At 39.0% G+C, this 51,694-nt stretch overlaps 5 protein-coding genes across 6 annotated transcripts; 1 reads left to right on the forward strand and 4 right to left on the reverse strand.

The window, feature by feature from the left end:
- Window positions 1-6,544: 6,544 nt before the first annotated feature.
- Window positions 6,545-16,064, forward strand: LOC128515089 (leukocyte elastase inhibitor-like). 2 transcript variants are annotated; one of them, XM_053489115.1, is made up of 8 exons: window positions 6,545-6,648; window positions 8,260-8,477; window positions 10,896-11,000; window positions 11,349-11,489; window positions 12,775-12,892; window positions 14,144-14,286; window positions 15,225-15,392; window positions 15,482-16,064. In XM_053489115.1, the coding sequence occupies exons 2-8, from the start codon at window positions 8,310-8,312 to the stop codon at window positions 15,884-15,886; spliced, it is 1,248 nt and encodes a 415-aa protein (XP_053345090.1). In that variant the 5' UTR covers window positions 6,545-6,648; window positions 8,260-8,309; the 3' UTR covers window positions 15,887-16,064. The 2 variants fall into 2 exon arrangements, with proteins under 2 accessions (XP_053345090.1, XP_053345091.1); XM_053489116.1 differs by lacking the exon at window positions 10,896-11,000.
- Window positions 16,065-21,931: 5,867 nt separating this feature from the next.
- On the reverse strand, window positions 21,932-23,396 carry LOC128515316 (trypsin-2-like). Its single transcript, XM_053489448.1, has 6 exons — window positions 23,288-23,396; window positions 23,034-23,184; window positions 22,698-22,948; window positions 22,367-22,503; window positions 22,172-22,273; window positions 21,932-22,075 (listed from the first exon to the last, which is right to left on the reverse strand). The coding sequence occupies exons 1-6, from the start codon at window positions 23,325-23,327 to the stop codon at window positions 22,028-22,030; spliced, it is 729 nt and encodes a 242-aa protein (XP_053345423.1). The 5' UTR covers window positions 23,328-23,396; the 3' UTR covers window positions 21,932-22,027.
- A 3,413-nt stretch (window positions 23,397-26,809) lies between these two features.
- LOC128514643 (trypsin-2-like) lies at window positions 26,810-28,119 on the reverse strand. Its single transcript, XM_053488436.1, has 3 exons — window positions 28,097-28,119; window positions 27,847-27,985; window positions 26,810-26,959 (listed from the first exon to the last, which is right to left on the reverse strand). The coding sequence occupies exons 1-3, from the start codon at window positions 28,117-28,119 to the stop codon at window positions 26,810-26,812; spliced, it is 312 nt and encodes a 103-aa protein (XP_053344411.1).
- Window positions 28,120-29,504: 1,385 nt separating this feature from the next.
- LOC128515317 (trypsin-2-like) lies at window positions 29,505-31,037 on the reverse strand. Its single transcript, XM_053489449.1, has 6 exons — window positions 30,939-31,037; window positions 30,688-30,838; window positions 30,358-30,608; window positions 29,947-30,083; window positions 29,740-29,841; window positions 29,505-29,639 (listed from the first exon to the last, which is right to left on the reverse strand). Exons 1-6 carry the CDS (start codon window positions 30,976-30,978, stop codon window positions 29,592-29,594), a joined length of 729 nt encoding a protein of 242 aa, XP_053345424.1. The 5' UTR covers window positions 30,979-31,037; the 3' UTR covers window positions 29,505-29,591.
- Window positions 31,038-36,080: 5,043 nt separating this feature from the next.
- LOC128515023 (trypsin-2-like) lies at window positions 36,081-37,619 on the reverse strand. Its single transcript, XM_053489004.1, has 6 exons — window positions 37,520-37,619; window positions 37,269-37,419; window positions 36,940-37,190; window positions 36,525-36,661; window positions 36,318-36,419; window positions 36,081-36,228 (listed from the first exon to the last, which is right to left on the reverse strand). Exons 1-6 carry the CDS (start codon window positions 37,557-37,559, stop codon window positions 36,181-36,183), a joined length of 729 nt encoding a protein of 242 aa, XP_053344979.1. The 5' UTR covers window positions 37,560-37,619; the 3' UTR covers window positions 36,081-36,180.
- Between the last annotated feature and the right edge of the window lie 14,075 nt (window positions 37,620-51,694).

The following is a 51,694-nucleotide window of genomic DNA, read 5'->3' on the forward strand; positions in this document are numbered from 1 at the left end:
ACTAGTGGTTACTGCGTAGAATGGTTGTCAAAAAAGAAAATGCTTATACAGTGGTGATGGTAACATTAAAAATATACGTTTAATTATTAGTTTCTTAGTGATTAGCACTGTCACCTTGCACCTCCAGGGTTAGGGTTTTGAACTTCACCTCTGGTCCATGTGTGTGTTGTTTGTATATACTCCCTGTGCTTGTTGGGTTTCCTTCCTCAGCAAAAAGATACACACAGTAGGCATTACAATTTTTCTGTAGTGTGTAAGTGTGTGTGCTTGTGCCCTATGATGGGTTGGCATTGGCTTGTGTCATACGTTCCCAGGATTATGTCTAATCATTAATAATTATGTCAGTGGAACTTCCTCAACAGGATAGTGAGAGCGTGTTTGTGTGGTTTAATAAGCATAGTTCTGTTTTATTGGGACAGTACTAAAAAGACAATATGTGAAGAGGAAAGCAGAAAGAATGTTATGCATTGATGGATTTATGTGCATTGTATGGTGTTTTTAAGAACCATCTTAATAGCCAAGGTAATAACCAAAGAATACGGTATCACTGTTGGATATTATTTAATACAGAAGTCAGTGTGAAGTTTTTTTCTTTTGTTATTTATTGCAATGTGATTTAGAATTTTTTGATGTTTGATTTTGATGTTAATTTTTACATTATTTTCCTTTTTTTTGTATTGTGTTATGCTGCTATGGCAAGAAATATAAAAATGGTACCTTTTCATAACAGATTTGTGATGCCTGTAATGTAGTGTCTCTAGTATATCATAAAATGTATGTCATATAAGTTAGTGCTTCTCAACTCTGTTTTTGCAGGTCCCCTTCTCTGCACATTTTACCATTTTCTCAGCTCCCAGCATACCTGATATAACTTAAGCTAACAGCTTTTATTGTAATTAAAGTGGGTGTAATAGAGCAGAAAGAACATTAAATCTGCTGGACAGCGGAGCTGGACCAAGGTTGGAAACCACCGCCACCACCACCACCACCACCACAACTGTTCTACCACAACCCATACATCTTCTATTGGATTTGGATTGGGTAAAGAAGGCGGCCTCTAAAGAACAATAAGCTGACGGTAATGATCATGAGCCCAGTTTGAGACTTGGTGCATTATCATGATAAAAGTAGCTATTAGAAGATGCACATGGTCAGCAACAATCCTCAAACAGGCCATGACTATCAAGTGAGGATTAATAAACAGGACCGATGTTGGCCAAGAAAACATTCCTGACACTATTACACCATATCCATGAGCCTAGACTGTTGTCACAAGGCAGGTTGAGTCCATGGATTAATGTTGTTGGTGCTAAATTCTGACCCTACCATCTGTATGCCTCAGCAAAAACTAAGATTCATAAAACCATACTGAGTTTTCCAGCCTTTTACTGTCCAGTTTTGGTGAGCCTGTGCCCACTCTGCTCTCAGCTTACTGTTCTTAACTGACAGAAGTGAAACCTGAAGTGGTCTTCTGCTGTTGAAGCCTATCATTTTGTGCATTCTGAGATGCTTTTCTACTAAAGAAAATTGTACAGTGTAGTTATTTAAGTTACTATAGCCATATTACAGTCCTGAATTTGTTTTTTTTATATATATTTGTCACACTTAAATGATTGAGACAATGAAACGAATTTCTTACATTACACACAGATAAATAAAACCTGTCTGAGTAAAGCATGCTAAAAGATCTAAATCCAACACAGTCTAAAAAAATTCAGGAGCAGATAAGAAACAAAGTAATTAACATGTATCAGCCTGGGAATGAAAAGTCATTTCTAAATCTTTGGGACTCCAGGGAACCGCAATGAGAGGTTTTCCCCTTAATAAATGAAATCAGCATTCAAAAACTGTCATTTGTATTTACCTGGATTATCTTTGTGTAATATTGAAATTGGTTAATGATCCCAATCATTAACATGCAAAAATTGTATTTTTCTGTATATCTTTTTTCTATTGTGTTTATTGTATATAATTTTTACCTAAATTCCTATTTTAAACAATTCATCAAAGTTGTCTAACCCTAGTCACAAGCCCTGATTGCATAGATTTATTTTGTTATCACATTGTCTTCAGCTGAGACTGTTATTGTTACAGGTTCCCCCATGTACATGCTGCAGTCTTATAGTCATTTGTTCTTATCTGTCTTATTTTTTATGACCATATTTGCTTAACTTAGGCTTAGTGAAATAGTCCGTTCCATGCACTTGTAACAGCTATTTAATGTTTTTCATTGCTTATTTTATCAGCTAAATGTAGATGCAAGTTGGAGAATTAATAGTGTTAAATGCAGAAATGAGGTCTTGGTCAAAATTAACCTGTATTATTATTATTATTATTATTATTATTATTATAATCATCATCATCATTATCATCATCATCATCATCATCATTATCATCATCATCTCAATATTAATACACATTTTGTAAAGTTCCAGGAAACACCTTGTTCTTTCAGTGGAATATATTATTAACAATAAAAACCAAAAATTAAGCAACAAAAAGCATATGAGGAACGAGTGAGGTGATACTGCAAAATTCAATTAATTTCAAATGAAATGCTGTCAAACGGGTGCTAAATCACCTAGTATTGAGTTTGAGAACAAAGTTTGCTTAACTATAGCTCGTAAGCAGCAAGTCTCATCAGGCACCAGCATATCAGCTTGATCAAAGTGTCTTGGGCAAGGTTTTTTCACATGTCACACCCAAGTCTGCCCTGTTTGTGACATGTTGCATTATCATGCTGGAAGTAGTCGTCAGAAGATGGTAAATTGTGACCACGAAAGACGACACATGGTCAGGGTCAAGTTTAATTAATATAAAAAGTTTCAGAGAGTGCCAATAAAACATTCCTGGCACCTTACATCATCCTCACCAGCCTGGAATGGTGACACAAGGCAGGTTTGTTTCATGTATTCATGCTGTTGGTGTCAAATTCTGATCCTATCGTCTACAGTATGTGGCTTGGCAGAAATTAAGATTCATTAGACAAGGCTAAATTATTCTATTTGTTAACTGTCCAGTTTTGAAGAGCCTGTGCCAAAGGTAGCCTCAGCTTTCTGTACTTGAATGATGGAAGTAGAACCCAGTATAGTCTTCTGCTGTTGCAGTCCATCATGCTGTGCATCTTGGGATGCTTCTTCTCCCCACCAAAATTTTGCAGATTAGTTATCTGAGTTACTGTACTCACTATACTGCACTGAACTGCAGCTTCTCCTCATTTTTCTAATGTTTAAAAATCTGAAATTCTTTTGTATTTTGAATAAACATTTTAATGACCTCAACAATTCTTACTAATTGGAGTAATTAAAATAAACAAAGCTTAAAGTGTCTATAATAAATCATATTTTCTGACTATTGCTCTTATATGTAATAATCTGCCTTAGCCTAGTAATCAATCAGTATTACATGCATTGGTATGTGTTTGATAGGATATACAGTGGTGTGAAAAACTATTTGCCCCCTTCCTGATTTCTTATTCTTTTGCATGTTTGTCACACAAAATGTTTCTGATCATCAAACACATTTAAATATTAGTCAAAGATAACACAAGTAAACACAAAATGCAGTTTTTAAATGATGGTTTTTATTATTTAGGGAGAAAAAAAATGCAAACCAACATGGCCCTGTGTGAAAAAGTAATTGCCTCCTGAACCTAATAACTGGTTGGGCCACCCTTAGCAGCAATAACTGCAATCAAGCGTTTGCGATAACTTGCAACGAGTCTTTTACAGCGCTCTGGAGGAATTTTGGCCCATCATCTTTGCAGAATTGTTGTAATTCAGCTTTATTTGAGGGTTTTCATGAACCGCCTTTTTAAGGTCATGCCACAACATCTCAATAGGATTCAGGTCAGGACTTTGACTAGGCCACTCCAAAGTCTTCATTTTGTTTTTCTTCAGCCATTCAGAGGTGGATTTGCTGGTGTGTTTTTGGTCATTGTCCTGCTGCAGCACCCAAGATCGCTTCAGCTTGAGTTGACGAACAGATGGCCGGCCATTCTCCTTCAGGATTTTTTGGTAGACAATAGAATTCATGGTTCCATCTATCACAGCAAGCCTTTCAGGTCCTGAAGCAGCAAAACAACCCCAGACCATCACACTACCACCACCATATTTTACTGCTGGTATGATGTTCTTTTTCTGAAATGCCGTGTTACTTTTACGCCAGATGTAACGGGACACGCACCTTCCAAAAAGTTCAACTTTTGTCTCCTCGGTTCACAAGGTATTTTCCCAAAAGTCTTGGCAATCATTGAGATGTTTTTTAGCTAAATTGAGACGAGCCTTAATTTTCTTTTTGCTTCAAAGTGGTTTGCGCCTTGGAAATCTGCCATGCAGGCCATTTTTGCCCAGTCTCTTTCTTATGGTGGAGTCGTGAACACTGATCTTAATTGAGGCAAGTGAGGCCTGCAGTTCTTTAGATGTTGTCCTGGGGTCTTTTGTGGCCTTTCGGATGAGTTGTCTCTGCGCTCTTGGGGTAATTTTGGTCGGCCGGCCACTACTGGGTAGGTTCACCACTGTTCCATGTTTTTGCCATTTGTGGATAATGGCTCTCACTGTGGTTCGCTGGAGTCCCAAAGCTTTAGAAATGGCTTTATAACCTTTACCAGACTGATAGATCTCAATTACTTTCGTTTTCATTTGTTCCTGAATTTCTTTGGATCTTGGCATGATGTCTAGCTTTTGAGGTGCTTTTGGTCTACTTCTCTGTGTCAGGTAGCTCCTATTTAAGTGATTTCTTGATTGAAACAGGTGTGGCAGTAATCAGGCCTGGAGGTGACTACAGAAATTGAACTTAGGTGTGATAAACCACAGTTAAGTTATTTTTTAACAATGGGGGCAATCACTTTTTCACACAGGGCCATGTAAATTTTGAGTTTTTTTTTCTCCCTTAATAACGTAAACCTTCATTTAAAAACTGCATTTTGTGTTCAATTATGTTATCTTTGACTAATAGTTAACGGTTTTTGATGAGCAGAAACATTTAAGTGTGACAAACATGCAAAAGAATAAGAAATCAGGAAGGAGGCAAATAGTTTTTCACACCACTGTAAAAGATTATTGACTATTAAGATTATTTTTTGGCCCACACTCCAAGGTGTAACAGTTGTACTTATTTCTTAGTTTGCAAGAACATTTGGTAGGAATAGTTTAATCACTGTCTGTTTTGCTCAAACCTGAACTTGTATTTTTACTATTTGATAATTCATGATAGATAGATATAGATAGATATTCCAAAACATCTGAGCTTTTGAGTTTTCTTGTGCTTTTGATTAACCCCTGTTCATCTACAGTAAAACACATGCTATTTGTTGTTTATGCTTTAAATATACATTTAGACTTAAAAAGTAAAAAGTTGTTAATGCGTTATAGTGCATTTAGGCCAATGTAGCTTATTACAGTTGGTACAGTTGTTTATGTAATAAGCAAACATTTAGACTAATGTGGCCTTATTTAATGTTAAAGTGTTTAAATTCCATTCCAATGCACCTAGAGATCCATGCCAACTGTTTAAAGAAACAGCGGCAGACAGCTTTGACTACCTGCAGCATCTCCAAGTTTGCACTAAGAAACTAGAGGAGCACCATGAGTTGCAGTAAAAAAAAAGAATATCATGAAAAACCCATTTTGATGGTTGATGTGAACATCACCTGTGGGTCATACACCGATCAGCCATAATGTTATGACCAGCCACTTAATAATCACCCACTTAATATTAGGTAGGTCCCCTCTTTTTGCAACCAAATCAGTAATATGATGTATTTTATATGAATATAATATTAATAATATCATATTATTCTCGTACTTTTATCATATGTTCATTTACAGTGAATAACATTTATCATATAGCAATATATTAAGTATTAGGCAGTAAGTGAAGCTTTTGTCCCTAAAGTTGTTGTCTTGAAAATAGAATAAAATGGGCAAATTTAAGGGTTTTAATGACTTGGACAACGCCCAAATTGTGATGGCTAGATGACTGGGTAAGAGCAACTCCAAAACTGCAGCTCATGTGGGATGTTCCTGGTATGCAGTGATCAAAAGTGGTGCAAGGAATTAAAACCAATGAACCATGGGCAGGAAAGTCTCACTGATGCACGTGAGGAGCGAAGGCTTGTCCATGTACTCTGATCCAATATAAAAGCTATTGTAGCTGGTAATGCTGGTTTCCATAAAAAGGTGTCAAAACATAACTGTTTTGTTGGCAAAAGAGGGGACCTACTCAATATTAGGTGGGTGGTCATAATATTGTAGTGCACTACTGCCAAATGATAGGCTTATTACAGAATTATTTGATCACTAGCTTAAGCCTGGGCTAGCCATGTTGGTATTCCACAAATAAATATATGAGGTAGATGTGCTTTATTTAAAGGTGTTTCGTATCACCTTATCAAAACTCTAAGGAATGACAGAGTTTAAAGAGGGGCACGCTTTTGTTTAACCCCTGATGAGTGATGACTAAACGCCATATGCCATGTCGAAATCCATTCCAACCGCATGACTTTCCTCAAGATGTGACGTCATTTCCTGGACTTGCCCCCATTAACGAGAGGAGGTGGAGTGGGAAATGCTATATAGTCAAACACTCCGTGGAGCGCCTCCCTCATCTACTTAGATTTTAGATCACTTTAACAGTGCAAAAGCTGAGGTAAGTGTGCTAAATTACTACAACGAGTGTATTTATGTCAGTCAAATCTTTATCTTCAGGTGTCAGAAGACGGCTGTTTGTCCGAACTGTCGGACATGCACTAGCGTTATTTATCAAGTAAACTTCGGAGTTTTTCTTTTGAATTATTATTTGTTTTTAGTTCGTGAAGTTTCTGTAAAAGTTAAGACTATTTTAGAGAACCGTTTTGTCGTCTAAATTGCTGACAAAACCTTCATCTATCAGGCGCATGTCCTGTTTGTGTACAGTTTGAGTGTGGAGGTTAGGCGGCGGGGCGTGGTAGTGCAGATAGCCGACTGTAACCGACTGCAGTTTGTGCTAAGCACGGAAGAGAAAGTCGTAAACGAATTCTGCACGCGGAACTGTTAACACGGACAGTGATCAGGAAGAGCGGGATGCATTGTCATGACACTTTCATGTATTTGACACACCATGATGGGTCTGTTAAAATGTGTATAATAAAATATTTAGATATACCAGCAAAGATCAAACATGTGGGTCATTTTCTTGATCTTTCTGATTACTGTTGCTATGCCTTTTTTCTTTAATATTAATATTTCTGTTCCCCTGTGCCATGGTGGTGTCGGGGTCAGCACTGCATCCTCGCATCTCCAGGGTCAAGGGTTCAAATCCAGCCCTTGGAACTATGTGCAAGTTAGTCTGGTTTCCACCAAAAGTCATGTAGATTAGACTAGCTGGTATTTCCAAACTGTGTGTGTGTGTGTGCGTGTGCTGGGACGGGTTGGCACGCTGTCCAGACTGTGCCCTAGCCTCCTGCCCCTGAGTCCCCTGAGATAGACTCCAGGCTTACAGCATAAGCGTTATAGAGAGAGTGAGTGCTCTGTTCCTATATATTAGGGGCTGTGGTGGATTTATATAATTTAGGTTGTGGGTTTTTCCAGGAAGGTGGACATGAAATGAAAATCCCTATTATTTATTATTATTATGTTTTAAAACACATTATTACATGGGATTTTTAATGGAGTTAATAAATAATAACAGTACTCAAAAGTAATGGCATATGAATCTAGAATGACTGACAGCTGTGCCAAGTGTTTTGTACTTTCCATTATAAATTGGGACAATCTGAAAGTTTCTACGTTCTTTTCTCATGTCACATTAGTGTTTTCCCCCCCTGATGCACGAGAGATAAATTGATCAATGGGTTCAACTTGGCTTCGTTTACTTTATTTATCAAATAGGTCTTCAAAATTCTTCTGCCAAAATTTATCCATAAATACCCATTTGAATTTGCTAAAAGAGAAATACAGTAAAGGCTGATTTTTATTCAACAAACAAAAAATATGATTTAAGCCTACAACAAAGGGCAAAAAAAAAACCCTTTTTACTAAAAAAAAAGGTTTGACCTTTGTTGTAGGCTTAAAACGTATTGTTTGTTTGTTGAATTAAAATCAGCCTTTACTGTAAAACTTTACAAAAACGTTTTTACTAGTTTAAATGTTCTGTTGTGCTCTTGCACTAGTGTTCAAACTGTTCCACCAATAGATCAACAATATTTGTGTATTATACAGTGTATTATAATGTTTAGTGCCATATTTTAACTCGTCTTTCCTCTGTCTTCTTTTATCTCAGGCTTTCTTTGTCAGTTTACAAAAAAAAAGGTCCTCTTCCAATTTTGCAAAATGGAATCTGTTTCCATGGCAAACAATAACTTTGCCCTTGAGCTGTTTAGCAAGATCAAGAAAGACAACAAGACTGGCAATGTCTTCTTCTCCTCTCTCAGCATCTCCTCCTCGCTGGCCATGGTGTCTCTTGGAGCTGCAGGCAACACAGCAACTCAGATGTCTGAGGTTGGAACAATGACAGCAATACTAATGTAAAATAGTCCAAATTATATTAAAACACACAAAGAAATAAATGTTAATAATCTGGAAATAAACAATAGATAGAACTTGACTGATTTAAAAAGCCAGAGCAATATTGGAGTGGAGATTGGAGTTGGGACTCATCACTTCGGAAATGTGTTTTAAAGAGGGCATACAGTAGTTAGCAGTGGGAAAGTTTGGGTGAGTCTGAGTTGGTAAAAAGAGACAAGCTCAGACAAGTACAACAGAGTAAGAGTGATGAAATTTATTTAAGGTATTTTAGTTCATTATTTTGACCTGTCAATTTTTTTATGATTAAAAATATTTGCCTGCAATTTTTTTCTTACAGCTTAAGTGTATTGTCTCATGCTCGATGTGTTCTTCTTTAAGCAGTTGAGTATAATGCACAATTGAAATAAACCTGTTAGTTTGCATACTTTGAGCTTTGTTACTGTTCAAACAGAATCAGTCTAGTGAGTGAATATACTGTAAAGAGCAATTCCACAATGGGTGTGTTATTAGCAGCCATAAGTTTTAGTATTATTCTTTAACATGCTAAGAGTGAAGCAAATCAAGACTGTGCAGCAAACGAGCACAGCATTCATTTCTGCATATTAATTAACTAAAAAAACAACAACATTCATAGCATTGACTAGATCTGCATTAAAGATTTTTGTGTCTGATCACAAAAATAGGCTTACAACTGTCCATGCTGTTTTACTACCAAGATAACAATCTTTAGATACACCCAGTTACACAAGTCCTGATTGCTTAGATGCAGTTACACTGTATGTGGAGCTGTTACAAAATCCCCCTGTCAGCTCAAAGGTCATGTGATCTTTAAAATGAGTTATATGCTAGAGCATTCTAAGCATTCAGTCATTTAGGTGTGACCATGTTGTGTTTCTATGGTTACTCTATTGTCTGCCATAAAATGTCTAATCTCTTATGATGTTTACTTTGCATAGGGCTGTTTAAACAGTCTTTTACTGGGTTTTTTAGACCCTTCCACTCCATGAAGAAGAAGAATTTCCAAAGGCTATACTGATAACTGAATTTTTGTACTGTACCCTGTACCCGTCATATACTTGCAAAATTTTTTAAAGCAAAGGTTCTTAATCCTGAACTTGGATTCTCTGCTGGCTTGCACAATTAAATGTTTGCCCAGATCAAACCACAACTGATTTCGCTCATTAGCTAATTAACAGCTTCTGAATTAAAGTAAGTGTAGTAGAGCAGATAAAACATTAAAAAATATGCAGAACAGAACAGTACCCCAGTACAAACTCCAGGACCAGTGCTGGGAAATTGTGCAAAAAAGAAATGCATATTTATTAACATTATTATTTCTTAATAAATGTAGGCAGTTTTTGTTGCAGGATTCAGTTTGTCTGCTGTAATTCTAAACAAAACACTTCACAAGACTGTTTAGGGTTGTGGTGGAAATTTACCCTTATGGTACATTAGCTAGGCAGGATACATTCAATCAGTGGAGACTGATAAAAATGCTCTGCAGTAAGTTGTGGGTGTGAGATAAGGAACATTTCTCAGTTTATGCAAATAAATGAAATTAAAACAAAAATGAAGCAAAATTAGTATTTATTTGTTATATATGCATTATGTGGACTTTGCTTATTTACATATTACAGCCTGTTGGGAAGTTGTGGTCAGCCACAATATGTTTCCCTAGACTGTAAAGGGATAAAGGCCTTGCTCAAGGGCCCAAGTGTTTTAACATAGAGCCTTATCCACTGAGTTACCACAGCAAGACTCATCATGCAGCAATCAATCAGGATGTTCATTGGGCCTTGGCACAGTCTCTCATAATGTGTCATATCCACTGCATGTGTTTTAGAAACAAGGCCCTAAAGCAAGTTGTTGTTGACTGAAGCTTGTTGTTGATTGTGATTCAGTTTCCCTAAAAAGCAACTGTTGCAATTCATGCTCAGGGGTTGTTGAATAGTCTTCGTAATTGCTCAGTGCCATGTTTTAGAAGGGCAGTAACCAGTGTTATGGGTGATTAAATAATGTTTTACTTACTTAGATTACAAGTCTTGACAATTCTTAATGACATAAATTCTTAACGATTGTTTCTTGCAAAGAGGCCACTTGTGCAGTTTAGATCATTATGAAACATCAGTACAGTGTAGGGGAACGTTTGGCCCTTTTTTATTCTTTTTAATTCTTCTATGTGCACATCCTAAAGTGCAATGGATTTTGTATATATGTTCATGGTAAAAACCCTGTTTCATGAGATTTTAAGTCTTATAAGACTTTTACATAGTAAGTATTTGACCATAGGACACACCTACCTTCCAAATTAAAATGAATGTATTCCTGCAAACAACTGATCTATGTAATCAAAAGGGTTTTGCAAGTCTCATGATTAATATGTTGCTGTAGGTCTTGAGCTTCAACAAACCAGTGAAGCCTAAGTCTGCTCAACCAGTAGCAGCCCAACATGCACAACAAACCCAGAAATTCCAGTTACCAGCTGCATTAAAAAAGGTTGTTTCATGAAAATACTAAATGGAGGCACTAACATCAGTGGGGAAAAGGGATTATTTTTTGCAATAACCTTGGTGATGGTAGTTCATGGCTTACTTATAGGTGCTTTTCCTTGGTTGCGGATAACTGGCATCCAGTGCTGCCTTTCTTTCTTTTTATTGATACTATACAGCTTAGATATGAAAAAGTCTTACAAACATAAACATTTTTACTTGCATTTGCTCATTTTCTTATAATTTGTTATGCAAGTAATAATTCTGTTAGGATAAAGTTAATCTTCACTTATTACAAAGATTTCTTGCTTTTATTCGTGGGTAACTTTGATTATTTTCAATCAATATGATGTAGGCTCTTCACCACGATAAAGCCACAGATGACATCCATGTCAGCTTTAACAAACTGATGCAGCAACTAAACAAAGCAGGAGCACCTTATTCCCTCAGTCTGGCCAATAGGCTTTATGGAGAGCAGTCCTATAAATTTGTGGAGGTAAGATCTCTGAATACAAAAGTGTAAGAAATGATTTTCTCTTATACACAATATAAAGCATGATTTATAGTAACATTACTAAAATGTTGAAAAATAATAATAATAAAAAATAATAATAAATAAAAACAAGATTACTTAGTGTGTTTTTTAATTGTGTTGTGACTGCTATATGAGGACACTTGACAAATACATGCTTATATGCTTTTTGATTATGTAATGCAGCATTGTAAGTGTCCCGCTTTGCTGTTGTAATATTTTCCACCAGATTTTGGAGCAGGATTTGGAGGATTTCTGCTCATTCAGTCACAAGCATTAATGACGTTGGGCACTAAGTTTGGGTGTTCAGTCAGCTTTCCAGTTAATCCCAAAGGTGTTCAGTGGGGTTGCTTGCTTTGTGTACAGCGGCATGATCATACTAGAACATTTGAGCCCTGTAAATATACGCACTTGCAGCACCAGTCAAAAGTTTGGACACATTTTCTAATTGTGTTTTTTGTTTAGTGATTTCTTTTTATGCATTCTAGAACAAGACTGGAGATTTAGAAATAATAAATGACGCATATGGAATTATGGAATCAAGTAGCCATAACGGTCAATTGTAGACACAAAGGTCTGCTGTTCTGGAATACTTCCTGCAAGAATGGTATTGTCAAAATCATCAAGCAGCATGATGAAACTTGTTCTTATGAAGACTATACCAGAAAAGCAGGACCAAAACTTAACTCTGCTGCAGAGGAGAAGTTCATTTAGAGTTACCAGCCACAAAAAAATCACCAATTAGTAGCATCTCAGATTAGAACCATTATAAAGGCTTTACAGAACATAAGTAGCAAACACTCTGAACATAAACGGTTCAAAGGAGATTATTGCATTTTTTTGATGACTACATTTTACAATGTACAAAAAGAAATAAAAATTAGGACAGATTATGGAATTAGAAGGCATGTCCAAACTTTTGACTGGTAGTGTACACTGTATAGGAACATTTTATAAACAAAGCACTCTCAGTTAAATCCCTTTTCATATTCAGTTGGACACAACCAATAACCACTAAAGCCATGTTCATATAAAAGGTTGTAAGTATATTCAAATGACTAAATAAATGTAATTTATGTCATATATTGCCTAACATTAATGCTGGACACCAATAACATATTAAATTAACCATTTGAAGGTTGATTTTTCCCTAATTTACTTTTAACATTCAGCTGAGTTGCTTTTTATTGTGCAGCAAATGTTGATCTACATATATTTCTTTGTTTTTAATTGATTTAATTTTAAACAGAAATTTCTGAGTGACACAAAAAAACACTACAATGCTGAGCTAGAAACTGTTGACTTTCAATCAAATGCAGAAGCCGCGCGTGTCAAAATCAACAGCTGGGTGGAGAAACAAACTAAAGGTTAGTAGTGTACATAAACTTGTTTGAGAATTTTTCATGTATTAAGATTTATTTGTCACGTTCATCTTGAAACATTGTGAAATTCTTGCATCGCATATATAACTCAGGAAGCTAGGGTTAGAGCACGGGTCCAGCCAGTTTACGGCACCGCAGAGCAGATAAGTTTAAGGACTTTGAGGTTAGGGGTCCTGTCCAATCCCACCCCACAATAAAGCCAATGCAGTACAAATTGCTAAAAAACAAAAAAAAAAAAAACTGCTGGCTACAATAGAATGGTATTAGAAAACCCAGTCCATCACAGCCTGTCACATGATGCTTAGCAGGCAAGACGTTCAAGGTTGTTGATCCATCAATTCCCCAGTGGTGGGCAAACAATTCTGATCCACAGAGTATCCAACCGCGCGGCACGGTGGTGTAGTGGTTAGCACTGTCGCCTTGCACCTCCAGGGTCTGGGTTCGATTCCCGGCCAGGCTCGATTCCCATCCCTGTGTGCATGGAGATTGCATGTTCTCCCCGTGCTTGGTGGGCTTCCTCCTCACCGGTTACTTTACTCCGATTTCCTCCCACATTCCGAAGACATGTAGGTAAGGTTAATTGATGTTCCCAAATTGCCCATAGTGTGTGCCCTGCGATGGATTGGCACCCTGTCCAGGGTGTACTCTGCCTCGTGCCCTAAGCCTCCTAGGATAGGCTCCAGGTTTCTGCGATCCTATATAGAGGATAAAGCTGTATAGAAGATGATTGAGCGAGAGTATCCAACTTTTCCTGATGTCGGACATTACAGCACACCCTGGTGAGGTCTGGTGGAGTCATTTTAAGACCTCTGACAGAGCTGTCCTCAAGGCACAAAGGCAACCTACATTAAAACAAGAATTAGCCCCAATATAATGTTATGACTGATTATTGTACAGATCCTTTGTTATTTTAGGTAACACTGACAATTTATTGTTTGTATGCTATACTTGTGCATTAATTTTAACATGTTTAATCCATTTTTATCCACGACAGAGCTAATATAGCTAAAATGCAGATCCACCTTGTAGTTTTTTTCCCCAGTGACCTTGCTGATTTTTTTTATTTACATTTTTTGCGAACTACTTCCACTACTTAAAATACTACTGCTACTAGTTGTAACATTAGTATTTGAATTAATAGAATCATTATTATTGCATTTTTGTCCTGTGCAATATTTTTCTAGAAATGTTGTGTCTGATTAACACTGTTTTTGTGCCTTAAAATGCTCACAATAGAAAAGATCAAGGACTTGCTGGCAAAAGGAATTGTTGATAGTTTGACCAAACTTGTCTTGGTGAATGCCATCTACTTTAAGGGCAGCTGGGAAAAGCAGTTTAAGGTAGAGGCAACAACAGAGACTCCTTTTAAAATCAACAAGGTGGGTACCATGCACTTATAAAAAGAAAATGCAGTCTCCTTCCTATTTAAATCCTTGTGAACTTGTGTTCTCTTCTGTGCAAATCTATGTACTCCTGTACTCTTCTGTACATTTTTGCACTTCTGTCCTCTCATGTATACCCCTGTTATCTTTGCATGGCTCTAGCTTGTCTTGTTTGTTCCTTCTATGTCTTGTAGCATATTGTAAAACATCGTCCTGTTATTGTGTGGCTAGGTAACTAAACATAGACCCAAGCCAAATACTTTGGAAAGAAAAGTAAAAATAAAACCAAAAAGTTCTAATAATATGGCTTAATTACACAAAATCTTTTGTTTCCTCATCTCTCCTGTGCACATTTGTCCTTTCCTGTGCACACCATACTCTTTTGTGCATTTTTGCCACTTCATATTTTGCTTTGTGAGATGTTGCATCGATATCTTATGTGATGCAAAATGTGGTGATGCAATACAGTCTGTTGTACCAAAATATAGCAATATCTACTTCACATTTTGATATTTTAGAAAAAAAGTAAAGATAAAAACTAACAATATAACATGAGTATATGAATAAGGAGTATTGTCTATAACAGATGTAAAATAATAATAATAATAATAATAATAATAATAACCCCTTAGTTAAAAATTTCAGTATGAGCCCCTGAGTGGCGCAGTGGTAAAGTGGTTATATATATATATATATATACATATATATATATATATATATATATATATATATATATATATATATATATATATATAAAAATCTGATTATATTCACAGATGAATAAAAAATATATATTTTTTATTATGTCATGCTCATTTATTAATTGTTTTTTTTGTTATTAATTTCCCCCTTTTATTTAAAATATTGACCAATAATAATAATAATAATTTATTATTATTATATATTTTAATGTTTTTATATTTTATTACATACAGAACGACACAAAACCAGTGCAGATGATGACCCAAAAGGCTAAGTTTCCCCTGGCCTTTATACCTGGTTTGCAGTTTAACATTATAGAACTGCCATATGTGGGCAAGGAGCTCAGTATGCTAATTATGCTACCTGTTGAGATTGCAGACGATACTACTGGCCTTGAGAAGGTAAATTCTTTAAATTTATATCTTTCTTTAAAAAAAAATATATATATAGATATAAAGCAAATGTATGTGTGTTAAAATATATTTCGCAGATCGAACAAGCGCTCAATTATGAGAACTTCATGGAGTGGACACGGCCTGATATGATGGACTTGGTCGAAGTGCAAGTGTCTTTGCCACGGTTCAAACTGGAAGAAACCTACGACATGAAAGAGCTGCTTGTCAGCATGGGCATGGCAGATGCCTTTGACATGGTCAAAGCTGACTTTTCACAAATGTCTCCTTGTGATGATTTGGTGCTCTCCAAGGTGGTCCACAAGTCTTTTGTAGAAGTGAATGAGGAAGGCACTGAAGCAGCTGCGGCTACTGCGGCTGTCATGATGCTGCGTTGTGCTATGATGACTGTGTCCTTTAAGGCAGACCACCCCTTCCTCTTTTTCATTCAACACAAACCAACCCGAAGCATTCTCTTTTGTGGACGCTACAGCAGTCCTTAAATCGCCTGATGCTCTTAAGTGCAATTATAACTCTATGCAGTCATTTGATGCCTTACTTAAAGAAGTGTACTGACTGGATAATAAAAATATATGTAAAGTTGTAACTGACATACAGTAAAGCACTTTGGCAAAATGATACAATCATTAACCAAATAAAATAAACATATTCTTCATCACACATCAGTGTTTTCTATTAAAAAGTGTTAAAAACATAGCTTGTGCTGCACAGTGGAGCATTGGGTTACAACTCCAGTCTTAATCAATTGCTATATAGATATGGGAGCCACTAGGAATTTTCTGCTTTTTGATGCAGCATGTGGTATGACCACAAGTCAAATCCCTGCTGTCTGATATTAACCAAATGATATCAGACAGCAGTTTCCCTTTTCAGTCTTATTCCTCTTTAGGTTTCTTGCTGTTGTCATTTCAGGGAGTTATTCTGTCACTGTCTCCCTTGCCTTGCTTATCACGGACAAAATATAAACAACTTATACGCCGAATGCCCTTCCTAATGCAACTCTCCCTTTTTATCCAGGCTTGGGACTGGCACTGCATACAGTGGCCGGGAGTGTGAGCATTGGGTGGGAATTTAACCTTGTCCTTCCGCATGGAAGGCAAGAAACCTACCACTGAGCCACCAATTCCATCTGTCTTCTCTATTTACTTACTTACTTTCTTTATAAATACAGTTTAACTAGCTGACTGCATATCCCAAGAGTTTTTGTTAATTAGACATGTAAAGATTATAGATAAATGTCAACTTGTAGCTACAAAAAGGACATTTGTATATACTAACCTAACATGTACTCAGTATAGAACTAAATATTAATTAAGGTGATTTTTTTTTTTTATCTTGAATAAATGGCCAGTGAGGGGCTTGGGGTGCTTAAGTAAAGTTTAGGATAGCCATAGCACCCCCTAGCACCCCTAGAGTTGTTTGTGGTTAATTTAGAATTTTTTTTTTTATTGCTTGAATAGTATAATTTGTAAGAAGAAAAATGACTGAATTCATTAATAAAAAAGTGGATAATTTGTATAGACTTTAGACATAAAGTCAGCACAGGTAATCTAATTCAGCCTTTGGGCGCATGACCTTATGACCTTACGTTCACATCCGGTTATTGTTTATTTATTTATTTTCCCTTTTTCCCCTCTTACAATGCTTTTACATATAAGTTTAGCGTCACAAACCTGTCTTTGTGTTACGCATGTCCGCATGTGTAAAATAAAATCTCTTATTTATTCACACACTTTGTCATTATAGACTGTTGTATGGTCTTTAAGCAAGAATTGCATTTTTTAAAAATTGCATTCTCTAATAATGCGTCAGTTACCTCAAATACGTAAAACCATATTAAGTAAGTTCATCAAATAGCCAGCAGAGGGAGATGTTGGAGACAGAATGCAACGTGAACGTCAGTAAGTTATGCCATCTGAGATAGTTATTGAAAGAATTGAAAGAATATTGCAACATTATCATGACCTACAAAAGAAATGTACTCATACGCATATTAGTCCTGAGGTCTGAGAACTGCTTTTGCAAAGTGTGTTTGCGTGTGTGAGCATAGGCGTACATGATTTTTTTTTTTATGCCAGTAGTAAGGTTTTTCATAATTACTCTGAGGGCTGGGACTGACTATTCAATTCAATTCAATTTTATTTTTATAGCGCTTTTATCAGTTGGCATTGTCCCAAAGCAGCTTTACACAATCAAAAGAATTATTTAAGTTTGTATGGAATTTATATCTGTTTGAATCAAAATGGTCAGATAGTCCCTGATGAGCAAGCCGAGGGCGACAGTGGCAAGGAAAAACTCCCTGAGACGGTAGTAGGAAGAAACCTTGAGAGGAACCAGACTCAACAGGGAACCCATCCTCATTTGGGTAAAACAGAAAGCAGAAATTAATCTGCATTCATACTGTCTGTTAGTTGGCAGGCAGTTCAGCATAACAGTTGATGTTAATTGATGTTAATATGGAGTCAAGTTAGTCATTGAAAACTCAGGTAGACTTGTAAACTCAGGTATGAACATGTATGTGGTTGTGATACTCTGCAGCTGGCACCAGGTCTTTTATATTGTGCCCTCGAAAAGGCTGCCATGTAAGCCTGCATGTAAACTTATGTCAGTCATCTCTTATTGCAGTGAATTTTGCCAAATGTTTGCCAAATGAGGAGTAAGATGAATGGTATTTCTTTAAAGTATTTTTTGTTGCATTTTTGTAAAACATATTATAGATATATACTATTTCCAAAAATATTTCATATTTAAAAATGTATATAATTAATATTAGATCAGTGCAGACCTGAACAGAAATGTTTTAAATTTATTTCCTAAGTTCAGTAAATAAGTTGAGGTAAACTGTAAATGTATGTATGTATTGTTATTATTATTATTATTATTATTTTTATTAATGCTGTTGGCCTTTTGGCTGCTCCCGGCAAGGGGTCACCACAGCAAACCATCACGTCCGCACATACAAGCTTGGCACAGGTTTTTACGATAAAAGATATATATTATAATTAATATTATTATTATTAATTAATTATTATTTAAAATAATAATATTAATTATTTTTTAACATTTTTTAAATTTTATTTTATTATACAGAAATATCTTTTGCTGTAGGTCATATTTGATGATATTGCCACAGGTCTTTAACTTGAGCTCTTAGTATAGACACTAGGGTGATTCTGCTCAGCACAACCATTGTCCCAATGCACAACACCCTGGAGCTAACCATTTCACACCACAGGCCCACCAGATCACCAATAGTTTTTGGTAAGTAGGCTTCAAACAATTTGTTAAATACAGTATGGTACATTTAGCTTGTTCTGAAGAGATCCTTTAATGTTAGAGTATCTTGGTTTGTCTGCAAATAGTCATCATGTCGCACAGAACATGGCATTAGTGATCCTTCCAGAGTACGAATTATTCCAATTACTGTAAAAAATAAATAAATAAATAAACTGCTCAGCCAAAAATAAAAAAATTGCCTGAAAATATGGGGTCAGTTTTATAATCATATGATCAATGATATGATAGTGTAGGAACATTTTAAAAATAAACAGGCAGTAAGGAAGAATTTTAACTCCAAACCATAAAAAAACAGTCAACATGACTGAAGTAATAATCTTTAAATCTTCCTACTCTAACTTGTACTGTACAGTATATCAGTATTGTATATTCACTCCATTTAATACCCAATTCAATTGAATACAGCAATAGTATTTGCTTCATACAAACAAACATATTTCTCAAAGTCTAACTCTTACCCCTTGTATTTCCACATCCAAGTACCAAGAATGACGCAAGAACATTCTTGTGTCAGGTTATAGGGTTCATAGCAGAAAAAGTTTATTTTTTTTGATAAAGCCTGTAATCTCTATAACCTTGATTCACTTTTCCACTGTAAACAGGTGGTGGTCTTCTCACCCTCATCCTTTTTGCTAGTATGTGTGACTTTGTTTGTACAGGAGTTTGTGAGTACATATCCAGGTCGTATTTTTTCGCAGAAGCACAGCATGTTTAAATTTTATTTTAAAACTTGTTATAATTTTTGACATACTGTATGTAAACATTTATTTAACAACCATTAATAAATGGTGTTTGTCTTTTTAATTGCTACTTGTATAGCGGTTACCATGCTAAATTGGCACAGTGAAAGAAAAGGAGTGACAAATACAGCCTTGCTTAATTGGAGAAAAAGACCGATCTGAACTTTGCAAACTTAAAAGGGAACTACAGACTTAAGACTTTGAAACTTAAAAGGCATAAGTGAGAACACAAAAATGTCAATAAAAAGATCATATTAATAGATAAAAAGAAAACTTAACTATAAAGAGAGTTGTAACTAGTTTGTCAATTGGTGTAACCAGTGCTTTTTGTTGTGTGTTTAAAAACAAAATTCCAAGAAAATTTATCTACTCTGTTAGAGTGAAATCCTGTGAGTGTATACTATAATCAGGCTAATAATAGTTAAAAAAAATTAAGGTACCTTAGGTTTTATGTTTCTCACACTATTTGGGACACTTTCGTGGACAATTTATAATGAAATTCAGATAATCCTGCTACCATTTTTAGGATGTTATTTTAAAATAAAATATTGATTTTATGTGTACACTTACATATTCCAGGTGGATAAAATAGAACCAGAAAAAATATACTACTTTTGGTAACACCACTTGACATTTTCAGATACACATTAAATCTTTTCTTTTATTATTTGTTTTTACCAACAAATTTAAATTTTAACCAACATTCTTTCTTTCTTTCTTTTTTTTTGCTTTAAATTTTTTTTATGTCAACCTTTACACATGAAAAGGCTCCAATCTGATTAGAAACTTATACTCTTCCTAAACCAAATACCCAGGCATCCCAGGGGTGTCTTGGTTTCTATCACAAAGTCTTTATATCCAGTATTAAAAGTAAGATTTAAAAGGTGATGAAAATCTAACAAGTATCAGGAAGGAGATTGCAGGATTTATTAAGGCTACTTTCACACTAAGCACAATTGTTTTGTATAATGGCGGGGTACAATTGCTCTTCCTTACCAACCATCTTTTACGTTATTAATATAGTTCCATAACCAAGTACACTTGCGTATTTACACTCTCTAGTACGACTGGTGGCAGTATGCATCTAGTTAGTGTGAGAGACATCAATATACAAAAAGAAGACAAGTACAAAGAACTTGCCTAATTTTATTCATATGTTAGGGGGAAAAAAGTCAACAGCAACCCTCTCGCATGCGTTCTGGTTTTATTAACTATGAATGTGTAATTCAGGGTATGTGGTGCATGCTGTGCACACTGAGATTGAGAGACAGGTGGTGATGTTGATGGGTCCTTTTTAAACAACAATGTCCATATTTTAGCCATGCTCAAATATACCAAACCATGCTCGAGTTTGGGGTTAAGTCTAATCAAATCTGTGAAAGCACCCTAAGAATCTCTTAATGTTGTCTCCGATATCAGGACATGGTGTGGATACATCAAAGGACGAAAAGACAATGAACTTATTCATTGACAGTTTTTTCTATTTTTAAAATTCTTATCATTGTTTTTTATTTATATAGGCTTTTATTAAAGAAAATTGTTATCTCCACAATCTCTCTTTGGATTGTTCATGCAGTACCATCACAAAAACCTCATGGCAACCTTTAGCCCGTCCATGTTTAGTGAATGAGTGAGTGAGCAAGCCTCGCCCTGGATAATCAGCCCCCCTCTGTTATTCCTGCTGTTATACCCCTATCTCGACTATGCGAGGATCGACACACGGAAAGATGGAAACCTAATCACAGCACCAAAACTCAGGGTGAATCGTGATGAATTTTTTGCAATAAAAAAGTACTCTAATAGTTACTTTTATCAAAAGGTAACGCTGTAATGTAACTGATTACTTTTTAAAGACAATAATTTTGTGATGTAATTAGTTGCTTTAAAAAGTAACGTCCCCCAACACAGCTCCTAATTTACTGTCACTTCCTCAAAATAATAATAATAATAATAATTTTAAAAATAACATTGGAATAACTTTTTTATGTGGGGACTGTACTAAAGCACTTTTAGTACTAAAGCAGATTCATTTAACCTGTGTTTGATATATTTCTGTTGTGAGGAGTTTTGTGGACTTTTAATGGAGTATGATTCCAAAAAGCAATGCTTAAAATCTGCACACATCCTCCTCTTTTTTAAAATTTTTTATTTTACATTTCAAAGGTTTTTGAATGTCACATCTTTCCAAACCATCAGTGTATGCCTGGTACCTTTAAAATAAATTCAGTTAGCATTTTTGTACTTCTTGCCCTCTAGTGCTTAGACCAATAAACACGTTTATGCATTATAACTATGTAAACAATGACCTTGTGTTGTAAGTAGTTGGTGCCTTCTGAAGAAAATGGTATAATGCTAATTAAAAACTTTAATTACTGTAACCACAAGTAGGCTTCTTCTTTATTTATGTGTTGTTCATTATTAAATAAGTTGATAATGTGTAAAAATGGTTTTAAAAAATTCAAATTTTCAAATGAAGAGTTAAACAGCATATGTTATTGCTTCAGGAAAAAACTTTTATTTTGATAAAATGCTGGAGTTGGATTACACAGTACGCTGTTGCATTGTATAAAGTGGACTGCCACAGATTTAATTGCTGGCTATTGTCTGTGCAATCCAGTCGGTGAAAATGCAAACCTGGAGACAGAATAAGAAGATTATTTTATTTAACATATCTGCGATCTATGCTGAACATCATATCTGATATCACAACAGACAGCGCTTAATTGTTACCTTAGCATAGACACCAGGATGATTCTGCTCAGCACAGCCATAACCCCAAGACACAATACCCTGCAACTCACCGTTGCACACCACAGGGCCACCAGAGTCACCCTAAATGGAGAAAAGTTAACATTTTATTGTTCAAGGTAAAAAATGTTAAAATGGTAACCTTTGCTTTCACTTTACGTTCACATATAACTTTACCTGGCATGAGTCCTTGCCTCCCTCCAGGAAGCCAGCACAGAACATGGAATTAGTGATCATACCAGGGTAAGAGTTATTACAATCGCTGTCAGAGAGAATCGGCACCTCCACACACTGCAGCTTGTTGCGATCAGCAGCTTTAAAAAGGTATTCAGTAATTATCAGTCAAAAAAGAATATTTTATAATCTGATACACACATAGGATGTGATTGGAAAAGATGCTTAAAAATTTTGAAATGAAAACCAGTAACTTCTTTATAAACATGTAACCTTCATTTTAGCATCATGTATTGTAAATTGTCCTACATGAATAATCTGAGTCTGTACTCACTGGAGCTCATGGTATTTCCCCATCCAGAGACTGTGCACCAGGTACCCGCAGGAGGGCAACTCCTGGGCAGTGCCACAGGCTGCACATAGCTGTTCAGGCTGGCAGGTTGATTCAGCTTGATGAGCATGATGTCATTGTCAATGTACCAGGAGTCATAGTTGGGATGGCGGATGACTTTCGCAGAGGAAATAAACTGCTCTGTGCCCTCATTAATCTGGATGTGGTGTTCACCCAAACGAACCTCCAGACGACTACAGATGGGATGTTGTTTTTTTAGATTCCAAAGATGCCTTTTTCAAAACAAATACCTTATTCACCATAAAATACATCACTTACGATTGGTAGCAGTGAGCAGCAGACACAACCCAGTTCTGATTGATCAGAGAACCACCACAGAAGTGATAGCCGACGTTCAGAGACACTTGCCAGGGCTGGGAGTGGGACGTGCACTCTTTTCCTCCAACAATCTTATCATCATCCAGAGCAACTGGATACAGGCACAAAATCTTGCATATCAAAATATATCCACCATGGCTGTCAGATCATATTGTCCTACGAGTCAAAAACCTGTAATAGAGGTTTATACTTACAACAAGCTCCGACAAGCAAAAGCAGGACCAGAGACCTCATGATGGCTGTTGATCACCTACAAAGAGGATCTTACTTCACCCTCCTATTTATGGGAACTAGTGGTGCCATATGGACCAATCAACAGTTGATATAAAAAAAAAAATCGAAAGTTTGATATGTGACTCTGTAAATTAATTACTTTATTTTAACCCAAAATAGCCTGTATATTTTTACTTTGTTAGCTGTTCAGGGTCATGAAGGATTTATAGGCAATCCTGTTAAAACTGGGCATAACTCAAGCTCAGGGTTGAACTGGGAACCCTGGTACAAAAAGAAAAGAAGAAAGCCCCAGAAAACAGCGAAGAGCTGCTCATTTCTTTTCTAATTTTAAAAAATATATAAATTAAATAATATATTGATTAATTAGTGTAGTACAGTAGCTGTTTTATCATCTATGCATATTTATGTAAGATGGTTTTGGGAACATGATGACTATGCTTGAATTCTAGCAAACAGCTAAATATTATACAAAGAATATAACATTGCTTGTGATTAAGGTATTAAGATTAAGATGCATGTAATAAAGTTTAAGAAAGCATGTAGTTTGCAGAAATTCATATATTCAAACAGCTACATTTCCCTATAAAAGGTTGTCAGGGCATATATCATATAACCTCATCAGAATTATAATCAAATTATAATAAAATTCTTATATTGTATCTATTTTAGTGTTTTTAAATTTAATAAAGACTCCAAAAATCCCAAATTATAGTATGTACTGAACAGATCACCAGAGTTCGATATTTAGTTTATTTTCCAGTTGTGAAGCTGATAATCTCTATAACCTTCAGTAGGTGTTCCAGCTGGGAGCCTATCAATCTCTTAACAAGTAAAGACTTAATATATCCTCATGCCTCTTGCTTTTATGTGTAATAAACATGGTTGTGTGTTTTAAACAAATAGAGGCCTGTTTAATTAAAAAAATATGTCTAATTTACCTTAAGGCCGTTTATATCAATCCCATGCTTAGTGTACAGAATTGGCCAGAATCATGTTCTATTCTCAGACAAAACATGAACATGGTAGCTTCGTGGTTAATTCTCTGAGTTAACGATTAATTGCTGGGGAATCAAGCCAAGCTACCACTCTTGTGGCACTCTTATTTTTCTACTTTTCTCTTTGTATTTGATTTGAAACTTAAATTTTTAAGATGTGATTGATGATTATTAAACAAGGGAAAAAACACTGATTTTTGACATCTTGATCATCGTACAGTATTTTTCTTTGAGGGAGAAGTGCGCTACATATGGTATATTGATGTACTAGACAGCTAGCAGTTTAAATGCAGCTGTCACTCAAATCAGCCATGCTGATTTAAATCATTAATGCAAAATTTTGAATTTATCAAAGTACAGGGATATAGTGCTACATATTACTATTTAAATTTTGCTTTAGGATTATAGATGAAGTACAAAAGAAGGTAGAGCAGCTGCCAAAACCCACATTCAAAACCAGCAAGAAAACACACCTGCTAATGTTATGGAATCTTATGCAACAGTTTGTCTCCTTAGAAATTGTTTTTAAGTTGTTCGAAATTGCCTCTTAACCGTCTGTGTTGTGTTTAGATTTTTCATAGTTTTTATCATTTTTAATAGAGTCATCATAAAAGTACTACTACCAAAATTAAAAATGCAGTACTACAAACGGTAATGGCCAAAACAGAAAAAACAAACCAAGAAGAAACACACAATCAAGACCTATTATAGCAAGAGGTTAAAAGATCGCATTGTGATAAATATATTTATATATTTTTTTTACCATGTAACCCATTTGAGTTGACTTGTTTGGTCATCAAGACCTTCTGATCAACCTTCAACCTTCTGTTGCTGACTTTATTAGTACATTTCTCCTTTTAAAAAATACAGTATACAAACTGAGTTTAAGCAGAATGATGGACTCTTTTATTTACCTAAGCACCTCTTTGGCCTGCATTTTGATAGTTCTAATGATCAGCTACCAAATGCAAATTCAACTCTAGTCCCTTTACCTCCTTAATGTCATGTGCAAAGGAACAGTGTAAAAATGGCTGTAATTACCAACACAGCTTTATTTCATATTACAAACATTGTGGGCTTTTGTCCCTTCCCTGATCAGCATTGCTGTTCTTTAAGGTGAATTACTTTATAAAAACATTACCGAAAAAAGATATTTTTCTCCAAACAGTTATACACGACCAATAATTATTGCATTCCATTATATTGTGCATTTAGCTTTATGTTTAATCTAATAAACTGTATGCTTCATTTACTAATATGACTATAATTTTACAGAAACATTGTAACTGTGCAGCTCTCTTCTCTACAATAAGTCAATTATAATTTAAATATAATTTTACCGTAGATACACCTTAGCTTTAAAATTTACATTTAAAGTTTCCATGGAAATTGTAAAAAGTTATGCAGATCTCACATCACACTCTTGTTTATACAATATGAACGAGCAGTCCCATATGGATGTTTTCCACAATTGGTACCAAGAGATAATTTTAAAGTCACTGATAAGTGATTGTAAGTGCTTCATGCCAAATGTTTTAATGTTGCTGTTTCAATGTTATACCAGAGGATCAAAATGACTTTTATGCCACTTCTATTGGCAGACAACAATGACCACTAACTTAGCATCAAATATTTACATGTATAAATATGAACATGTAAATAGTTTAAGGGATTTCATTTAAGCACATGATTATAGTGTTTGAAATATTATTCATGATAGTAAATCAAGTTTGCTTATAAAGAGTCAACAGAACAGTTTTATTTCTTATGGTATTAACTTTTATTTTAAAATAATCTCTGGTTGATTACACAATCTGGTATCTCACTGTATACAGCCAGCTGGAGCAGATGTAATTGGTTGCCATTGTCTGGGAAAAATTTAAGATTTGGAGGCAGAAAATGATTTAAATGCTATAGATTAAAACTGTCTTAATGCCACTGAGTTAATTATATTTTTAATTTGGAACTTGATTTTACCTTAACATAGACACCAATGCATTTGTTCTCAGTACAGCCTAGGTCCCAAAAGGCAATTCCCTGCAGCTCACCATTGCACACTAGAAAGGTATCAGGAACAGCCTGAATTAAAGAGCGATTAAGTTTAATTTATTATAGGCCTTTAAAAATTATCATGTTACCTGGCAGTACCTGCCTCCTTCCAGTAAGCCAGCACACAACAAGCCACTGTTATACACAACTTTTATAATCTTAGCCAGAGAGAATTTGAACTTCCAGACACTGCAACTTGATATCTACATAGAGATGACATAGACATACAGTAGTAAGTACAAAATTTGCCTTCAGAAAAATGATAATCAACCATTTGTTATTCATTATATATTGTAATAATTTCATTTTTAAAGCATTCCAAACATGATGCAGAACAAGCCACTGTTAGCTAGTTAGTCATAAAACTCCCACATGTTATATTAATATCATATACAGTATGTGTTTTTTTACAATTAAGATCAAGTAAATTGGCCGAGGTTACTGAACTAAGTCTGTACTCACAGGGGAACAATGCTTCTCCCAGGATGTGCACCAGGTGCCCACTGGAGGGAAACTCTTAGGCAGTGCAACAGGCTGCACATAGTTGTTTAACGTAGCTGTTTGACTCAGCTTAATGAGCATGATATAATTGCAGAGGTGGGTAGTAACAAGTTACATTTACTCCGTTACATTTATTTAAGTAACTTTAAAAAAATCTTATAGGAGTAGTTTTACTGCACCATACTTTTTACTTTTACTTGAGTAGATTTGTGAAGAAGAAACGCTACTCTTACTCCGCTACATTTGACTAGACTCGACTCATTACTTTTCTACCATTTATTCTACACATTAGATATTCTTTATTTTTGCCAGAGAAATGCAGCCGGTGGATCTACCACCAATCAGACGTAGCAACAATAATCACATGACTCTGTTTGACCAATCAGCCGCAATAACAATAGCCAGTATTGTCACATGACCACACACAAACTGGCTGCATAGCGGGAAAAATTTCAGCATATAAAAACTCGACGTCTAACCTGAGGAAATATGTCGCGGTTAGTTTAGCTGTTTTATTTAATGTTGCAATGTTAACATATATAATTATAAATAAGCAAGAGGCTAAAAAAATATGTTTCTTACATTAGTTCTACTGGACACAGTTTATGGTAATGGTTCTTGTATATATGTTCTAATGTAGTTATTATGTGCTGAGCTATTTGGAGGGCAACTGAATATACTGTACAGTATATCTTACACTGGAAATAGTTAACACTGTTCAAACATACATATGTTACCTCCAGTAGGTATTTGTTTCAAAAGCTTTATGTTGTGAAAAAAGTGAGATTGGAAAATTTGTGTTTCTTGTTCCTTAATTTGCTACTTTGTATTCATTTATTTTATAGAATTTTATTTATTTCATTCATTTTATTATTTGGAAGTGTCATAATTTGTACATTATTTGGAAAGGTTACAAAAGGTGTATTTTCTTTAATTACCAATTTATAAATCATACAGCAGATAAATCATTGGTAACAATGAGCAACAGACACAACCCAGTATTCGCTGATCAGGAAACCACCACAGAAGTGATAACCGAGATTCAGAGATGCTTGCCATGGTTGGGAATAGGGTGTGCACTCCTCATATCCTCTAATATTCTTGTCAGAAGAGCTAGTGGATATAAGAAATTTTGAACATTAAAATATATTTAGCTTTGTTTTTATACAGCCCAGTAATTACAAGGAGACATATACTATATACTTACATCAAGCTCCCACAAACAAAACCAGAATCAGAGATTCCATGACGGCTGTGAATCAGCTACAGTACAATTAAGATCTCAAGTCCCATTATTTCCACAGCTGGTACCAAAGATCATGTACAGTGTGGTAAGTGATTCTGTAAATTCTTCATGTCAAAATAACTGGAAAGCTACACTGAGGAATTTCTTAATGCCTATAAATATTGGTGGACATTGTAAGAACGATATAAAAGTGAACTCATAATGTCCCAGATGCTCAAGTGACTTCAATACAATTTTAATGCCTACTAATATGTTGATGAAAGGAACCAAAGTTACATCTCCACCAATTATTTCCAGGAAGCCTCCTCAGTATAGTTTTTCTTTACATACGTTCTGCTACCCTTAACATTACAATATTTTCCTTAACAAATGCATTTTATAATAGTTATTAAATAAATAGGGTATGGTTGAATTTTTGATTGACAGGTCAGGGCCAGGCAAGCCTCAAATGTAGCCAAATTTAACCTCCAACGCGGAGATGAAGCTTTTTACTAAGATTGAAGAAACGTTAATTTTAAACTTTGTACCAGAGATTAAATTTCTACAGCTTTAAGAATTTCTAGCAAAGTCTTTTTTCTGCCATTATTCTTGTGTCAGGGTTGTGGCAAAATAATGACCTTTAAATAAAGTCCTTTTTGAACTTACACACAATAAGACTAACTAAAGCAAACCTAAACATATTTGCATGGATAACTGTAATTTTATTAATAAAGTGCACTGTTAAGTTTATTTTTATTATGTTTACAGGATTTCATGGTGGTCTTTTGGACATGCTTTTGTGTCTCGATGAAAAATACATCCTCATGCTAGTTGACTTGGCCAGGAACTAAAATACCCTTTTAAAAAATCCTGATCTTACTGATACTAATTAAATAAAGCAAATACCCCATGATAAACCACGAAACCCCAAATAAACCATGAATAAAAAAAAAATAAGGAAAAGAAATGCTGCCACTGAAATCTCCAAAGTCTTCAGTTTGGTTTACAGCTACAGTAGGCCAATTGGGAAATTTAAACTGTTATTTTGGTCATATTTTAGCTTTCTCTTAAAGGTTTGCTTTAATTTTTCGGCCTTTATAATGGCGTTATTTAGTGGCAGTGACAACTTTTTGGACTTGTTGAGAGGGAACAATAACAGATTCCAAATGCACTTGCCCACTGTGCTAAAAAAAAGGTTAATAGACAACTTCCCAAAGAAATAATGACCAATAAACTAGGACTAAAAAATATTTAAACTAAACACATTAGACACATTTCAATAGAAATATGGTAAATGAATTAGTCAGGGTAGTCTGGGAGTTTTTCAAGTGCAGGATTATAATTATTAAATGTTTTTTTGTGATAAAAGCTTTTAATCAGGTTTGCTGAATGAAGAATACAAGAGAGTTTTATAGGGTCAAGAAGTTTTTATTTTGTTTAAACAACATAAGGTGTTCGATGTTGTTGCCTTGTCGTAAGTGGGCTGGAGCAGATTTAATTGCGGTCCATTGTCTCAGAAATCCAGTCGGTGAAAATGCAAACCTGCAGTAGAAGCAGAATATCGTTTAAATAAAAGAAACATTCAATACACACAATATAGATGATGTCTCATCACACCTCAATGGATAGCACTTGATGTTACCTTGGCATAGACACCAGGACGATTCTTCTCAGCACAGCCATAACCCCAAGACACAATACCCTGCAGCTCATTGTTGCACACCACAGGGCCACCGGAGTCTCCCTGTAGGGATCAAAATAAATTGTTTACCAGGACTTAAAATGTAAAGATGATGTTCTTTGCTTGTTGTAAAAGACATCATTATAATGTGTGAGTATCTAATTTTACCTGGCATGAGTCCTTGCCTCCCTCCAGGTAGCCAGCGCAGAACATGGCATCAGTGATCATACCAGGGTAAGAGTTATTACAGTCCCTCTCAGAGAGAATGGGGACCTCCAGACACTGCAGCTTGTTGCTGTCAGCAGCTGCAAGCAGGTTTTAAACAATGAGAAAACATAAGAACAGTCAATTAGGGTTATCATATTTGCAATCAAAGGCACAAACCATACTGTATGTGTTTGGGGAAAGTAAAAATTGTCTTTGGGAGCAATAAAATTCTGGAAATATTTTAATACTTCCATACAATGTTGTCACATCTTGATGCATTAAGACATAACACTCCTACTCCTTATACCATGTTTATTTTAAAATATTTCCCAAATACATTGTCTAGGATTAATGATAGAAATCTGTACTCACTGGAGCTCATGGTGTTTCCCCATCCAGAGACTGTGCACTTGGTACCCGCAGGGGGGCAACTCCTGGGCAGTGCCACAGGCTGCACGTAGTTGTTCAGACTGGCAGGTTGATTCAGCTTGATGAGCATGATGTCATTGTCAATGTTCCAGGAGTCATAGTTGGGATGGCGGATGACTTTTGCAGAGGAAATGAACTGCTCTGTGCCCTCATTAATCTGGATGTGGTGTTCACCCAAACGAACCTCCAGACGACTACAGACGGAGTGGAAATGGTTCATATGGTGTCTTTTTTTATATTGAACTAATTATTAATCACTAAATAATAACTTACGATTTGTAGCAGTGAGCAGCAGACACAACCCAGTTCTGATTGATCAGAGAACCACCACAGAAGTGATAGCCGACGTTCAGAGACACCTGCCAGGGCTGGGAGTGGGACGTGCACTCTTTCCCTCCAACAATCTTGTCATCATCCAGAGCAACTGCATATAAATAAAACAACATTGTTTTTTAAAATTAATTTATTATAGTTCCCTGTCAGATCATACAGTTCTAGAGTCTGTAAAAGAAGGTTCTACTTACAACAAGCTCCCACAAGCAAAAGCAGGACCAGAGACCTCATGATGGCTGTTGATCACCTACGATGGGGATCTTACTTCACTCTCCTATTTATGTGAACCAGCAGTGCATATGGACCAATCAACAGTTGGTACCTGAAGATAATCTAATGTCTGATATGTGACTGCAAATGAATGACTTAGTTCATGACAAAATAACTGGGACAAACACTCAGCATTTTTTAAAACAGTTTCAATAATTTAACAATAATAGAATACTTGTTCCAAATAGCTTAGATTTGCTGTTTACTTGGACCAACATTTAACTATTACACACAGTGAAAAAATGGTGAATTAAGCCATGTTTAATTTATTTAAACCACATTAATTTTATAATCAAAGTTTCTTTTTACTGGACAAATTAAATGCATGGGATATTAAATATTTATTACAAATGAAATTATATTTAAAGTGAATTCATTATGTTTGGGATTGCTTGAAAAATAATTGTTTCATTTGCATCAATGCAAATTTTATATTGTGTTAAATATATAATGCATAAACACTGAATGGCTATTTGGTTCTTTTTTTCCAGTTTCTAGTAATCCTGAATCTTTGACTTGAAATTTTCCTGGGAGTGTGTTAGTCCCAGCTGCAGATATCAAAGATATTCTCACACTTCCTGAAATAAACATTGAACTATGTTTTAAAGCCAATGGCAATCTATATCTATCTATCTATATCTATCTATATATATATATCTATCTATATATATATATATATATATATATATATATATATACTGAACAAAAATATAAACGCAACACTTTTGTTTTTGCTTCCATTTTTAATGAGATGAACTCAAAGATCTGAAACGTTTTCTACATAAACAAAATAATCATATCTCTCAAATATTGTTCACAAATCTGTCAAAATCCGTTACGATGAAGAACTGGAGTCAAGTCGAGACCCCAATGAGGACGACGAGCATGCAGATAAGCTTCCCTCTGACAGTTTGTGCAGAAATCCTTTGGTTATGCACTCCAATTGTTTCAGCAGCTGTCTGAGTGGCTGGTCTCAGACGATCATGGAGGTGAACATGCTGAATGTGGAGGACCTGGGCTGGTGTGGTTACACGTCATTTGCGGTTGTGAGGCTGGTTGGATGTACTGCCAAATCCTCTGAAACACCTTTGGAGATGGCTTATGGTGGAGAAATGAACATTCAATTCACGAGCAACAGCTCTGGTGGACATTCCTGCTGTCAGCATGCCAATTGCAGGCTCCCTCAAAACTTGCGACATCTGTGGCATTGTGCTGTGTGATTCAACTGAACCTTTCAAGAGGCCTTTTACAGGTGGCCAGTCTAAGGCACACCTGTGCAATAATCATACTGTCTAATCAGCATCTTGATATGGCACACCTGTGAGGTGGGATGGATTATCTTGGCAAAGGAGAAGTGCTCACTATCACAGATTTTGACAGATTTGTGAACAATATTTGAAAGATATGGTTATTTTGTGTATGTAGAAAATGTTTCAGATCTTTGAGTTCATCTCATAAAAAATGGGAGCAAAAACAAAAGTGTTGCGTTTATATTTTTGTTCAGTATATATATATATATATATATATATATATATGTTTTGTGTATATTTAAATTCAGAAAGGGTCCCAGCAAGCATGTGTTACTCTCTCTGAGCTTCTGATTAAGTGGCTGGGAGTTCAGCACCTGCAACCTGCCACAATTTGGTTGTTACGCAAGACCCTTTACATGTAACGTAACTACTCCTTAATTCTTCTAGTCAACCTCAGGCTACTTGCAAAAGGGATACACAGCATCTAAAATAATTTGTATAAATTTCTGGCCACATAATGAGCAAACTCCATTATTTAAAAAAAATGCACAATTGATTCAAATTTGTCTGCATCCTGAACTTTAACATAACTTTAGCATATCTTATTTGAATTACCTTTAAAAATTTCAAAAAATTGAGCAGAAGCTGAAAAATGAATATTTTCCCCTCAGTTGGTGCTCTGGTGTGAAATTTATTTTGAACTATTTTTAAGGGTTTCAGCACTATCACTAGGGAATTGTCCAATTTAAAACTTCAAAGAAGGTGTTTAAACGAGCAAGAACATATTCAGTTTAAATAGCTTAGGACTTGGAGAAGTCAAAACTGTTGTATCTTGACCAACTTTGGATTTTCATGTCAAGTGATTTGTTGTGGCATGCTAGGAAAATTCTTTTTATTTTATTTTTACAAAAATCAACATAATATGCAGTATACAGTGTATTGTTGTTTGTTTTAGCTATTTCTAAAATGGAAAATGTGTCTAAATTATATGTCTCCAATAGATTAAAGTATTTTTAAAATAGTAAAAGACTTGGCCTGCTTATATTTGTGAAGTAAACATAGTTCAGTAGACCAATCCCAACTTATGTTGAAAATAATGACATTGCTGACTGCATCTATGGTGGTGGTACTCCTGGGCACTTTTTGGAATTCATGGCCCACCAGAGTACAGAATGACACCGAGACATTTTTGTAACAGTGAAATAAACATGAAATTTGACTTGCTTTTGTCTTACAAAAGATGTACTGTATATCTGAGAGATATGGTTACTGCAGTCACCTCATCTCTCCAGACTGAGAGTAATGTTGTGTCACAGGTGTCATATACACTGTGTTTCAAATTATTATGCAAATTGGATGTGTCATAAACATTACATTTTTAGTTTTTAAATTAAACTCATGGATGGTGTTGTGTCTCGGGGCTCTTTGGATAACTGAAATCAATCTTAGACACGTGTGATAATTAGTTTGCCAGATAAACCCAATCAAAGGAAAAGTACTGAAGAAGGTTGTTCCACATTATTAAGCAGGCCACAGGTTTCAAGCAATATGGGAAAGAAAAGGATCTCTATGCTGCCTAAAAGCATCAAATAGTGCAATGTTTCAGGTATGAAAACATTAGATATTTCAAAACTTAAGCATGATCATGGTACTGTGAAGACATTTGTGGCTGATTCAGTGTACAGACAGGTTTGTGCAAATTAAGGCAGAATAAAGAAGGTTTCTGCCGGACAATTTCATCGGATTAAGAGAGCAGCTGCTAAAATGCCATTACAAAGCATCAAACAGGTATTTGAAGCTACTGGTGCCTCTGGAGTCCCACAAAACTCAAGGTGTAGGATCCTTCAGAGGCTTGCAGTTGTGCATAAACCTACTATTCAGCCACCCCTAACCAATGCTCACAACCAGAAACGGTTGCAGTGGGCCCAGGCATACATGAAGACTAATTTTTAAACAGTCTTGGTTATTGATAAATGTCGTGCAACCTTGGATGGTCTAGATGGATGGAGTAGTAGATGGTTGGTGGCTGGCCACCATGTCCCAACAAGGCTGCGACATCAGCAAGGAGGTGCCAAAGTCATGTTTTGGGCTGGAATCATGGGGAGAGAGCTGGTAGGCCCCTGTAGGGTCCCTGAAGGTGTGAAAAGGACCTCTGCAAAGTATATTGACTGACCACTTTCTTCCATGGTAATAAAAGAAGAACCGTGCCTTCCATAACAAAATCATCCTCATGCACGACAATGCACCAACCAATGCTGCAAAGAATACCTCTGTGCCATTGGCTGCTATGGGCATAAAAGATCATGGTCTGGCCATTATTCCCTCCACTGACCTCAAACCCAAAACCTTTGGAGCATCCTCAAGCAAAAGATCTATGAGGGTGGGAGGCGGTTTGCATCAAAACAGCAGCTCTGGGTGACTATTCTCACATCCTGCAAAGAAATTCAAGCAGAAACTGTCCAAAAATTCACAAGTTCAATTGATGCAAGGATTGTAAAGGTGATGTTAAAGAAGGGGTCCTATGTCAAGATGCAACATGCCCTGTTAGGATGTTTTTAATTTAAGTAGCTTTTTCAGTAAAAGCACATTTTCAGTTCTTTACAGCCTATAAAATGTTTTAACTCTGTTGTGCATAATAATTCGGAACAGTGCATTTTCAGTTTTTTATTTTTTAAATAAATATTGTTATCAATAGGACGTTTGTTCAATAAAATTCAAATTATACACTAATGGTTGATAACTAGAAAATTATACTGAATGTCATTTGCATTGACTAATTATAAAAATCAAAGAAAGATATCATTTGCGTAATAATTTGGAACGTAGTGTACAGTATGAACCATATGAACATATGAATCCTCACCACGATGTCATATGAACTCTCAGCCTGTTAAAAAATGGAGGTTGGCCTACCTGACATTCAGGTTTGTTTATCTGACCAGGTAGTCATCTGTCTCAGTAAAAAACACACATAGTTCTCCATGTTTAAGCAGAGATAATTAGAGGAAACAGGGTAAATCACCCCAGACCACAAATGGGCTGGATGGTACTTTATGAGTGCTGTAACTATTCAATTCTCTTAAAGCCACAGTTACATTAATAACTAGAATTTTCTAATACTTTTCCATTTATGTGAATTTTCAAAACATACAAAAATTAATTCTGGAGCAAATAATTTCATCAAGTTTTATTACTAAGAAGTAGCAAATTTGACTTTTATGCAACATCTATTTAAATCTTTTGTTCTGATGTGATATTTTGCGAATGCTGACGTATTTACGCCACAAGATGGCGACAAATACAGGTTTTCATTATGTTAATTCTATTAAGCGTGCGATGCTGTTATTTATATTCTGTTGTACACAGTTACAGGTAAGTTTTTAGCTTTACTTAACCTTTAATTTCATTTATGGCGTAAGGTTTAGTATTTATAATGTACATTCCTTTTTTTGAATACGTCATGATGAGTCGTGCTGTGAGTTTTTTGGAATTTGCCAGTTTGTCAAGTGCATAACCATCATTTCTGTGTCTTCCACATACTCTGTGTATACACAGTAAACTATTGTATTGGTTAGCTTTGTTGAGTGATGCATCTAACCACACCACCCAAAAGGCAAAAAAAAAAAAAAGAAGAAAAAAAAGCCAGATGTTTTGACATAACGTGGCTGGACAGACATACAGACATACAGAAAGACTGGTTTTGAAATAATCAAATCTTTTGATTTGGAAGAATCAAAAGAGTTATAATGAGTTTTATAATAACAATTATTATTATGGTTATAAAAGTTTTTAAGAACAAAGTTTTACATCAGGTTTGCTAAATGAAGAGAGTTTTATTGGTTCAAGTAGGTTTTATTTAAACAATCTGAGGTGTTGTTTGTTGTTTCCTTTTCGTAAGTGGGCTGGAGCAGATTTAATTGCTGGCCATTGTCTCAGAAATCCAGTCGGTGAAAATGCAAACCTGCAGTAGAAACAGAAGATTTAGAAGCAATCAATGTAAACAGTGTAGCTGATACTTGATCACATTTCAACAACAGCACTTGATGTTACCTTGGCATAGACACCAGGACGATTCTTCTCAGCACAGCCATAACCCCAAGACACAATACCCTGCAGCTCATTGTTGCACACCACAGGGCCACCGGAGTCTCCCTAAAGGGATCAAAATTAATTGTTTACGAGGACTTAAAATGTGAAGATGATGTTCTTTGCTTGTTGTAAAAGACATCATTATAATATGTGAGTATCTAAATTTACCTGGCATGAGTCCTTGCCTCCCTCCAGGTAGCCAGCGCAGAACATGGCATCAGTGATCATACCAGGGTAAGAGTTATTACAGTCCCTCTCAGAGAGAATGGGGACCTCCAGACACTGCAGCTTGTTGCGATCAGCAGCTGTTACAATGTTTTAAACAATGAAGAAACATAAGAACAGTCAACTAGGGTTATCATATTTGCAATCCAAGGCACAAACCATATTGTATGTGTTTAGAGAAAGAAAAAAATGTTGGGAAAATTGTCTTTGGGAGCAATGAAATTCTGGAAGTATTTTAATACTTCCATATTATGTTATCACATCTCACTCCTCTTCCTTATAACATCTTTATTTTAAAATATTTGCCATATTTTCCCAAATACATTGTCTAGAATGAATGATAGAAATCTGTACTCACTGGAGCTCATGGTGTTTCCCCATCCAGAGACTGTGCACTTGGTACCCGCAGGGGGGCAACTCCTGGGCAGTGCCACAGGCTGCACATAGCTGTTCAGGCTGGCAGGTTGATTCAGCTTGATGAGCATTATGTCATTGTCAATGTTCCAGGAGTCATAGTTGGGATGGCGGATGACTTTTGCGGAGGAAATGAACTGCTCTGTGCCCTCATTAATCTGGATGTGGTGTTCACCCAAACGAACCTCCAGACGACTACAGATGGAGTGGAAATGGTTCATATGGTGTATTTTCCATATTGTACTAATTATTAATCACTAAATAATAACTTACGATTTGTAGCAGTGAGCAGCAGACACAACCCAGTTCTGATTGATCAGAGAACCACCACAGAAGTGATAGCCGACGTTCAGAGACACTTGCCAGGGCTGGGAGTGGGACGTGCACTCTTTCCCTCCAACAATCTTGTCATCATCCAGAGCAACTGCATATAAATAAAACAACATTGTTTTTCAAAATTAATTTATTATAGTTCCCTGTCAGATCATACAGTTCTATAGTCTGTAAAAGAAGGTTCTACTTACAACAAGCTCCCACAAGCAAAAGCAGGACCAGAGACCTCATGATGGCTGTTGATCACCTACGATGGGGATCTTACTTCACTCTCCTATTTATGTGAACCAGCAGTGCATATGGACCAATCAACAGTTGGTACCTAAAGATAATGTAATGTCAGATAAGTGACTGTAAATGAATAACTTAGTTCATGCCAAAAATAACTGTAACAAACTTTCAGCATTTTTTAAAACAATTTCAGTAAGTTAACATTCATAAATTGTTGTTTTAAATAGCTCAAATTTTCTGTTTACTTGATTAACTATTCCACACAGTAAATATGGATGCTTTTATAAAAAAATATGGATGTATAAATGGAGTTTCTGTTTTCTTGAATAGATTAATTGGCTGGGATATTACATATTTATTATAGACATAATAACAAAAACAGAAATTGGATTTAAATTGAATTCATTATGTTAAGAATGATTATAATTACTATTTTTTTTCCTAGCAATGCTTTGCCATTATATATATTAAATCCTGGATCTTTAACTTTGAACACATTTTCCTGGGAGTGTGTCAGTCTCTTAACAGCTGCAGATTTCAGAAACATTCTCACAATTTCTGAAATGAACATTATAGCTGTGCTTTCAAAGCAAACAGCTAATGAAGACATTAATTATTTAAGATATATTTGACCCGCCATGCAAATTAACATTGATTCAGAGAATATAATGAGTAGGTGGCATAGCTTATTTACTGTATGGACATAACTCAGCAAATATTATTTTAGATTGACTACATTTTTTGGAACTGCTTTAGTTTCAAGTTTCAAGTAGGCTTTATTGTCACTTCAACCATATACAGTTAGTACACAGTGAAACGAAACAACGTTCCTCCAGGACCAAGGTGCTACATGCAACATAAACTTACAACATAAATTAACAGAGAAGCTAAACTAGCTAGCTAGGAGGCCTAGTTAGCTGGCTAGCAGAGACAAGACAGATATTCCTAACATAAATTACAACATAAATTAACAAAAAAAAAAAAAAAAAAAACTAACTAAAGACTAACTAACTAAAAGACTATCTATAGGTTTTTTTCCAGACAACAGACAACAACATAAAGTGCACGTGCAAATGTGCAAAACGAGCAACAACAAAGTGACAGTGCGACAACGACATATCAGAACATAAAATATGGTGTTGAGGTAGTAAAACATAGCAGCAAGAATTGATATTTGTGCAAAAAGTAATGAATATTGTGCAGAAGAGATAAACAGTGAGGCATTTACAGATGTGTGTACGATAGTTTGTGTGGGTCAGTGTGTCTGCGCTTGTGTTGATTAGTCAGTCCAGTCTCAGTGTTTTGATGTATTGATGTAGTTGAGTTAAGCCGAGTGATAATGTTTGTGTGTGTGTGTGTGTGTGTGTGTGCTTATCAGTTCAGTCCCTTTTTGTTGAGGAGACGGATGGCTTGTGGAAAAAAGCTGTTGCACAGTCTGGATGTGTGTGCCCGAATGCTTCGGTACCTTTTTCCAGATGGCAGGAGTGTGAAGTGTGTGTGAGAGGGGTGTGTCCGATCAGCCACAATGCTGTTGGCTTTGCGGATGCAGCGTGTGGTGTAGATGTCTTCAATGGAGGGAAGAGAGACCCCAATGATCTTCTCCGCTGTCCTTATTATCCGCTGTAGGGTTTTGCGGTCCGATATGGCACAATTCCCAAACCAGACAGTGATGCAGCCGCTCAGGATGCTCTCGATAGTCCCTCTATAGAAGGTGATCAGGATCGGTGGTGGAAGCTGGGCCTTTCTCAGTCTTCTCAGAAAGAAGAGGCGCTGTTGCGCTGTTGAGGAGCCGTTGATGCTCAGCGGAGAATGGTCGCCTCGTGTCCTCCTGAAGTCAACAACCATCTCTTTTGTCTTGTCAGCATTCAGAGACAGGTTGTTGTTGTTGCACCAGTCCGTAAGCCTCTGCACTTCCTCTCTGTACGCTGACTCGTCCTTGCTAATGAGACCCACCACGGTCGTGTCATCAGCGAACTTAATGATGTGATTTGAACTGTGTGTTGCTACACAGTCGTGAGTCAGCAGTGTGAACAGCAGGGGACTGAGCACACAGCCTTGTGGGGCCCCAGTGCTCAGTGTGGTGGTGCTGGAGGTGCAGTTCTCGATCCGTACTGACTGAGGCCCTCCGGTCAGAAAGTCTAGGATCCAGTTGCAGAGGGAGGTGTTCAGGCCCAACAGGCTCAGCTTCCCGATCAGTTGTTGGGGGATGATAGTGTTGAATGCTGAGCTGAAGTCTATGTACAGCATTTGAACGTATGCGTCCTTCTTGTCCAAGTGTGTGAGGGCAAGATGGAGTGTAGTGGAGATGGCATCGTCCGTTGAGCGGTTAGGACAATACGCAAATTGCAGTGGGTCCAGTAAAGGGGGCAGCAGCGTCTTGATGTGTCTCATGACGAGCCGCTCGAAGCACTTCATGATGGTGGGTGTAAGTGCAACGGGACGGTAGTCATTGAGACAGGACACAGTAGACTTCTTGGGCACGGGGACAATGGTGGTGGCTTTAAAGCACGTGGGAACGACGGCGCTGCTCAGAGAGATGTTGAAGATGTCGGTGAGAACATCTGCCAGCTGTTCAGCACATTCTCTGAGCACTCTGCCTGGGATGTTGTCTGGTCCAGCAGCTTTACGTGGGTTGACTCTGCGTAGAGTTTTCCTCACCTCAGCTGTAGTGAGACACAGCACCTGGTCGTTCGGAGGAGGGGTGGACTTCCTCGCCGCCACGTCGTTCTGCCTGTCGAACCGAGCGTAGAAGTTGTTCAGCGCATCTGGAAGGGAGCCGTCACCGTCACAGGCAGGTGATGTCGTCCTGTAGTAAGTGATGGCTTGTAAGCCCTGCCACATGCGCCGTGTGTCGCCGCTGTCCCTGAAGTAATTTTGGATTCTCTGGGCGTGTGCGCGCTTTGCCTCTCTGATGGCCCGAGATAGTTTGGCCCTTGCTGTTCTGAGGGCCACCTTGTCTCCCGCTCTGAAAGCACAGTCTCGGGTCCTCAGAAGTGCACGCACCTCCGCAGTAATCCACGGTTTCTGGTTGGGTCGTGAGATGATGCTCTTGGAGACAGTGACGTCATCGGTGCACTTGTTGATGTAGCTGGTCACTGATGACGTGTACTCCTCCAAGTCAGTGAAGTCACCGTAAGTTGCAGCCTCCCTAAACATGTTCCAGTCAGTGCTCTCGAAACAGTCCTGAGGAGCAGAGATGGCTCCTGCTGGCCAGGTTCTCACCTGCTTCAGAACCGGTTTTGAGCGCCTGACGAGTGGTCTGTATGCTGGAATTAGCATAACAGAGATGTGGTCTGAGTAGCCGAGATGGGGGCGGGGCTCTGCCCGATATGCGCCGGGGATGTTTGTGTAAACAAGATCCAGCGTGTTTTTCCCTCTCGTTGCAAAGTCCACATACTGATGGAATCTAGGAAGCACTGACTTGAGATTTGCATGGTTAAAATCTCCGGCAACAATAAACAGTCCGTCCAGGTGTGTATTTTGCAGTTCACTGATCTTTGTATACAGTTCCCATAGCGCTTCCTTAGCATTATTAACTGTTTTTTTGTTTATGCACTAATGTGATAGATTAGATTGTAGTTGTGGTAAAGACTCAAAAATTTCATACATACTCTCTCTGGGCTCCTGATTAAATGGCTAGGAGTTCAGTACCACCAACCTGCCACACTTCTGTCATTAGGCAAAACCCTAACTCTTTAACTAAATCAAGAGTACATAATTTCAGTCAATGTCAGGGTCCTTGGCTGTGAGATGGCAAACATTTAGCTATTTGTTGAAATGGCAAACACTGTGATTACAGGAAAGGCAAGCTGATTGTTCAATTAAATACCGCAAAGAATAAGTGTTTAAACAAGCAGACAGCATGCTAGGATTATACTTATTATTATTATTATTATTATTATTTTTGGTAAATAATCCTAATTTCCGAAAATCTTCAACAAAAGTTCAACACCTCACTATGTAATTGGATTATGGACTTTTTGATCAACAGACCCCAGCATGTTAGGTCAGGCCACATCTGTTCCACCACCGTCCAGCTCAACACTGGTGTACCACAGGGCTGTGTGCTAAACCCCTTCCTTTACTCCCTCTTCACACACAACTGCAGGCCTGTGTATGGATCGAACAACATCATCAAGTTTGCAGACGACACTACGGTGATCGACCTCATCAGCAACACTGATGAGACTGCCTACAGGGAGGAGATCAAGCACCTGGCTACTTGGTGCATGGACAATAATCTGCTCCTTAACACCAATAAGACCAAGGAGCTCATTGTGGACTTCAGGAAAGGAAGAAAAGGTTCACATGAACCCATTCACATCAACTGAATGGTTGTTGAGCCTGTCTCTTCCTTCCCACATTTCGGAGAATCTATCCTGGTCCACCAACACCTCTAGCCTGGTCAAGAAGGCTCACCAGCAACTATTCTTCTTGAGAACACTTAAGAAGAACCAACTGTTCTCAACTACTCTGGTGAACTCTTATCGGTGCGCAATAGAAAGCATCCTAACCAACTGTGTCACAGTTTGGTACGGAAGCTGCTCTGTTGCTGAGTGTAAGGCACTGCAGCGGGTGGTGAAAACTGCCCAGCGTATTATAGGGACTCCTCTTTCAGCAAGGACATTCAAAAGAATTGAGGACATTCAAAAGAAACACTGTGTGCGTTGCTCACACAGTATTCTTAAGGATTACTTGCACCACGCTCACAAACTGCTTTCTCTCCTGCCCTCTGGAAGGCGCTTCAGGTGTCCCAGGTCAAGAACCAGCAGACTGAGGAACAGCTTTTTTCCCAGAGCTGTCTCCTTATTGAATTTTGCCCCCCACTCACACCTGCCCACATCTCACACACCCCTATACTCTTCCCATTACCATTACACTATTTATTATGGACTGCACTAAAATGTACATTCCTGTTTGAAAATACAAATATCCACGCATAATACATTTGTGAACTTCTGATTGAGTATATATTCGCACATGTCTACTTGTAAATTCCTGTCTATAGAAAATAGCAACCTGCACATTATGTTCATATCTATCAGTACATGTCTACTTGTAAATTCCTCTCTATAGAAAATAGCAACCTGTATATTATGTTCATTTCTATTTGCAAAATCCTGCCTATAGTTAATAGCAACCTGTATATATTGTTTATTCAAGGATTCAAGGATTCCATTATTATCCATTGTAGATTTGTAATTATAGTTACTAGCAATCTGTATATTATGCTAGCATAATATCATTCTGTAATAGTTACCCATAGGTTCTCCCTGCACATATCCTTTTTAGGTGTACTTAGAACTTATACCTTTATCCTGCACTTTCTGCTAATTGCACTTCTGGTTAGACCTAAACTGAATTTCGTTGCCTTGTACTTGTACATGTGTAATGACAGTAAAGTTGAATCTAATCTAATCTAATTTAATCTAAAGTTTTAATAATTTTTATATGAATGTTTTTGGGTTGTGGAACAAATCATCAAGTCTTAATTATTTCTTATGGGGAATTTCCTCTGGGACAAAATGGCACCCGGGATTTTCCTTGCGACTTAACAGTTTTTGTGTGTTGGAAAAGGGGGCAGGGATTAAGTCAAGTGGATTGGTATCTTTACATTGTAAACTGGTTGTATAAGAGACACCTTGTGGGACTTAAGAACAAATATGAACATTCTCCCTGGACAAAACTCGTTTGTAAGTAGTGGACTACCTGTATAAAGAGAAATTTATGAGATTTACAGTACTGTCCACCCAATCCATGTTTTATTTGATAGTCAGCTTCACCAGTTATGATTAGTTAATCTCCCTAGTTGCACAAGGATATACAGTCTTATGCAAAAGTTTAGGCACCCCTTGATAACTAATTATTAATGAATTAATAACAGATTTTGCTAATTTGTAAATTGAAAAAATGTTAACACAGTCTCTCTTGGAAATCGAAAAAATGCACAATATTTTCAGCAAACATTTATGCATAGTTACTTCTTATGCCATAAATAAAAAAAAAAAACATTATTATGGCACTGTGCAAAAGTTTGGGCACCGTAAGAGTTCCAGAGTCTCAGATTCTTTCTACAAGGTTTTAGACCTTAATCAGCTCGCTAGATCTAACGCATGGCAAGAGGCTGTAAATTAGTATATGCCAATTTTAAAGCTTTACTAATACTTTGACTCTTCAAACCTTGTCTACACACTTGCGAACAGTCAACAACCATGGGTTCCTCTAAGCTGTTGTGTAAGACTTTAAAAATAAAAGTTATTAATGCCCACAATGCAGGAGAAGGCTACAAGAAGATAGCAAAGCATCATCAGCTTGCAGTTTCCACAGTGCGAAATGGCAGTTGAGGGGAACTGTGGTGGTCTAGATAAGATCTGGAAGACCAAGAAAACTCTCGGAGAGAACTGCTCATATGCTGATCCGAAAGACAAATCAAAACCCCCATCTGATTGCAAAAAACCTGCAGGAAGATTTAGCAGACTCAGAATTGGTGGTGCACCGTTCCACTGGACAGCAATGCTTGCACAGACAAGACCCACGTCCTCATTATAAAATCCAACGTCAGAAGTATGCAGAAGCCTGATGGGTGTTGGAAACAAGTGCTGTGGACTGATTAATTAAAAAAAATTATTTGGCCACAATTAGCAAAAGCATGTGTCATGCTCTCAGCGCTCCGCGCTGATCTAAGACCGCTCTTGTCAATTGACATTTCCTTTCTCACGCTGTCAAGCTCCTCATCACGCGCCCTTGTTTTCCCACGCTGTCATGTCACTTCCACGCCCCCGCTCCGCCCCGCCTGCACACCGGTTTCTCATTCAGCGCTGATTTATCTGTGCTTATAAGGAAGCGCAGCGCACTGGATCCTCGCCAGATTATTGTGTCCCATTGTACCAGTTTTCTCGCGTTTAATTTGATAGCCCTCACGTTGCCAAGTTTGTTTCTGATTCTCGTTTTTCCCCTCCTCGCCTTTCGATTCTGATTTGCTGACGGATCTACGCTGACGGATTACACGGCTCCCGACTCAACGCGCGCTCTCTTGACTACGGCTTATCTTCACGTCTCGGCACAGACACCACGCTGACGGACTTCACGGCTCACGACCCAACGCGCGCCTCCACGACCACGGCTTATCTTCACGTTCCAGCACAAACGCCACGCTGACAGATTTCTTTGCTCTGCTCGCTTTCACTCATCCTCGACCAGACAACGCCTCGTTCCTGCACCTGCGTTTGGACCCGCCTCTACGCACCGACGGACATCACGCCTTTCCGTGATCATCGTCCTGACAGAATAATCTGGCCATACGATGGATCCAGCAGGATTAGACAGGATGAGGCAGGCGCTGGAGAATCAAGGCGCTCTCCTTGGTAAACATCAGGAGGAACTGGTCACTACCAGACAGACGCTCGCTGACGTCACCGCTCAAATGCAACGTCTTCAGATGCCCGTAGCACGGTCCACGGACCCTCCACGAGAGCCACGCCTGCCAGCCCCTCCCACTTATGGCGGAGAGCCAGGTACATGCAGATCCTTCCTGTCACAATGTTCTCTGATTTTTGAACTGCAGTCCTCCACCTTCTCTTCAGAGAGATCCAGGGTCGCCTACGTGATCACTCTTCTCACAGGTAGGGCCCGGGAATGGAGCACCGCACTCTGGGACGCGCACGACCCATGCTGTGACACTTTTGCTGACTTTTCTGCAGAGATGAAAAGGGTTTTTGACCGATCTCACGTCGGCAGAGAGGCTGGCACCAAGCTACTACGCCTCCGCCAGGGTTCGCGTTCCGCTTATGACTATGCCATCGAGTTTCGGACCTTAGCTGCCTCAAGCGAATGGAACGCCAGAGCACTCTCCGACGTCTTCCTGGAAGGTCTGTCGGAGGCACTCAAGGATGAGTTAGTTTCTCGTGAACTTCCTTCTGACCTCCACGAGCTCATGGATCTCATGGAGCGTTACGTATCCCCTGCACGCCGCTGGATCATCCCCTGTCCGTCCAAGCTCTAGATGGAAGCCCCCTTCCAGCCATCACTCACAGAACCTAGGACCTAAGAACTTGACCTAAGAAATGCTTACCACCTTGTCCGTATCCGTGAGGGAGACGAGTGGAAGACAGCCTTTAACACCCCTACGGGACATTATGAATATCTGGTGGTCCCCTTCAGCCTCACTAACGCTCCCGCCGTCTTCCAATCATTCATTAATGATGTTCTCCGCGACTTCCTCAACTCCTTTGTATTGGTTTACCTGGATGACATTTTAATTTTCTCCCAAGGATTGGAGAAACATCGTCACCACGTTCGCCAGGTCCTCCAGAGACTCTTAGAGAATAACCTCTATGTCAAAGCGGAGAAGTGTGAGTTCCACACATCCTCCACCACTTTCCTGGGGTTCGTCATCTCCCCGTCCATGTTGGAGATGGAGCCAGCCAAGGTCCAGGCTGTCACTAGCTGGCCCACACCAACCTCACGGCGAGACCTCCTACGGTTCCTGGGGTTTGCCAACTTCTACCGCCGTTTCATACGAGGTTTCAGCACCATCGTCGCTCCCCTGACCTCGCTAACCTCCACAAAGACCCGGTTCTGCTGGGATAAGGAAGCTGATCAAGCCTTTGCTAGGCTCAAGCAAAGATTCACCTCTGCTCCCATCCTCACTATCCCTGACCCTTCTCTTCAGTTTGTGGTGGAGGTTGACGCCTCCAATACTGGGGTTGGTGGGATCCTCTCCCAAAGGTCCACCCAGGATAACAAGATGCACCCATGCGCATTCTACTCCCGTCGGCTAACCCCAGCTGAGAAGAACTATGACGTGGGAGACCGAGAACTCTTGGCCATCAAGCTAGCCCTGGAGGAGTGGAGACACTGGCTAGAGGGGACTGAGCTCCCATTTCTAGTGTGGACCGACCATAAAAACCTGAAGTATCTACGTACAGCCAAGAGACTCAATGCACGCCAAGCCAGATGGTCACTATTTTTCTCCAGGTTTAATTTCACCCTGTCCTACCGGCCAGGCTCAAGGAATTCCAAGCCAGACGCCCTCTCACGCCAGTTTTCACCCTCTCCGGAACCCACATCCGAGGATACTATCCTCCCGTCCCACTGCCTCGTCGCCGCCATGGAACTGGACATAAAGAGCAAGGTTCGGCAGGCCCTGACCCAGGAGCCCGGACCTAGTGATGTCCCACCCAACCGTCTCTTCGTTCCCCCTTGCCTGCGCTCACAGGTTCTGGAGTGGGCCCATGGATCCAAGCTATCGTGTCACCCAGGCGCTGCTCGAACTCTCTACATCGTCCAGCAACGATTCTGGTGGTCCACGTTGAGGAGGGACGTGCCCAGATTCGTGGCAGCCTGTGACATCTGCGCCCGCTGTAAGAAGGATAACCGGCCGACTGCTGGCCTTCTCAGACCTCTACTGGCTCCCCGACGCCCTTGGTCCCACATTGCGGTGGATTTTGTCACCCGCTTACCCTCTTCCGATGGGCACAACTGTATCATGACCATCGTGGACCGCTTCTCCAAATCGGTGCACCTCGTGCCTCTTCCGAAGTTGCCATCCGCCAAGGAGACCGCAGAACTACTCGTCCTCCATGTATTTCGGCTTCATGGCCTTCCCACAGACATCGTGTCAGACCGGGGCCCTCAGTTCACCTCGCGGTTTTGGGGTGCGTTCTGCAGGCTCGTCGGAGCTACTCCCAGCCTCTCGTCAGGTTTCCATCCCCAGTCCAACGGACAGACTGAGCGCATGAACCAAGCGTTAGAGGTCTCTCTCCGCTGCATGACGACCCGGGACTCTACCACCTGGAGCAAGTTTCTCCCTTGGGTCGAATATGCCCACAACTCTCTGCCTTCCGCTTCGACAGGCTTGTCCCCGTTCCAGTGCTGCTTAGGCTACCAACCCCCACTCTTCACAGTCCAAGAAATAGAGGTGGAGACCCCGTCAGCCCAACACTTCGTCCGCCGCTGCAGGCAAACGTGGCTACGCGCCAGACGAACCTTACTAAGTGCCATCTCCTCTTACAAGAAACAGGCGGACCGCCACCGCATCAAAGCCCCCAAGTACCGTGTGGGAGACCGAGTCATGCTCGCCACAAGGGACATCCCCTTGAAGACTCTCTCACGCAAACTCTCCCCCCGTTTCTTCGGCCCTTTCACGATAACTAGGATAATCAACCCATGCGCGGTCCGACTTCTTCTCCCCTCGTCCATGCGACGGATTCACCCCATTTTCCACGTATCCCAGCTGCGACGCGTCATCAGTTGTCCATTAAGGGTTAGGGTTAGGGATGGCCTAAACCAAACAGAAATTTTATTTGAGACAGAGCTTGGTGTTAGAGCCGTCCTCATGCCTTCGGCTGCAGCACGGGGTAACCGGTGCAGATTTGAATGATGGCCTGCGGTAGTCCGCCCTGTTCTCCGCAGAGAAGTACTCGGATCACTTAACTGACTCACTGACAAATGCACAGGCCCCGGTAATACACTTACTACAGAGTTAGGAGCCTCAGGGCCCCCAACAACTGTGGTCCCCGCGTCAGCATTTGCAGGCCTACTAGGTGACCTAATAGTATCCCGGGAAACCTGTACCGGAGGAAATTCTGCCACCACCATAAACAAACCAATTTCTTCCTCTAAGACTTCTGGTGTCTACACCTTGGTCTCCAAAGGGGGGGAACAGGGAGAGACTGAAACCGCACTATCCTTCCGGATCTGGGCCTTTAAGGCAGACCGATGGACACATCTAACCTTCCCCAGATCATCCACTGGTGCGATGTCATATACTGCCCTCCCTCCTTAGGGGCTCTAACCACCTGATACACCACAGGGCTCCACAGATCCTGAATTTTATGACTACCTCTGGCGCCATAATCATGCAGATAAACCAACTGAACCTCCCCCAGTGGTGTATCATGGACATGAGCATCGTGTTGTGCCTTACGACGGCCTGCTGCAGCTTCCAGTCTTCCCCGTGCCCCCTCAAATGCCACCCGAAGCCTAGCCTGGTGCTCCCTCATCCACTCATGCACACCACCAACTACAACCTCCTGGCCCCACCCAAGAGGAAGTCCACAGGGAGTCTTGGTTCTTGCCCAAACATTAAAAAGAATGGGGACTCACCAGTCATCTGATGAGGGGTAGTGTTATAATAAAACAGCACTTGTGGAAGGCATAAGGCCCAGTCCCTTTTTCTAGACACAAGCAGGGCACGCAAAAGATTGTGCAACGTCCTGTTAAAACGCTTGCACTGCCCAATCCCTGCTGGATGGTAAGGAGTGGTACGCGATTTTTCCACCATATACAGTGCACAAAGCTGCTGTACCAAGGAAGACTCAAAATTACGGCTTTGATCTGAATGAATCCGACTAGGGACGCCAAACTTGTAGAACCACTCCCCCACCAAAACCTGGGCCACTGTCTCTGCCCGTTGGTCTCGTGTAGGTACCGCCAAGGTATATTTTGTAAAAACATCCGTTATTACCAGCACGTTTTCCAATCCTGACCGGGTAGGTTCTAATACAGTGAAATCAAGGGCAAGTATTTCATTCAGCCTCGAGGCCAACAAATGACCCATAAAACTATTGGGAAGATGTCGTGTATCCTTTGAAGCCTGACACCTTTTGCACTCTCGACACCATTGTACCACATCGGCTGTCAGGCCTGGCCAAAAACAACGCTGTCGCACCAGCTCAGTGGTGCGTTCCACCCCCTGGTGCCCGTGCTCCTGGTGTAACTGTGTCAGTACCTCGTGATGCAATAGTGCTGGTAACACCACTTGCAACACCTCCTCTCCCCCATCAGAACGAAACACTCGGCGATACAATACCCCGTCCTCCTCACACAGCTGACCCCATTGTTGCAAAAGAGTTACCACAGCCTTGGGTAACTGTCGACGTTCCTCTGAATTAGGTGGGGCTCCTCGCCTCCAAAACCTTAACACTTCCCCTATGACAGGGTCCTCATCCTGTAATGACTGCATATCCACAGCCAAACCAGGCAGCACCGTAACTGCTGCTTGAGAAGTCATCCCCACCTCACCAGCCTGCTGTACCACAGTGGGAAGCGCTATACCTGGTAGTACCCCCGCCAAATCACCCTGACTGGAAGGACCCTGTCGCGAAAGGGCATCCGCATTCCGGTTGCTCCTCCCAAACCGATACCTTAGCTCAAAATCAAAAGAGGCCAACTGCGCCGCCCACCGCTGCTCTGTGGCCCCGAGCTTAGCCGTAGCCAGGTGGCTAGGGGGTTATTTTCAGTAAAGACAACACACCTCTGCCCCAGCAAATATTCTCTAAACTTCTCAGTCATGGCCCACTTGAGCGCCAAAAATTCCAACTTCGTGGAACTATAGTTTGACATGTTGCGCTCAGTGGGCCTAAGACTGCGACTAGCATAGGCTATAGGCCGCACCTTCCCTCCCTGTTCCTGGGACAGAACTGCTCCCAACCCTCCATGACTAGCGTCTACCTTCAAGATAAAGGGAAGGGAAAAATCAGCATACGCCAATACTGGGGCAGAAGTGAGCCTGTTTTTCAGTTCCTCAAAGTTCACCTGGCACTGCTCTGTCCAAGCCACCCCAAACCTCGACTCTGCTCGACCCCTGGACTTACGACCCGAAAATTCAGCTACTAGACGATGTAGGGGAGCTGCCAACTTGGCAAAGCCTTCTACAAACCGCCGATAATAACTGGCAAACCCCAGAAACGACCGAAGCTTTGCCACCCCCGTAGGACGTTGCCATTGTTTCACCGCCTCTATTTTACTTGGGTCTGTCGACACCCCCTTGGCCGAAATTATGTGTCCCAAATAACTTACCTCCTGTTGGAAAAACGCACACTTAGCTAACTTTGCCTTTAGCCCCTCTCGCTCCAGTCGACTCAGAACCACCTCCAACCTATCCAGATGTTGTGCAACGGAAGAAGAAAACACCACTATGTCATCCAAGTATAAAAGAAGGGACTGGCACTGCTGATCCCCAAACAACCTCTCGATCAACCTCTGGAAGGTGCCTGGGGCATTGCAGAGCCCAAATGGCATATGATTCCATTCAAACAGACCGAAAGGTGTACAAAAGGCAGTCTTATGTCTATCCGCCTCGGTAACAGAAACCTGATTATAACCACTGGCGAGGTCCATGGTGGAGAACCACCGGGCCCCCGTCAGTGAATCCAAGGTTTCCTCTATCCGTGGCAAGGGAAAGGCGTCTTTTCGGGTTTTTGCATTCAGCTGATGATAATCGACACACATGCGCATGGTCCCATCATTCTTTTTGACCAACACAATAGGAGAGGCATATGGGCTACAACTCTCTCTAATAATGTTATTTTCTAGTAGCTGGTTTATGTGCGTTTTCACCACATCATACTCTGACGGTGGTATCCGCCGATACTGTTGACGAACTGGGACCGAGTCCGTCAAAGGGATGTCATGAGAAAGGAGCTGTGTGCATCCCAAGTCACCTTCGTGCGCAGAGTAAACTGTATAAAATTTTAACAACAGGGATCTTACCTGGTTCTGTTCAGACTCTGACAACACAGACAGATCAAGACTCTTGATTTGTTCCACTACTGAAGGAAGAACAACAGAAGTCTGTAAATTTACGGACACAGCAACTGAATTACATTCTGAAACACCACTAGGCAAGCTCACCATAAATGCCTGGTGCAAGGTGCCCAAAACGGAGTTCCGAAAAAGCATTATGTCAGTCTTACCTACGTTGACAACAGGTACATAAACTGTACCCCGAGTCACTCGTAGTAAGGCAGCAGATGCCAAAAGTCCGGCAGGCAGCCCTGTTTCTGGAGGTTTGAAAAGCACAGTTCCTCCAGCAAAGTGCTCAGAACAAGTAGCAGCCACCACTTTCATAGTGCCGCCTGGAATGCGACAGCCATGACGACCCCGCAATCGCACTTTTCCAATATGGCTTGCCTGAGGGGTGGCATCTACCTCAAGACAATGTTGTAATGCTTGGACCACCAACTGGGAGGCCTCTGACACAGATAGTGCATCAAAAAGGGCAGCACCGTGCAACCCAAAGAGCTCCTAATAACACCGACTTAAAACATTCATCCCCAAGATCCCAGGGACTCAAGCACCAGTGCCCTTAGGGGGATCTCTAACAACCAATACGCCACACCCTGAAATTACCT

Source organism: Clarias gariepinus, chromosome 27 (genome assembly GCF_024256425.1).
Source record: "Clarias gariepinus isolate MV-2021 ecotype Netherlands chromosome 27, CGAR_prim_01v2, whole genome shotgun sequence".
NCBI lineage: Eukaryota > Metazoa > Chordata > Actinopteri > Siluriformes > Clariidae > Clarias > Clarias gariepinus.

Excerpts from the sequence above, each read along its gene's own strand:
- LOC128515089 (XM_053489115.1), top strand. The coding sequence starts at position 8,310 with ATGGAATCTGTTTCCATGGCAAACAATAACTTTGCCCTTGAGCTGTTT. Across the intron at positions 11,001-11,348 it reads TACCAGCTGCATTAAAAAAG|GCTCTTCACCACGATAAAGC; the intron begins GTTGTTTCATGA and ends AATATGATGTAG. Across the intron at positions 11,490-12,774 it reads AGTCCTATAAATTTGTGGAG|AAATTTCTGAGTGACACAAA; the intron begins GTAAGATCTCTG and ends AATTTTAAACAG.
- LOC128515316 (XM_053489448.1), bottom strand. The coding sequence starts at position 23,327 with ATGAGGTCTCTGGTCCTGCTTTTGCTTGTCGGAGCTTGTT. Across the intron at positions 22,504-22,697 it reads GGGAAATACCATGAGCTCCA|CTGCTGATCGCAACAAGCTG; the intron begins GTGAGTACAGAC and ends ACCTTTTTAAAG. Across the intron at positions 22,076-22,171 it reads ATCCTGGTGTCTATGCTAAG|GTTTGCATTTTCACCGACTG; the intron begins GTAACAATTAAG and ends TTCTGTCTCCAG.
- LOC128514643 (XM_053488436.1), bottom strand. The coding sequence starts at position 28,119 with ATGGAATCTCTGATTCTGGTTTT. Across the intron at positions 27,986-28,096 it reads GAATCTCTGATTCTGGTTTT|CTCTTCTGACAAGAATATTA; the intron begins GTTTGTGGGAGC and ends TATATCCACTAG. Across the intron at positions 26,960-27,846 it reads TTGTGTCTGTTGCTCATTGT|TATATCATGCTCATTAAGCT; the intron begins TACCAATGATTT and ends CACCTCTGCAAT.
- LOC128515317 (XM_053489449.1), bottom strand. The coding sequence starts at position 30,978 with ATGAGGTCTCTGGTCCTGCTTTTGCTTGTGGGAGCTTGTT. Across the intron at positions 30,084-30,357 it reads GGGAAACACCATGAGCTCCA|CTGCTGACAGCAACAAGCTG; the intron begins GTGAGTACAGAT and ends ACCTGCTTGCAG. Across the intron at positions 29,640-29,739 it reads GTCCTGGTGTCTATGCCAAG|GTTTGCATTTTCACCGACTG; the intron begins GTAACATCAAGT and ends CTTCTACTGCAG.
- LOC128515023 (XM_053489004.1), bottom strand. The coding sequence starts at position 37,559 with ATGAGGTCTCTGGTCCTGCTTTTGCTTGTGGGAGCTTGTT. Across the intron at positions 37,420-37,519 it reads TTTGCTTGTGGGAGCTTGTT|TTGCTCTGGATGATGACAAG; the intron begins GTAAGTAGAACC and ends ATTTATATGCAG. Across the intron at positions 36,662-36,939 it reads GGGAAACACCATGAGCTCCA|CTGCTGATCGCAACAAGCTG; the intron begins GTGAGTACAGAT and ends ACATTGTAACAG.